Genomic DNA, 70530 nt, shown 5'->3' on the forward strand with positions numbered 1-70530 from the left:
CCCCGTGGGCAGGCCACACCACAGGCTGCCAGACCTTAGGTCTGAGTGTGGGCCGTGGGTGCTCTCTGGAGCCTGGGTGGCCTGGGCATCTGGGGGGCCATGGAAAGACAGTTCTTTGAGGTGCAAGGTGGGGCGAGTGTGGGGAGGAGGAAGGGCCCAGCCAGTGCCGGGGCCTCCACTCTGGAGCAGAGGTCCAGGCCAACCACGGGGGAGGCATGCAGCTTGGGTTCAACAGGCGCTGACTTACACCTCGGCTCCCACCTGGTCCAAGGTCAGGGATGGGCCTGTGCTTCCGTCTCAGCTCCCACACGCACCCCCCCCCCCAGGCCATCTTGTGGCCATGACCAATGCCCTTCCTCCACAGTCTGCTCACCAAGAAGGTAAAACCCCACTCCAGGTTTTCTGGGGGGGTTGCCTGTCTCCTCCCTTCACAGGCTGGAGGACCCTCTGTCATCAAAACAGAGCCCTCCGAGCCTGCAGGGGGCGCTGCAATCCCATCACGGGAGGGGTGCACGGGCCTGGGCGCTGGACCTGCCGCCCCTCGCCTCATCCCAGATACTGCAGATGCTTACCGGGGCTGTGATGGCTGCCATCTCTGATGCTCCCGGCCAGGCTTGGGGGGGAACCCTCGGAACTCGGGTGGGCCTCCTCAACCACAGGACCGGCCTTGACTCAAGATCAAGGCTCCCTGTCCTTCCTGAGGACAGACAGCCTGGCTGGCCGTGCCATGTGGCCAGAGCTGGCTTCCCTTCCCTGCCTGTTCTGGAACCTCCTTTGGAGGTTCGGGGACTCAGGTCTCCAGCCTCCCTGACCTGGGCGCCCTTCCGAGAGGTCCCTGTTATCCTTATGCTGGACTATTCCCTACCCTGGCTTCAGTTCCTCCACGACTGTGGCTACTTCCTGTATGCTGACAATCCCATGTTATCTCAAAAACCACACCAAACTAAAAGAAACACAGCTTTCAGCTGGATCCTGCCCAGTCCGGGTCTGCCAAGTGGTTGACGCTGGAAGCCTGGCAAGAGGAGGCAGCGGAGGCTCTGTGAGCCGACTGCTCTGTGTCCCCCTCCGAGGGCTCATGCCCAGGGCCTGGTTGAGCCAGCCGTGTCTGGAGTGGTCTGGGGAAGGAGCCTCAGCAGATTGAGAACGCAGATGGGGCAGAGAGAACTAAGGCTTCGGCGAGGCGGAGCTCACTGCTGCCTGCCAAACCGGCCTCCATCCCCCCACCTGCAGTTCATGGAGCACCTGACTCGGTCAGCTGCTTACCCTGAAGTTTCTTAAGCTAATGTACCTCCTCCTCCTGCTTCCTCGCCTCCTTTTTTTCTTCTTGTGCAAGGGATTGAACCCATTCTACCTCTGAGCTACATCCCCAGCCCTTTTTTGTTTGGAAATAGGGTCTTGCTAAGTTCCTGAGAGCCTCACTAAGATGCTGAGGCTGGCCCCAATCCTGCGACCTTCCTGTCTCAGCCTCCCAAGTACTGGGGTTACAGCCACCATGCTCGGCTCTCTTCTGAAATATTTTAAAGGTAATACATGCTTACTGTAGAATTTAGAAAATTGAGATGAGCCAATCAAAACAGTAATCGTTCATCTTCTAAAGTACTCAGAAGAAACCAATGGGAGCTTTTGATCATTTTATTTACATCTTTGCTTGTCTTCTTAAAAATCTATAAATGTTTTTATTTATAAAATTATATCACATTATAATGATGTATATAGTCTTATTTTTTCCTTGTTACTAAAAAGTGAATTTCCTTCCATGACATAAATCCCCCACTTCTATTTTCCTTCCAATCAATTTTTGTGAACCTTCTAGCCAAATGTTTATCAACATCTCTCTCTGCTTATTTATTAGTATAAAGTTCTAGAATTGAAATCACTTCGTGAAAAAATATGCAAACTTTGAAGGTTTTGTGTCTGTAGTTAAGCAGCTAAGTTCTCTTCAGCTGCCACCTGTGAACATGCCATCGTGTTTATTTCCTCAGTCTGCCCTTCTCAGGTGGAGGGAGCCTGTGTCTCTCCTGTCACTGGGGAAGAGAACATCCTGTCATGCTGACTGGGCGCTCCTTCTTCTGTGTTTTCTTGTCCTTGTCTGCCTGTTCTGCTTTTGGAATGCACACCTTTCTCAGCTTTGAAAACCTTCCTGAAAGAGATTAGCCTTTATGAAACACGGTGTAAACACTTTCTCACTTGTAATTTTACCTGTCTTCTGATGCATAAATAGTTCTCCTTCCTCTCCAAAGCAGGGCAGCTACTGCCTCCATTTTTTTTTAAGGTTAAAACCTCCCTTCAGAAGGTACAGTTCTTATATTCAGTGCATTCGGATAGGTGTTTACCCTTGTGCAACCCACATCTCAGTCCACACGTGCACAGCTCCTTTATTCCAGAAGGTTCTCAGGGCCCTCCCAGTCAGTCCTCTGCCCACTGCCATGCAGAGGACCATGTCTGGTTTCTCTGTGTGGACATTGGCTGGCTGCTGAGTGTCATGTCAACGGAGTCCTGGAGGGCACATTCTTTTACTTATGATGCTGACATTCATTCACTCGTAAGGGGACATTCTTTTTTATTGCTTAGTATTTTATTTTATTCCAAAATTAGGGGTTATCTATTTTCCTGTTGATTGTACACAACATTTTTATTAACATAGTTAAATTATCAGTATTTCCCTCTATGGTTATTGATGGTATTGTTCTCTATTCCATAACCCTGTACAAATGTCCACAATCAATTTTTCCTTAGCACTTGTGTGTGTATGTGTGGTACCGAAGATTGAACCCATGGACGCTCTACCACTGAGCTACACCCCTCAACACTTTTTATATATTGTTCTGAAACAGGGTCTCATTAAGCTGCCCAGGCTGGCCTCGAGTCTGTGATCTTCCTGTCCCAGCTTCCCAAGGACCAGCATTCCATGTGCACAGCTGTGCTGGGCATCTTAGCACTTTTGTTATTTTGTTATTGGGGATTGACTTGAGGGGCATTCTACCTCTGAGCTATGCTCCCAGCCCCATTTTATTTTTTATAACGACAGAGTCTCACTATGTTACAGAGGGCCTTGCTGATTTGCTGAGGCTGGCCTTGAACCTGTGCTCCTCCTGTCTCAGCCTCCCAAATGTTGGGATTACAAGCATGTACCACCGTGCCTAGCTAGTAGGTTTTTTTTTTTACACTTAAAGCTTTATTTTATTTATTTTTTAATTTATTTTTTATTGGTGCAATGTATTCATACATCATAATGGTATAAAGAAAATACTTTGTAGACATACATGCACACATCGCCCAGTTAGCCCCTACCCGATCCCCACCCCGTTCCCTCTCCATCACTCCTTCCCATGCTTGGCTTAGTGGTTGACATCTAGTTTTATAGCAATTTATCCAATATTAACGATGATAATCTCACACAACAGTTTCATTTGTCTGATACCAAGCTTTTGATGACTTAAAGATAACATTTCAGTATTTCTTTTTGCTTTCTTTCTTACCAGAGAATATTTTTTCTTTTTTTTTTTTTAGGTGAAACTAACATACATTTATTTATTTATTTTTCAGAAAAAATCTATCCTGATATGGAATATGGACTCTAGATACCCAAAACAATCTCGAAGAAGAACAAAGCTAGAAGATGTATATTTTCTGATTTCAAACCATATAAAGCTACAATAATTGAAACAGTGTAGTACTGTTCTAAAGGCAGATATATAAACCATTTGAGTTAAAAAAAAAGCCTAGAGATAAATTCTTCCATATATTGTCAAGTTATTTTTGACAAGGTTTCCACGAACATTTGGTGGAGGAAATACTAATCTTTTAACTAAATATTGTTGAAAAATAATAATTACATGAAAAAGAATAAAATTGGACCCTTACCTACCACCATATACAAATATTAACTCAAAATAGATAAAAGACTTAAATATAAATCTTAAGACTATAAACTTTTAGAAGAAAATCTGGGTCATAAAACCTCACAACATTGAAATTGGCAGTGATTTCTTGGATATGATTTCAATGGCACAGGCAACAAAAGGGTAAATAAACTCCCTAAAAAAAATATTGTATATCCAAAGACAATGTAAACAGAGTTAAAAGTTACTGATAGAAGGGGATAAAATATTTTCAAATGTTATATCTGAAGATATATTAATATTCCAACTAGAAATCCTAAAAATTAGCAACATAAAAGCAAACAATACAATTTAGAGATAGGTAAAAGACTAACATAAGTAATGAATCTCCACAGATAACCAATCTTAGTTGTCTGTTGGATGGAAACTCTTGTTTCTCTGGTTCTGGTGTGTGTTACCTATTTCTTCTTTGTAGTTAATCTCTTTGAGTATTTTCTCTAGCGCTGGTTTTGAAGACATAAATTCCTTCAGTTTCTGTTTGTCGTGGAAGCTTCTTATTTCTCCATCTAATTTGATAGAAAGTTTTGCTGGGTAGGAAATTTTTGGTTGGAAGTTGTTTTCTTTCAGAGTTTGGAATATGTTACTCCAAGCCCTTCTGGCTCTCATGACTTGGTTTGGGAAGTCTGGAGTGATTCTAATTGGTTTGCCTCTGAATGTCACTTGGCCCTTTGTTTTTGTTGCCTTTAAGATTCTCTGCTTGGCTTTCACATTGGTCATTTTGACAATTATGTGGCGTGGGGATCCTCTTCTGTGATCCTCTCTAAAGGGAGTTCTATAAGTTTCCTAGACCTGTGTATCAACCTCTTACTCTATGTTTGGAAAATTTTCTGCTATTACTTCCTTGAAGAGATTGTTGATCCCTTTGGTTTCACCTTCTTTTCCCTCCTCTATTCCAATTATTCTTAGGTTAGCTCTCTTAAAATGGGCCCATATTTCTTCAATGTCAGATTCCTGCTGTCAAATTTTTTTTTCTAGATTAGAAACTATGCATTCATTTTTGGAGTGATCATCTTCTAGGAGCGAGATTCTATTCTCCATGTGGTCTAATCTGTTGTTTGTACTTTGAACTGAGGACTTTACTTCATTAATTGCATCCTTTATCTCTCTTTGGCTCTCTCTGAATTCTTTTCGAAATACCTCTATTATTTCTACAGTTATTTTCCTGATTTGATCTTCTAGAAATCTCTGGATTTCTGTGTTATCAGGTTCTGATGTTGTGGGGTTGTGGGCATTCATTGCTCCATTGTTATTCCTCTTTCCCATGATTTCAGAAGTTTGTGCCTTCTCTGGGTTCTTCCCTTGGGTCACTACAAATTCACTTAAGGTGCTCTGGATCTCGAGTCTGTGGTATCTCAGACCCCACTACTCCTTTACTGGGTTGTATCGCAGAGTCTCAGACCCTGGGAGTCAATTGAGGCTTCCTTAGACCATGGGGGGTGCCAGGTTGGGCGTTCTCCTATGGTGTGATATCTCTGCCACCGCCACTCCCCCACTGGGTCAAGTCCCTGGGAGTACAGTACTGAGATTTCTCCTCTAGGGGCCACAATTTGACTCACTGTTATTGAGTGCGCAGATGGAGCTGTCGTGGACTCGGTGAATTTTTTGCTGCTGCTGCCGGTAGCAATATGGTGCCGCTGTCACGCCCTCGGCCGTGAGGCTGGCGTATTTCTTTTCTGTTTTTGAGCTCCAAGCTTTATTTTATTTGATGGTGTAGACTTTCAGTATTACTTTCTCACCAAATGATGAACTGGTACCCTCCTCTATGGTGTTCTCACTGACTTCAAAGACATTTTTAAGTGCTTATGGGGTGATTTAAAAATAGTTAGCAACTGGTGCAGCACTGGCCCTGGCCAGCCTGGAAGGCTGCCCAACAGCAGCGGGACAGTGCCCAGCACATGCCTGCTGGCGCCCAGCCCGGAGTGCTGCTATGTGCTTGGGGATGTTTCTATCACTTTCCATCGTCAGGGCCAGTACTGCCTTTTTGTTTCATTTTTCTAGATAATGTTTATTTTCTGGGAGCACAGTTCTTCCTGCCCAACTCTTCCTTTTCACTGTTCTCCAAATAAAACAATGACTTTAATTTTCAAGTTCTACTGGGACTTGGAGTTACTTTTAGGTATTTAAGGTGTTCTCTGGCTAATGTGGCTGGGGATTTTTTTTATCGTGTGTTCTAATGCATATAAAGCGCTTAACCCAAATGCCTACCACATTTCCAACACTCAATGAATATTTGTTGACTATTATTAGTGTATCTGTTCGTTTTTGTTTACTTGGTATTGGAGGTCAGACACAGGGCATTCTGCCCACACATCTTTTAAACTGGGCACAGGGTCTCCCTAAGGAGCTGAGGCTGGCCTTGCACCTGCAATCCTGTCTCAGCCTTGCAAGAAATGGAATTCCAGGCATGGCCACCATGCCTGGCTTGTTAGTGTACTCGAAAGTCACTGTTTTTGTGTACTTACTTCATAACCAGTCACTTCCCGGGATTTCGCCTAACTCTAGACTTTGGGTCTTAGGGCGGTCTTCCCTTCTGATCTCTACTGGTTTCTTTCCCCACAGGGAATCGCTTTTTGAGGCTGGGATTCTCTGTGAAGATCCTGTATGAAGCCCCAGGTGGACGCTCTCTTTCCTATTAGGCTCTGTAGGCAGCGCCAAGACACCTTCCTTTTGTTGTATAGAACTGTGCTGCACTGACCGGCAGAACTGACTGTGGACAGGTATTCTTCTAATTGGCCTCCAAGTTTCTCTTCTCCAGAAAAAGTAATTTCTTGGATCTATTCACCTGACACTGACCAGGTTTCTCTGTCTCCTGGAAGGCTCAGAGGACTGACTCCACCTGAGTCAAACTGGCACCCAGCGACGGGGCTACTCAGTTCTCTAAATTTAAATCTACTTTTTTTCTTTTTGTGGTACTGGGGATTGAACCCGGAGCTGTTCTACCCCTCACCCCAGCCCTATTTATTTTGAAACAGGGTCTCACTAACTTGCTGAGGGCATAAGTAGCTGAGGCTGGCTGCGAACCTGCGATCCTCCTGTCTCAACCTCCCAAGTACTAGGATTACAATGTGCGCCACCACACCTGGCTTGAAATCTGCCTTTTAAAAATTACTTCCCCAGGGTTATATTCCAGAGCCTTCTGATGTGAGTTTGTTCAAGAGTGCTCTCCCATTTCGTCCTTGTAAAACTAGTATTAGTGGATTTATATGCGGGATTTTACACTGATTACTGCACGTTTTAAAGGATCCCGTTTAAATTACTTTGAACCTTGATTTCTATCACGTAAACACTAGCTGATGACTGATCCTGTGTTTTTACGAAGATTGACAGTGAACCTTTTCCATCAGCAGCCATCTCTAGCACTCCAGAATTGTGGTCATTTTCTTAAGCTCTCTTCTGTTTTAGAAATTTTACAGTGCATTCCTTGGCTACAAAGTTAAGCTATTCAAAGAGTACACATTTCTTAAAATGAATAAAGTTCCCATTTATTATCTCGACATGTTAAATACAAACTTGCAAATTTCATTTTGCAAACTATGTTCGAACCTCCACACTACAGATTCCCCCAGGTGCCTAACAAGAATGCTTAAGGAGCCAAGCCTGGTGGCGCATATGTGTAATCCCAGCATTTGGGAGGCTGAAACAGGAGGATCACGGTTTGCAGACAGCCTCAGGTACTTCGTGAGGCCCTGTTTCAAAATAAAGAATAAAAATAGGGCGGGGCGGGGGTGTAGCTCAGAGGTAGAATGCCCCTGGGTTCCAGCCCCAGCACCGGAAAAAAAAAAAAAAATTCTGAATGACATTGGAGGTACTGTCTGCTCCCAACTGGGAAGGCAGGCCTGCGCGCCGCGCAAACCCGCGGGCCAGCACCCGGCACACCCGGAGCCGCAGCGGCCGCCGCCCGGCGCCCCTCACCGGAGCGGGGGCTCCGGACTGCGGCGGTCAGCGCCACGATCCTGATGGGTCGGCGGGCTGCGGCGGACGGAACGTGGCCCCGACCGAGCCTCGGCGCTCCACAGGGCAACCGCGGCACTCGCCGGGCCTGCAGGAGCCCCGCCCTGCGGCCTCGCAGCGCGCTCCCGGCACGAGGGGCCGCGACCCCGCGAGGCCACCCAGCGCCCGGCCGGCCCGGCCAGGCGCCCCAGCCGCACCCGGGCCGCGCGCCCGCCGCGGGGCAGGGCGGGGCCCGCGCCTGCGCACTCGCCCGGCGCCTGCGTCCCCAGCACGCAGCCCACGTGACCCGTGCCGGTGCCCAAGATGGAGGCTGCGGCCCGGCCCGCCCGGCCCCCCGCCTCAACCCGCGCGCCTCTGCGGCCTCAGCGAGCGCGAGCCCGGCGTGGGGGCACGCGGTGCTGAGCGGTGGCGGCGTCCCGGGCAGCCCAGCGGCGCCGGTCACGGCCGGAGCCGGGATCCCAGGCTGTACGCGACCCAGCTCCCTGCGCTTTCTCCACCGCGAAGCGTCCGGCGCTAGCGCCTGGAGCGTCCTCCGGTACGCCCCGCCCCTAATTGACGGCGCTGGGAGCCAATGGGGTCGCGGATGTGTGAGGGAAGGCGGGCGGAGGTGGAGCCTCTATGCTGCGCCCCGGGCGTCGGGCCGGAGGTTGGGCGGACTCGGGGCGGGCGCAGGCACCACGGACCAATGGAAGGGCAGCAGGGCGCCCTGGAGGCGGGCACAGGCGGGGCCGAGCCGTAATTGACGCGCTCTTCATTAGAAGCTGGGGGGCGGGGCACGCTAGGGGAGGTGACGCAAGGCCGCTGCGGCCAATGGCTGGCGGGCCGCCGGCTGGGGGGCGGGGCAAGGACGCCTGACGGACGTCCGGCGCGGCCAATCCCCGTGCGGCTTGGCACCGGAGGGGGGAGCAGCATCATGGTTCAACGTGGGTCAATTTTTTGTGAATGAGGAGGGGAGGTTGTGGGGCCGCCGCCGCGGAGCACCGTCCCCGCCGCCGCCCGAGCCCGAGCCCGCGCGCCCGCCCGCCCGCCCGCTGCCTCACGCCCGGCCCGCTCCGCGCGCCCGCGTCGCCGTCGCCGCCGAGCAGCCCGCCCGCCCGCCCGCCCGCGGCGGTGGCGGCGCAGGCAGAGGAGATGCGGCTCGCAGCGCCCGAGCGCGGCTAGCGCGGCCGCCGCCGGTAAGCAGCGCCGCGCCCCCGGCCGCGGCAGGTGGACGCCGCCCGCTCGGCCGGGCCCCGGGCGCCGGGCGGGGACGGCCTGCCTGCGCGGCCCGGCGGGCGCAGGTGGGCGCGGGCGGCGGGCGGGGGCGCCGGCCCAGCCGTTTATGTAACTTTGTCAGACAGACGTGTGAGTTTGCAGAAAACGCCCTCCGCGGCTGGGGCGGGGGCCGCGGCCCGGCGATGCTGCGCGACCCGCGGCGTTGCGAAACGGCGCCGCCGCCGGTGTTTACCCGCGCGCGGGGCTGCGCGACTCGGCGGAAAGGCCGGGTGCGACCGCTGGACTCATTCTGTGCACGTCGGAAAGCTGTAATAACTTGCAGCAGCTGATAGGAGCGTTTTCTTTATTGCATGCTGTAAATTGACCTGCTGTGACACAATTTTCAAATAAGGCGTTGCAGAAATTAAACTTAAGTTATTTTAGAACTAATGACTTTCTTAACTAAATCCTAATTGCATTACTGTAGAGACTTACCTAATTGCCTGCTAAGAGCAGCTCCGCCTGCTCGGGGAGGGAGGAAAGGCCTGTGTAGTCACTTTGCCTCCCCGCTTTTCTCCAGTCAGGCTTTTCCACGCGTCCCCACAAACCACCTAAGCTTTTAAGGCCTGGGAGTAAACCTGTGAGCAGCGGGGCCCTGCACCCCGCGGCCGGGGTGGGGGATGCTGGCGGCTTACACCTTGACCTGGTTTCGCTTTTTCCTCGGTAATAGGATCGGGTTGCCTGGAGTTTTAATTGCTTCTGATGATTCCGTGCATTATTTTAGGGACGGCCTAATGAAAGTGGTGTGGTGGTTTCAGAATCCAGCCAGGAAAGGTGGTGGTGGTGGTGGTGGTGGTGGTGGTGGTGGTGGTGGTGGTGGTGGTGGTTGGGGAGGAGGAGGGAGGGTGAATTAAGAAAACTCAGCTGCTTGTACACAAATATACACACAGCAGTTACAAGGCAACAAAAGTTATTGCAGAATTCCGCAGTCACTATGGCAACACAATTACTCTATTATAATTGGAAATGCAAAATGCCACCCAGTCAGAAGTTTCATTAGAATGGAGTTTGGGATATAAAAGAATTATGTGCGGTTTGATTTTTTTTCAGGTAGCTCTTGTGAATTTTAGTCTGTGTTCAGTTATCTATTTTTAAGACGGATCAGCTTTCCCAGATATTCTACTCCCAGGGATCCGTGGCATCTTTCCCCAGAAGAACTCTGGTTTGTGTGGGAGGGAAGTATTTTCATGCCTTAAAAACACACACCCGACACATTGTAAGACTTCTATAGCTTTCTGGGTTCTGGGCTTTTCTTTTAAAGATCAAATACCTTCCTAAAGAGAGCAGTAATCAATCAGAAAAGAGGCAGGATTTGTTGGGCTGGCAGATGTAGCGCAGCCATCCCTGGGGTCCCTGCTCCTCCTGCGAGGGGACTTGGTGGCAGAGTGCCCTTAGGGCAGTCGGGTGGGGGTTCTGGAGGGAAGATGACTGTGGGCTGCGCAGAGAGAGGCCTGGAAGGCTTGGGACCAAGGACAGATGTGACGGAAGCGGCTGGAGCCAGAGAGAATGTTCTGTGGCTAGCAGCTCCTCAGCTGTGCAAAATAAAAAGCCCCATGCCACGTTCTCAGAGGCCTGGGGCTGTTGCTGTGGGAGGTGAGGGGGACAACACAACATGGCACCCCGGTGGTGTGCAGTCCTGAGGCCAGGCTTGTGAGCGGTCAGAGAAACCTGTCTCTCCAGGATGCCCCTCTGTCTGTCGGGAGCACTCTAGTGCTAGAAGTTTCCACACATTGTGGGGCTGCTGCAGTTTAATTTTGTTATAACTCTTTCCTTTTAACTACTGCATATTTATGCCCAGTAATCGACTTCCATTTTCCAGCTTCATTGTGAGGTTTCAGTGCAGCATGAATGGCTTTGAATCCGATCCTTTGATGTTGGGGTGGCACCAAAGGAAAGGCGACTTTGTGCCGTTCTAATTGCCAGAGCAGAAGATTTCATCACTCCTGGAGAGCTCGTCCATACCGTTCTCTATTGAAAACGGCTGGGCGTTCAGAGCTCCGAGGCTGCCGTGAGTGGTGTATTAATACCTGATGTAGGGAGTGCCGGGGTGCCGCGCGGGAGCGACAACTGGGGCCGTGCTGGGCGGGCGGCGCCTGGAGTCCAGGGCTAGCTGGGGGCTCGGCAGGCCCAGAGCCCCCGCCCTGTCCCTGCTGTGTGGCCAGGGGCCAGTCCGTCCTGGGGCGGGGGGGGGCAGCGATAGATCCTGGAGGGAGTTTTGTCTGGATCTCTGGTGGCCTATGGCGTGGGCCCTTCTGTGTAGCAGGCTCTGGGCGTCTGGCCTTGGCCTGGGGGAGGCCAGGCGCCTCCTGGTGCAGGTCGGATGCGGGTGTTGCTGCTGCCTTCGAAAGACCGAGCTCGTTCTTACGGAGTGTCTTTTGGGGCCGGTGTCACGTATTCCCTGGGGAGGTCTGTCTCCTCTTGGGCTCCTGTGAGGCGGGTGGGCCGTGGCGTCTGGCCACTCATGTTCTTGCTGCCTCCCTGCCTGGCCACGTCCTCTCGGGCAGGGCAGGTCCAGGTAGCACACGATTGCTCCCACCAGCCCCTCCGTCTAATGCGGCCCAGGCCGTCGCCTCTGTTGGAGTAGGAGTGGTTGCACCCTGGGGCCTTGTGCTGGTGGGCTAAGCACTTGGCTGCGTGGTGTCTCCTTGCCCGCCACGGTGCCCAGTTGGAGAGCAGGAACCCGAGGGAGGAGGAGTGACATGCTTGGCACTCCGCTTGTCAAGTCCCCAGGTCGGCTCCCGCCCTGCCCTGCCTCTGGGCCAGATGGTCTTGAAGGTCGGTGGGGTGCTGTGGGGCACCGGCCAGGTGTGGCGCAGCGTTGCGCGGACTGTCCCCGCAGCCGTCCCTGTGTCAGAGGGTTTGGGAAGTGAGTTTGGTGTCTTGCATTGTCTTTGGTTACACGTGTGACATCGTGGAACTGGGAGCTGTATTAAGAGATGTGGGCTGGCTGTGTGGCTCAGTAGTGGAGTGCTCTCTAGTGTGTGCACGGCCCGGGTCTGTCCTCGGCACGGCACCAGGGACAAGGCAGGCTGAGCCAGAGGTCTTTGCCTTGCGTTTCCTGCTCGGGTCTTCAGGGAGCCCCAGGGTGTCAGAGGTGGGGGGGTGGCGAAGGCAGCTGCCACTGCGCATGCCTTTCAGCCAGACCAGCTTAGTGTTCCTGTTTGTCAGGTCTGCCAGTTATTTTGGAAGATTTTATTAGAAGACACATTTGAGGCCAGGTGTGGTGGGCACTCTTGTAATCCCAGCATTCGGGAGGCTGAGGCAGGAGGAGCGTGGTTCACGGACAGCCTCAGCTACTTAGGCCCTTTGCAACTCAGTGAGACCCTGTTTCAAAATAGAGAATAAAAAATAGGCTGGGGGTGTAGCTCAGAGGTAGAATGCCCCTGGGTCCTATCCCCAGTACTGCAAAAAAAAAAAAAAAAAAAAGAGTAGAAAAAGACCCCACTGCATTAACCTATTTTTATTCTAACACCAAACTAGAAGCCTTAAGAGAAAATATTGGCAGATTTAACAATATCGGAATAAAAAAAAGCCCACCTAGTCTGGCAGAGCTGGGGTGGGGCTCAGTGGTAGACACCTGCAAGCCTGTGCAAGGCCCTGCGTTTGCTCCTCAGCACTGCAAAAACAAAACAAACCATGGCCAAAGACTCCATGAGCAGAGGTAATGTGAGCAAAGCATCGACAACCTATTAGGCCTTTGTGAGGATGATAGTATATAAGAGCGTTTGCAGACCAGCATCCTTGTTGCTGGATGGCCGATAGACAACCTGCGGATATCTATTAACGCTAGTCGGGCGAGGACGAGAGAGGAGCCTGGCGACCCGCTGCCCTGAAGGGCGCTCGCCTTTGTGCTCATCACCACCCCTCACGGCGGACAGTGATGCGTCCTCAGGGCCTGAAAACGGTCTAAGTAAAGAGCATATGAATGCTGCTTAGAGTAGGCCTAACATAGTAGAGACCAGTGTACGTCACTACGAATAACAGTTGCTTAGCTGCTCTCTGGAAAAGTTTTATGCCACAGTTTTAAATGGTCATTCTCCTGTTGCAGCAGTTCTACATCTTGGAATTTATTCTAATGGAAGAATATGTTAAGAGCGTCGACGTTGGGTAGGTGCAGCCCTTAGGCTGGGTCATTTAAACCAGCAGTGCTTCCTCAGTTCCCGGGTGCCGCTGTACGTGGAGGCACCCTTGGCAGACGGGCAGGAGTGTGCAGGTGGCGAGTGGGCACGCGGCCTCCAGCTTTTATGTCCACAGGTCCTTGGAGTGATAGGGTGGCTGGCGGGGGTATCAGGGAAATGGGTCATTAGGGACTTTTGCTATCTTTTTGTAATGTTGGTATTATATATACAATATTACAATAAGCATGTGTTACTTTTTTTTGCTTTTTACAGTGTTGGGGATGGAACCCAGGGGCATTCTACTTCTGAGCTATACCCCTAGCCCTATTTATTTTTTATTCTTTATTTTGAAACAGGGTCTCACTGAGTTGCAAAGGACCTCACTAAGTAGCTGAGGCTGTCTGCAAACCACGATCCTCCTGTCTCAGCCTCCCGAATGCTGGGATTACAAGCGCGCGCCACCACACCCGGCTTTATGTATTACTTGTTAATAGTAATAGTTTAGAAAATTGCTATTTCATTGGGGTGAGTACTCTTTGACTATTTTTACAAAGGAGAAGAGCCAAGTGCCTGGGAGCCTGGTAAGTACGCTTAGCACAAGGAGAGTCCTGAGGGTGTCTGTTGCTCTGAGTCTGTCGGTAGCCCTTCGAGGGGGCTGGCTGCTCTGGTGCGGTCAGCGCAGGCCACTCTGAGTGGCTGTCACCCTGAGCAGGTCCGCACCTCCTGTTTCTCATAAGTATTTGTGTCAAGGCTCCTTGTTCTTGGAACCCTGAGGACCCCAGGAGACCTGCCCGGCTCTACCCTGCCCACCAGCCTCATCTGCCCACTGGCTTGTTCACCACTTCGGCCCCGCCTGCCATGCTTCCTCGTCCCATCTCAGTCCTCTTTGACCCCCGGGCCTCTGCACGCACGACTCTGTCTTCTTGAACTACCTTTCTTCACCTCCGTCTCCCACAGCCTCTCAAGTATGCTCTTGGTCGGTCTGTTCAGCTGGGGCTAGCATCCTCCTCGCCCTCCCCACAGGATCCAGTTGTGCAATCTCAGCAGCTCATTGTGACACGGGTGGTTTCATACCATTTCTCTTGCTAGTTGGGTGCTGTGGAGTCAGGAGCCTCTTGCCTGCTTTGTACCAGTGCCTGCTGGTCTAGTACTGGGGTGCACGTCCTGCAGCGTGGGCTGGAGGAGCAGAGCACAGGAGGCGCTCTCCTGCCCGCAGCGCCTCCGTGGGCTTCTGCCTGGGCTTTGGAATCGCTCTTTCCTAACCTCTCCCTCCCCTGCGTCTGGGAACTTCCTGGTCCTGATTTTAGAGATTACACGCGCTTAAGTGGATGCCATAAATACAAGGGAAGTGCATTCTGAGATGCAGGAGGAGCGAGGGCGAGGAGGGCTTGTGCACAGCTGTCTGGTGGCTAGTGGGCCTGCCGTGCAGGCCGAGGCGCCGCGTGCGGCTTGTCCTTGGAGGCTGGCGGCTGGCCGGCTGGCCGCGGCGCTCAGTGTGGTGAACTGCTGCTCCTGTTAGAGGCATTTCCACATTTGTCCTAATTAATGCCATTATTTAATCAGTTCTTATTTAACCTCGTGACTTTAATGTGATACCTTAATATGGCCGTGTATGTTCCGCTTTGGAACCTGCTGTTTCAGAATGTGCGTGTCAGGCTTTGTTAGTTCACTCTTGTTCATGAAGCATCTGGCTGTGTGAGCCAAGTGCTTTTGTTGGGTTGATGTTTAAGCTTGAAACAATAAATCATTTCTTACGGTCGGAACCAGAAATCCAAGTGGGAGTGTTGTGCAGCCTGACGGCGGTGGCTTCCCTCGGGAGTGGTCGTCAGCGCCGGTGGGCTGCCGCTGGCTGGGCGGTTCTTTTGAAACAAGTTCCTGTGATCCCCTGACCTAGCCTCCTCTTCGTGTGGAGTGGGGGTCCTGGGGGGCGAGTTTCTAACTCTTTCTCATTGATCAGCTGCTGTCATTAAGTACTAATCTGCACCCAAGGCCGGTGCCATGTTTCACGTGAGATGGGCTTACCTGAATGCCTGCTTTGTGGTCTGCACAGTGGCAGGGCCAGGGACCCAGGCTCCATCAGAAGGATGCCATCTCTTCCTGCGAGAGGCCAGGCGTTGGTGAGCACGGAGGAAGGAGAGGAAACACACACACACACACACACACACACACACACACACACACACACGGTGAGGTTGCTGTCTTGAGAACTGCCTGTGGAAGCCCAAGGCCCTGGCGGATGAGGGCCTGGCCCGATGCGGGTGGAAGGAGGCAGTTTGGGGGCGTGGGCATGTGCCTTCTAAGTCAGAGCCTCAGTGGCGGGCTGTGGCGGGGGGGGGGAGGCCTTTGTGGACAGCTCCAAGGACTCCAGGACTGGCCGGCTGGTGGGAGGGCTCGCCCCAGCCCTGTGCGGGACGGGTAGGCCAGGTTTTGAACTCACCCACGACAGCTCTCTCTGTTTTGAGTGTCGGTGCCTGGCTGCACTGGGTGATGTACTTCATCTGACTGTCCAGGGAGCACCACCAGAGGTCCCCCGTGGCCCCTGGTGTGGCTGAACTTTCCCCAGTGCATGCTGGAATTGTGATACCACCAGGCAGGGGTTGCTTATAAAGCAGGGCCACTCCTCTGAGGGGACAGAGGGCCCCGATGGCTCTTATCTTCCTTTCAGCTGCTTTTGGTGGGAGCGTCCTCTGTGGCTGCTCTGGGAGGCCTTCGAGCACCCTTTCAGAGCTGTAGCCCCCTTGGAGCCAGCAGCCAGGCCAGCTTGTGCACCCTAGTCCTGGGGTGCTTCGCGCGGGGCCTGGGGCCCTTGGGACTCACTCACCTCAGCTCACATTCGAGTCCTTCAGCCCCTAGTCCCCAGGCTGCGGACCCCCAGGGGGAGGTGAGGTTGGCCAGAGCATCTGTGGGTCACATGGTGGGACAAGTTCTTCAGTAGCTAACAACCATGCTCTTGAGGCTTGGGCCTTGGCCCCATGGTCTTTTAAAGGAAGCCAGGAAGAAAAGAGGTGGGAAGTACTGCCCTGGGTTAACCTCCACTCGAGTAGGGTGAGGACGGAGGCGAGGCCCAGAGGGTGCTGGCGAGCGGCACCCCTCCCTGGCATGCCCCATGCCACGTGCTCAGTCTTCCCTTTGCTGGCAGATCTCTGGTAGGAACGGGGAGCACGGTGTGTCATCTTCTGGGGGGCATCATGCACTGGGGCTTCAACTGCTCGGCAGGACAGCTCTGGATCTGCTGGGGCCGTGGTGGGGGAGGCTCCCTGTGGGGTCCTCCTTCCCTTTGAGAGCAGAGTCCTGCCTTTGTTCTTCGTGGACTTTTTTGTTGCATGCAGAGGTCAGGAGTGTGAACACTTCTTGTGACACGCCATCAGTGGCTGGGACCCTGAGGGGCCACGGAAGTGCCCGATGGCCATTTCATGCTAGGCCCCTGCCGCCCCTGTGCCTCCTAGTGCTGTAGAGGAGGCAGCTGCTCCACCACAGTCCAGCTGCCCCCGTGGGAGCTTTCCTCCTGTTCCTCACGGTGCCCATTAGCATGAGCAGGCCCCCGATGCCAGTGCACACTAGCCTGGATGAGAGTGTGCACTAGCCTGATGTGAGTGCACACCTAGCCCGGATGAGAGTGCACACCTAGCCCGGATATGAGTACGCACCTAGCCTGGATGTGACTGCACGCCTACCCTGGATGAGAGCGCATGCCTAGCCCGGATGAGAGCGCACGCCTACCCTGGATGTGACTGCATACTTAGCCCAGATGTGAGTGCACGCCTAGCCTGGATGAAGATGAGAGTGCATGCCTAGTCTGGATGAGAGTGCTAGCCTAGCCTGGATTGGACTGCACGCCTAGTCCGGATGGGACTGCACGCCTAGCCTGGATGTGAGTGCATACTTAGCCCAGATGTGATTGCACGCCTAGCCCGGATGAGAGTGCACGCCTAGCCTGGATGAGAATGCATGCCTAGCCCGGATGTTAGTGCAAGCCTAGCCTGGATGGGACTGCACACCTAGCCCGGATGAGAGTGCACACCTAGCCTGCATGCGAGTGTACACCTAGTCCAGATGAGGGTGCACGCCTAGTCCGAATGCCAGTGCACACCTAGCCCGGATGAAAGTGCATACCTAGCTCAGATGTGAGTGCACACTTAGCCCAGATGCCAGTGCACATATAGTCCGGATGAGAGTGTACACCTAGTGTAGATGAGAGTGTACACCTAGCCCAGATGATAGTGTACACCTAGCCTGGATGTGAGTGCACTCCTATCCTGGATGTGAATGTACACCTACCTGGGATGTCAGTGTACAGCTAGCCCAGATGTGAGTGCACACCTAGCCTGGATGCCAGTGTGCAGCAAGCCTGGATGTGAGTGCACACCTAGCCTGGATGAGAGTGTACACCTAGCCTGGATGCCAGTGCACACATAACCGGGATGTGAGTGTACACACCTAGCCTGGATGCCAGTGCACACCTAGCCAGGATGCGAGTGTACACCTAGCTTGGATGCCAGTGCACACCTAGCTGGGATGTGAGTGTACACACCTAGCCTGGATGCCAGTGCACAGCTAGCCAGGATGCGAGTGTACACCTAGCTTGGATGCCAGTGCATACCTAGCCGGGATGTGAGTGTACACCTAGCCCGAATGCCAGTGCATACCTAGGTTGGATGTCAGTGCACACCTAGCCAGGATGCGAGTGTACACCTAGCCTGGATGCCAGTGCACACCTAGCCGGGATATGAGTGTATACCTAGCCTGGATGCCAGTGTACACCTAGCCAGGATGCGAGTGTACACCTAGCCTGGATGCCAGTGCACACCTAGCCGGGATATGAGTGTATACCTAGCCTGGATGCCAGTGTACACCTAGCCTGGATGCCAGTGCACACCTAAGACAGATGTGAGTGCACACCTAAGACAGATGTGAGTGCACACCTAGCCCAGATGGCAGTTCACACCTAGTCTGGGTGCCAGTGCACACCTAGCCTGGATGCCAGTGTACACCTAGCCCGGATGCCAGTTCACACCTAGCCAATGTCAGTGTATACTTATCCCGGATGTGAGTGCACACCTACCCTGATGCTAGTGTACACATAGCCTGGATGCCAGTGTGTACTTAGCCCAGATTTGAGTGCACACCTAGCTTGGATGCCTGTGTACACCTAGCCCAGATTCCAGTGCTCACCTAGCTCAGATGTAAGTTCACACCTAGGCTGGATATCAGTGCACATCTAACTAGGATGCCAGTGGACACCTAGTCTGGATGAGAGTACACACCTAGCCCAGATGCCAGTGCGTACCTAACTTGTATGTCAGTGTGTACTTAACCCAGATGCTAGTGCACACCTAGCCTGTATCCTAGTGCATGCTTAGCTTGTATCCTGGTGCACATCTAATCCAGATGCCAGTGTCCTTGCTTGTATTCTAATGTGTATTCAGCCTTTGTACAAATGCACACTTAGCCTGTATCCCAGTGCACTCTTAGCATAGATGCCAGTGCACACCTAACCTAGATGCCAACCTAGCCTGTATCACAGTGTGTACCTAGCCTAAATGCCTGTGCACACCTAGCCTGGATGCTAGTGTGTACCTAGCCTGTGTCCCAGTGCACACCTAGCCTGTTTCTCAGTGTAGACCTAGCCTTGTCCCAGAGCTCACCTAGCCCAGATACCAGAGTGTGCCTAGCCTGTATCCCAGTGCGTATTTATCCTGGGTGCCAGTGTGTGCCTACCCTGTAACTCAGTGCGTACCTAATCTGTGTCCCGGTGTACAACTAGCCTGTATCTCAGTGCACACTGAGCCCATGTCCCAGTGCACACCTAGCCTGGATGCTGGTATACACCTAGTTGGTGTCCCAGTTCACACCAAGCCCGTGTCCCAGTGCACACCTAGCCCATGTCCCAGAACACACCTAGCCCTGGCCCCAGTTCACACCTAGCCTGTGTCCCAGTGTACAGTCCTAGTGTACACCTAGCCCGGATGCCTGTGTACACCTAGCATGTGTCCCAGTGTACACATAGCTGGGGGTGCCTATGCACATCTAGCCTGTGTCCCATGTATACCTAGCCTTTATCCCAGTGTGTACCTAGCCTATATCCATGTGTGTATCTCACCTGTATCACAGTGTACACCTAGCCTTTATCTCAGTGTGTGCCTAGCCTGTGTCCCAGTGCACACCTAGCCTGAGTCCCAGTGCATACCTAGCATGTGTCCCAGTGTACACATAGCTAGGGGTGCCTGTGCACATCTAGCCCCTGTCCCAGTGTACACCTAGCCTGAGTCCCATGTGTACCTAGCCTTTATCCCAGTATGTACCTAGCCTATATCCATGTGTGTACATGGCCTGTATCACAGTGCACACCTCGCCTGTGTCCCAGTGCACACCTAGCCTTTATCTCAGTAGGTACCTAGCCTGTGTCCAAGTGTACACCTAGCCTGTATTCCAGTGCACACCAAGCCGGTATCCCAGTATGTACCTAGCCTGTGATCCAGTGCACACCTAGGCTGTATCCCAGTGCATACCTAGTGTCCCAGTGCATACCTAGCCTGTGTTCAGTGCACACCTAGCTCGTGTGCCTGTGCACACCTTGCCTCCCTGTTGTGTGCATGGCAGCGTGGCCTGTGGGAAGCATCCTGGGTGTGGGTTCTGCAGCCTCTTGTGGCATGGTGGGGGCAGTGACCCCATGCGACCCCTTCGCAGGTGGAGCTGCCCATGTTGCAGGGCCAGGTGCCCTGGGGAGTAGGGGAGCATGAGTGCGGGGCCAGAGGATGTGCCCAGGACTACGGGGAAGGCACTCGGGACTTCCTGAGGGTCGCTCTGAGCATTGAGCAGGGAGAGATTTCTGGTAGCCTTCCATCAGATGTCCCATCTCTGTGCCAGTACAGAGGACACTGCACTGCGGGGCCTGACTGGCCCACTCTCCCAGAGCCAGGCCGGGCGTGGCCCACTGCTCCGTCGTGTCCGCACAGTCTCCTTCCTGCCCTCTATTGGGAAGCCCTGCCAGCTGCTCTCAGGCCGTTGCCTGCTGGTCCCTGCAGGTCAGGACAGCTCGTTCCTGTCACTGTTAGGTCTGGTTTCTGTTGCACAGCCTCCCATGAGCCAGTCTGCACAGGGCACCGCTCGCGCCGCGAGGCTCAGCCTACGCACTGGCGCTGGGCTGTCTCTCCTGGAAGCCGGCTGGGGAAGCTGACGGGGAATCGGCCTCCCTCGTGTGGGAATACTGCTGTCTGGAAGGATGGCGACGGGAAGGCATGCCGAGGAGGGAGGCGGCTGCCAGCAGCCTCTGCAGAGCTCCTTGCTTCCTGATGCTTGGTGGCAGATCCGAGCAGCCCTGTGAACTCTGTGTGCACACGCACCATCCTGGGTGCTGATAGACCTGTCCCTGCCCAGGAGAGAAAGCTCCTACCCACCAGGCAGAGGCTCAGCAAGGGCTCTTGGCACTGATCTGCCACACACTGGCCTCCGTGTCTCTGCCACGGCGGGTGGATCCTGCCTCAGGCCAGCTGCAGAGACAGAGGCCATGGAAGCTCCTGGGGGGAGCCTCCACTTCCACCTCTCCTGGCACACCTTGGGGAGTGGCCTGGGCTTTGTGCGGGGCTGGGATCCCCTTCCGTGGGATGGGGAGGCTGTGGCATGGAGTCCACACTGGCCGCAGCCCAGGGAGGTGCAGGGCTGGGGTCTGAGGAAGCAGAGTGGGAGATGGGCCATGGCTCCCAGGGTGAGGCTCCCCACCAGCAGCTGCACTCCCAGGCAGCAGTGTCAGTCATCTGAGAAGACACTGGGCTTGCTGGCTCTCCTGACTTCCCTGGACAGAGGCTGGTAGCAGATGAGATGAGAGTCTTGAGAAGGAAGAATGTGAGCGCAGCTCTGGCCCAGCCTGTTCTGGACGCTGTGCCCAGCTCTGCCTCCCTGTGGGTGAGAGTTGCATCGGAAGGAATCCATGTCTGGATGAGACGAAGGCTTCGAGTCCAGAGCAGCAGGCCTCCAGGCGTGGCAGCACAGAGGTTCTCGTGCAGCCTCCGAGCCTTGGTCGGCTCCTCTGCAGAGTGCTTGTGGGGATTTCTCTCTTGGAGGATTGTCGTCAGGATCAAGTGAAACACGGTGGCCAGCAGCCCAGATGCAGCCTCAGATGAGCATGCGTTGCTGCCCTAGCCGCGCACTGCAAGCCCCATGTCCTGCCGCAATTCCTCTGTCTCCTGTGTGCCGGGCCCTGTGCTGTCCACCAGCTGCCTGTTAGCCCTGTGCTGGGTGCTGGCCCCCTCTGATCACAGGCCCGGGTCCCCACTGGCATCTGCTCCGACCCTCTGCCTTTTTCTCCTGCGCATGAGCTGGGATGCTCAGTAGAACTGTGCCCTATGTGCAGGGCAGGCCCATTCGGGGGCATACCTCTGAGTCAGAAAAGTCCAGTGGTGAGGGGCTTGGCATTTTAGAAGTGGGCTGGGTGTGAGCCCGTGCAGCACATGGGGTTTCGTTGGCATTTACCCAGCCTCTCCAACCTCAGTTTGTTACTGTCCGCATAATTAGAATGGCAGGACCCTGCCCTGGCTGAGCTGTGTGCAGAGCAAGTATCATCCCCACTTAGCTCTGGGAATACAGTCCTCTCCTCCACATGTGCACAAACATATGCACAGACATTCCACTTGTGCACATGCGCCTACACATGCACACAAGATCGTGGGCATATCTGCCATGGGCACTGATGTGCACACCTTCCTGTGTGCTGGAGTGCATGTGCAGTGTGCAGTTCACTCCTCTGGTGGGGTTCCTGGTGGCTGAGTCAGTTGTGCCACTTATGGGGAGTGGAGGCATCTTTAGAAGTGGGGTGTACCTGATGGCGGTCAGGGTGACAGTCCTCGGGGGTGGAGTATGGTTCTCGCACAGTCCCCTGTGCACAGTGACCCTGTTTTAACCCTTAGAAGCTGTGGCTGCTCGGGCAGCCTTCTCGTGGGTGACAGTTCAGAGTGTCATCTTGTTGAAAGTCCGGGGTGCAGGTGGGCCACGGCACCTGAAGCCGCCCTGGGCCCTGGGTCCAGGTCTTGTTCTAGATGGTGCCCGCGTTCTCCAGGTGAGTCACGTGGGTGCTCCTAGGGCTGGTGCTGATGGGTTTCCTTAACGTGTTGGTTTTCGTGGCTTTCCAGGCCGTTGAGTCCGACCCAGACATGGCCTGAGGCTTGTCCCCAGTAGCTGGTGCTGTGGCAGGGCATCCACGTGGAGGGCTCCACCCTCAGTGTTCCTGTGGTGCCAGCCTGCCGTCAGCTGGAGTCGTCCAGGCCCCAGGCCTTGCCCTGGCCGGCCACCTGTGTGCTGTGGCCTCCCTGTGGCTCGTGATCTTGGGAAAGTGGCTTTGAACCCGTATCATTTGGGTCATCCTGTGGTCAGCTTTATTTTCTTATTAACCATTTCCTCACGAGAAAGGTAAACTCAAAAGTGCCATTTTGCATAGAATTTAAGGGTGACTGTGGACCTTAGTAACCGTCAGGCATCCTAGGTTCAAGCCCAATGTGTGCCGGTGTGGGTGTGTCAGTGTTGGCGCCGGGCCTTGGCAGAGCAGGTGAGGGTGTTCACGGAGCCCCCTTCTTGGTGTCCAGGGAGGCTCCCATTGGAGGGGAGAGCACATTCCTCCGTTAGCTGCAGTGGGCCTCCAGGAGAAGGGTCAGGTGGCAGTGCTTGCGTGCTCCCCAGCCCTGCGCACAAAGGCTGTCTCTCAGGTGCTTTCTCTGACGTATGGCCTGTGTTTCAGGCACTTCTCACCTGAGGAGAAGGCTGTGCTGGGCAATCTGCAGGATTGGGAACCCTGCTGTCTTTTTTTTTTTTTTTTATACTGGGCATGGAACCCAGGGACATCCTACCTCTGAATTATACCCCAAGGCCAATTTTTTATTTTTTGTTTTGAAACAGGGTCTCACAAAGTTGTGGAGGGCCTCCCTAAGTAGTTGAGGCTGGCCACAAACCTGCAATCCTCCTGTCTCAGCCTCACAAGTACTGGGATGACAAGCGTGTGGCACCGCGCTGGGCTACCCCGTCTTCATCCTTATATCTGCTTGGTGCCCGTTTCTCTCATTCTTGTGGTGTCTGGGATCAGCCCCCTGCACTGCCCATCCCTGGGTGTGCCCCATGCTGCACTGGGGTGTGGGCTTCTGGCCTGCTGGCCACCCACCAGGCACCTGCTTTTGCGGGTAGCATTTCAGCCTCAGAGCTGCTGGCCTCGGGGGCTTTCTTTACCTGAAACAGGGAGGGCTCAGTTGTAATTGGTGGATCCGGCCGCTTTTCAGCCTGGTGGACTTGATCCTCAGAGGACCCGTGTGTGAGGCACCTGATTTGGCCACGTGGTTCAGAAACGGCTGCCCTCCGGAGAGCTTGGCAGATCCGCGTCCGGCCTCGCTCATTCTCCTGACGGGTGCACTTTTAGTCAGCATTTGGATTCCTAACTCCTGGTTTGCTCACAAATTGTCAGACCTCAGACTGAAGGTTGTGACCGATAGGGGAGATGCGGGGTGTGGAGCAGGGCCAGGGCCTTCATGCTGGGGGGCATCGTGGCGGGCCAGCAGTGCTGTGCCAACTTCCTGTGCACCTGCTGCCTGAGCTGGAGTGGGGGAGGGTCCTGGGTGCGGCATGGAAGCTTGGTCAGCGAGTGGGCGGCTGGGTAAGGTGCTGAGTGGAAACCCAGCGTGTCCATGTTGTCTGAGGTCAGGTCCGAGCTGGCGAAGCCCCCATGCTGCTCACCTGGGAAGCCCTGGGTACTTGGGGAGGAGCTGGAGAGACCCCAGAGGGGGCGAGGGCTGCAGTGCCCGGCTGTGCCCTCCCTGCGGTGTGCCCATCTAGGTCACATGACCAGAAGGGCGTGTAAGGAAGTCTCATCTTTGTTGCCTGAGTATTTTCTGTTGAAGCATTTCCAGTATTATTAATATTAAGGGAACTAAATTGGAAAAATAGATCAGCAATACAAATAAGCAGTTACTGTAATTGGGAAAAATACTAATGACTTAATTTGCATATGTGGCAGAAGCATTTTTTATGACTGCCTTGATAATAAAAGGCAGACTGAGTATCACATTTGCAAGCAAATAAATCAATTAATTTTTCTATTCACTTTTTTAAAAAAAGTGGTATTCCTGGCTTTTACAGTGACAATCTAATAATTAGGGTGCCTAATTTTAATCTGTTACGTGGGTGCGTACCCTGCTGTGCTTGGGCAGCCAGCTGCTCTGTGTTTCTGTGCTAGAGTTGACTGCAGGGGAGCGTGGGGATTGGGACGCGGGTGGCATGTGCCCCATGGGGCAGCGTGTTTGCATCACTGCTGGGCACTCTGTGCCCAGTGAGCACATGCTGAGTCTGTGCGTGTTGCGTGGAACTGGGGGATGATGACTGCGTCACTCAGGCTGGAGCTGGGGGATTTGCAGTTTGCCCAATTTGTCTTCCTCCGGGGACATTGGCAGTGCAGGGGACTTCTGGTGTCCCAGCGTGGGGCGTGGTGCTTGTGTCTGGTGGGTGAGGCCAGGGCTGCTGCGGGCCTGCTGGAGTGCTCAGGATGGCCACCCCACAGAGACTTTTATCTACGTGCTGCAAGTGTGGGGATGACGCCCTCTGGTCCTGTAGTCCCGGATACGGGCATTTCCGTCGACATTGAGTAGATGACGCTGCAGTTGACGAAGATGGATTTGTTGCACAGCACAGCCATAGGACTTAAATACTGATTCTGAAGCCACTTGAGGACAAGGTGCAGACATCACTTCCAGCTTAGGGGTGAGGAAATGAAGTCAGCTCATTTACATTCTTTTGCATGTGAATAGAATTTACCTTTATCTTCTCCTTCCCTTTTCATTTCTCCATCTCTTTCAGATTTGAAAAATGGGATCCAACTCCCCAGAACTTACATTTTCCTAGGCAGAGCGTGTTTTGCATGCAGATGTAGTTAGAAATAACAAAGAGGCATATTTGTGTTGTAGTGACTACATAAAAAGAAAGGATATTGCTGAACTGTAAATTGCAGTTTTAGAATATGCTAAAATGATGTGCTGAGAATCTTCAGTCTCTTTCTGAGCTCCGCCGGCTGCACGTCCGCCTCACAGCACAGCACTGGGAAGACAGGCAGGGGAGCCGCGTGCTGTGCTTGGTCCTAGAGTGTCCGCCACCGTGACCCGCGCACTCCATCCGTGCCCGGGCCACGGCCCCACTGCTGTAAACGTGCCTGAGTGTGCTGGTGTGTCGCGAGCAGGTGCTCCTGCTCAGTCACCACTGGCTGTGTGATCCGCGGTCAGCACACAACTCCTTTGAACCCGGGAGGTGCTACCTCACGGCGTGGGTGGAGTGGGAGGTGGGTCCGTGCTCTGGGAAGTCCACATCGGTGCATTTCCTCGTTTTCTGAAGTGGGAGTTTAGGGGAGGAGGACAGGCGGTGTGCCTCTGTGAGGGTGGCAGGGAAGGGAGAGAATCCATGCACAGGCTGGTGGTCCCTGGATTTGTGTGTTACTAGCATTTAAAATTAGAAACAAGCTGGGCATGGTGGTGCACACCTGTAATCCAGCACTTGGGAGGCTGAGAAGGGAGGATTACATAGTCAAGGCCAAGCACATGCTAATTTAGCAAGACCCTGTTTTGAAATAAAAAGTTTTAATGGACAGGATGTACATATACAAATATATCAGAGGGAGGAGAGGAATTGGGGAGGGGAGGCTTGCAGTGAGGTGTGCGTGTAAGTCTCTGTCACACTAAACTTCATCATAATCCATGATTATAGTGCACCAATTAAAAAAAGGCTTGGGTGTAGTTCAGAGATAGTGTCCCTGGGCTTAGTCCCCAGTTACCCCCCCCCCACCCCCCCAGAGAAACTGAAAGCAATTTCCCACGGTGGTAAGACACAGCATGCAGTTTGCCGTCTTAGCCACTCTGTGGTTAGCAGTGTATTCACATGCTCATGTAACCCCTCTCCAGAATTTTTTCATCTTGCAAAATTACCCTTTAAAGAGCTGTTCTATTAGAGTCTTTAAAGGCAGGTGTTCTTAGAAAACACAAGACTGCTATCAATACTGTACTGAACACAAACACTTGGTAACTCTAAAGGAAAAAATGAGGAGAGGTAAATGCGTGTAAACACGAGTATACACGTGCACATAGAATATGTGTATATTATATACTAGGACATATGTAGTAGGTATATATTCACATAAAGTGAATATGCTTAATTTGTTATACTTCATATATAACAAAGTGTTAAGAATGTGCTTAAAATATGTTACAATATAATATAATGCACTAAATCTATAATAGCCACATGTGTCCACCCACTCCCATGTGTGTAATTTGCAGAAAACCTTTGGAGAACATGGCTATGCAGGTCATTGCAGAGATGAACCTTTTCAAGAATTATTCCTTCTTTATTACCATGGCAGGGTGTGAAGTCAGGGCCAGGGTGACCAGTGGTTTGGAGTGTTGCTGAGCTGGAGGTGGAGGTGCAGGGCTCTCTGGAGCCTTCTTGGGCAGAGGCCTGAGGGCTGGGCTGGCACTGACCTTCAGCAGCGGCAGGGATCTGGCAGAGGCGGGCGCACGATGGGGAGGGTGGGAGCTAAGTGGGCATTGCCAGATCAGGAGATGTTTGAGCTCTTGTATATTAATAAACGTGAGCCTTTCAAATGTTACTATGCTTACTCTTTTCCAGGAGTCTGGGACTTTGTGTTCTGGGGCTCACACCTGTAGTGGGGCCCTGTTACTTGCAGAGACCCTCTTTCTGGGGCCAGCCCAAGCCCGCACAGCCCTCTCTGCCCAGTGGCCTGCCAGTGAGGGGAGCGCTCTGCTCAGGGAGGCGGGATGTGAGGCAGGACCCTGCGGCCTTGGCCTTCTGCACTGCCTCAGTGTCGAGGGCCCAGGGCAGAATCCCGAGTCATGCTGCCCTGCACGTGTGGATCCACTGAGATGAGGACAGCTCCACAGCGGACAGGGTCTTGGGTGAGGTCCCATCAGGGCTGGGAGGCCCTTGGTGCTTTGTTAGACCACAGAGGTGAGGACCCGCGTGGGGCGGTGTGTCTGCCTGCTGGGGGTGCTGCCCGGCCTGGTGTGGGACGTGTGCTCACTTGGCGGGTGGCCTCCGAGCCTGCAGCGGCCATGTCCCCTGGTGTGGGACGTGTGCTCAGTTAGCGGGTGGCCTCTGAGCCTGTAGCGGCCATGTCCCCTGGTGTGGGACGTGTGCTCACTTGGCGGGTGGCCTCCGAGCCTGCAGCGGCCATGTCCCCTGGTGTGGGACATGTGCTCACTTGGCGGGTGGCCTCTGAGCCTGCAGCGGCCATGTCTCCTGGTGTGGGACGTGTGCTCAGTTAACGGGTGGCCTCTGAGCCTGTAGCGGCCATGTCCCCTGGTGTGGGACGTGTGCTCAGTTGGCGGGTGGCCTCTGAGCCTGCCGCAGCCATGTCCCCTGGTGTGGGACGTGTGCTCAGTTGGCGGGTGGCCTCTGAGCCTGTAGCGGCCATGTCCCCTGGTGTGGGACGTGTGCTCAGTTAGCGGGTGGCCTCAGAGCCTGTAGCGGCCATGTCCCCTGGTGTGGGACGTGTGCTCAGTTGGCGGGTGGCCTCTGAGCCTGTAGCGGCCATGTCCCCTGGTGTGGGACGTGTGCTCAGTTGGCGGGTGGCCTCTGAGCCTGTAGCGGCCATGTCCCCTGGTGTGGGACGTGTGCTCAGTTGGCGGGTGGCCTCTGAGCCTGTAGCGGCCATGTCCCCTGGTGTGGGACGTGTGCTCAGTTGGCGGGTGGCCTCTGAGCCTGTAGCGGCCATGTCCCCTGGTGTGGGACGTGTGCTCAGTTGGCGGGTGGCCTCTGAGCCTGTAGCGGCCATGTCCCCTGGTGTGGGACGTGTGCTCAGTTGGCGGGTGGCCTCTGAGCCTGTAGTGGCCATGTCCCCTGGTGTGGGACGTGTGCTCAGTTGGCGGGTGGCCTCAGAGCCTGTAGCGGCCATGTCCCCTGGTGTGGGACGTGTGCTCAGTTGGCGGGTGGCCTCCGAGCCTGCAGTGGCCATGTCTCCTGGTGTGGGACGTGTGCTCAGTTAACGGGTGGCCTCTGAGCCTGTAGCGGCCATGTCCCCTGGTGTGGGACGTGTGCTCAGTTGGCGGGTGGCCTCAGAGCCTGTAGCGGCCATGTCCCCTGGTGTGGGATGTGTGCTCAGTTAGCGGGTGGCCTCTGAGCCTGTAGCGGCCATGTCCCCTGGTGTGGGACGTGTGCTCAGTTAACGGGTGGCCTCTGAGCCTGTAGCGGCCATGTCCCCTGGTGTGGGACGTGTGCTCAGTTGGCGGGTGGCCTCAGAGCCTGTAGCGGCCATGTCCCCTGGTGTGGGATGTGTGCTCAGTTAGCGGGTGGCCTCTGAGCCTGTAGCGGCCATGTCCCCTGGTGTGGGACGTGTGCTCAGTTGGCGGGTGGCCTCCGAGCCTGCAGTGGCCATGTCTCCTGGTGTGGGACGTGTGCTCAGTTAACGGGTGGCCTCTGAGCCTGTAGCGGCCATGTCCCCTGGTGTGGGACGTGTGCTCAGTTGGCGGGTGGCCTCCGAGCCTGCAGTGGCCATGTCTCCTGGTGTGGGACGTGTGCTCAGTTAACGGGTGGCCTCAGAGCCTGTAGCGGCCATGTCCCCTGGTGTGGGATGTGTGCTCAGTTAGCGGGTGGCCTCTGAGCCTGTAGCGGCCATGTCCCCTGGCCTCGCAGCCTGTGCCAGGTGCAGCTGCTTTCAGCTTCAAGACAGGGACAGAAGGAGCTGAGGTGATGCTGGAGAGAATTCATAGCAACCAAGATGGACATGGTGCCGGCTTACTAGGCACTGTGGCCTGCCTGCCCTCTGGAGCTGGGGCCTGGCACTGAGGGCGGAGGTGCTGCGGATCTGACCTGGGTGTGCTCTGAGAGGGGCCTTGGTCTGAGTCCGTGTGTCTGAACGGCCAGGCGCGAGGAGGTGGCTGCCCCTCCGGCACGTCCTTGCTGCCACGCCCCTTCCTGAGATGCCGGCCATCCCTCAGCGCTGGTCTAGTTGTTGGGTCCTGCGGTTGGCCCCAGTGTGTTTGGCTGGAACACTCTGTGTGGAGCTCATTCATGAAGCCGGGTTGCACAGCAATCTGCCCCAGCCGCATGTTTGCATCTAACATGAGTGGAGCTTGCCTCACGCTGCTTAGCTGAGGATGGTTGGGCCATGTTCAGGGACACAGCATGGGTGAAGAAGTACCAGGGTTGGCAGTCAGTGGAAGAGGAGGACCTAGTCTCTGCTCTGCTCGGCACAGTGCCCACTCCTACCTCGTCCCAAGCTGGGTGTCCTGCGCTGCGGCAGAGGGAAGGTGAGCTGCACACAGCACGGACACCAGCTGCTGGTTGGGATGCTCAACAGCTCTGTCATCCACCTCTGGGTGGGTGGCGGAGATAGCTCTGCTGAGGGCCGTGGCTGGGCAGTGTCCTCTTGGAGATCTGAATGGAGGCAGTGCTATTGCCCAGAACTTAGGGACTGTTGGGGGACTTATGGAAGCTGCTGAGACGAGGGTGGGGCCCTGGGATCCCCAGGAGGCTCTGATGGTGATGCTGGTTGAGGGTGGAGTGATGCCACAGGCTTTTCCCTCTTCTCCAGCACCCTCCTCGTGAGGGTCAGGGTTTGCTTGCAGTCCAAGCGTAGCTGGGGTACCTCCCATCTCCTTGGAGCTCTGAACCGCAGGGCCCGAGTGCCCGCCATGCTTGGTGGCAGGCCTCACGTGATCTGCCTGAGACTTCCTTCAGTTGGACTGTGGGGAACTTTGTGTTGGAGATGAGTGGCACAGTCTGGGAGTTGTGGGAAGGTTGGGTTTGTTGGTGGTGCATCCCTATAGCAGACCACTGTGGAGTACTACAAGTGCTGTTCTGTAGGCTGAGGTGTCTGCTGCAGCTTCCCACGACGGTCTGGGCGTCCTTTGTGCTGGGGCCTTGTCTGCCTGGAGGGGCTCTGCCTCCCCAGACCTCCACAGTCCATCTACTACTCATGGGCATCAGTGGCCTGGCTGGCTCTGGAGGACAAGTGAGTGGCTGGCCCATGTCCCAGGCTTGGGCCAGGTGTTCCTGGAACATGTGGGGAACACAAGTGGAAGTGGGTGGGCGAGGAATGGCTGGCAGCACTGCAGCTTCCCTGGCCCTGCCCTGCTTTTGCTGAGTCCCTGTTGGTTGCCCTGTGCCAGGTGCCCTGGGGGCCTCCTGCCTACTTCTGTGCTGGTCCTTACAGCCCAGGCCACTTTTCCCCTTTGCTCCTCCCCAGCGCACCCCATCCATCCTCCCTCTTCCCTGGTCTGGGTCCAGGGCACAACTGCCTTCTCAGGTTACATTTATGGACGTCCTGTCATTTCTTCCTCTCTCCTTCTCCCTTCCTCCCGTGATCTCAGCGCTCTCCTTCCACCTCTAGCCATGCTGTGATTTGTAAAAAGTTCTCGATTCCAGATCATTCATCAGCTTGCAGAGGCTAGTCCAGCAGGCACGTTGCTGATGAGAAACTTGATGCCAGCTTTTGTGGTTTTTTTTGAACTTTGTGAGCTTCATTCCTTGGTATTCTGAAACTTAACAATGCAAGGCCTGAACTGGGGCCCTGCAGTTCAGAGTTCCAAGGAGATAGGGGTTCACCATCTCCTAGCTGCACCCAGACTGAAAGCAAACCCTGAGCCTCATGAGGAGGGTGCTGAAGAAGAGGGAGAAGCCCGTGGCATCACACCAGGCTGGGTGTGGTGGCCCTTGCCTGTAATCCCAGTATGTGGGAGGCTGAGACTGGAGAATCGTAACTTAGCAAGACTCCCAGCACCCTGGTGAGACCCTGTTTCAGTATTAAAAAAAATAAAAATAAGGCCGGGCGTGGTGGCGCACGCTTGTCATCCCCGCGCTTGGGAGGCAGAGACAGGAGGATCATGCAGGTTCGAAGCCAGCCACGCGTGCTGGTTTAGGAGACCCTGTTTCCAAATAAAAATGTAAAAATAGGTCTGGGAGTGTAGCCCGGTGGTAGAAGGGCTTCCGGGAACCCCAGTACCACTAAATAAATAAATAAATAAATAAATAAATAAATAAATAAAAATAAAAAATAAAAAAAGGGCTGGGGTACAGCTTGGAAGTAGAATGCCTCTGGGTTTAATCCCAATACCACACACACCAAAAATGGTAATAAGAAGATTCATCCCAGCTGGCTCCCATGGAACCCCAAGTTTAAAGTCTATTTTTGTTGTTTGGGGATGTCCTCTTGTTGTCATCGTCGTTTACCGTCCACATCTGTGTCCCTTGCTCCCCTTTGGTGGGATTCCTGCCAGTGCTGTTTTGCTAGGGACGCAGCTTGTCCCCCCTTCCTCTGTGATCACGTTGTGCACTCACGTCACGAGTCCCAGCAGCCTCTTACCGGTTTCTTGGCGCCTGTCCTGAGAATCTGCATTCCTTCAGAGCCTCTGGACTCAGGGCTTCTGTGTGTCCTGCTCAGTCTTTTTCTTGCCACTTTGCCTCAAGGGCCTGACAAGTTGTCTATTCACATTTAATGATGAGGGGAGGAGAAATTCCAGATGGATTCAGAAGGGAAGAAGTAAAGCAACAGAAATCACAGAGATGTTGGGGCCATTGCTCATCCATGCGGGGTCTCCAGAAGCTGCAGGGGACACCTGCTGGTGAGTTCAGCTTGCGAGCAGGTAGAGACTGGCCGCCACGTCAGCAAGGAAATGAGAGCTTGTGAAAAGTACGGGGACGTTTGGCAAACAGAAGAATCATGTTTATCATGCAGCGGCCTCTTAAAATGCAGAGACCAGAATAGAGGAGGAGCGACTCCATGGGCCACGCCCGCAGGAGGAGTGCTCCAGCTGCTGGGGCCTCCCGAGAGAGACGAGACAGAGACGCGAGTGAAAGCAAGGGGTCACACTTGAGCCTGGGTTGGCAGGAGAGCGCGTGAGAGCATCCATCGCAGGAGAGGCCGAGGGAGAGTGGGGGACCTTGGACTGGGGTGCGGGGTGTGGTAATCGCCCGCTCCAGTGAATGAAATGCAGACCTACTGAGCCTCCCGCAGTGTTCTCATAGGACATCGGGAGCCGTCAGGGGAACTCGTGCTGGCGTAGTCCAGGATGGTGCTGCATGACGTGAGGAGGGTCTCCAGGAGGCTCTGTGTTAAACCCCACTGTGTAGGGCATGGCGGCCACCTTTATGTGCATGTGTGACGAGGGAGGAAAGTCTGGGGAGGGCCCCCACGAGGTGCACCTGTGGGTGAAAGCTGGAAGAAGGCGAAGACTCAGCCCTAAGCTGAGGCGGGTGTAGTCATCCCTTACCTGAGGCGCATCCCGAGACCCCTAGTGGGCCCCTGAGCGTCCAGTCGTGGGCAACTCTTTAGCTACTGTTTTTTCCTTTATACACAGAGTTGTGATAAAGTTTAATTTAAAAAATTAGGCATAGTAGGAGATTAGCAGTAATAATAATCCAGCATTTGTAATTGTAACACTGGACTGGTGAAAGCCGCGTGGCTGGGCTCTCTCGTCAAAGCCTCTCCCTGCAGCGCCCCGTCCTGTGTGCGGAGGGGGGGAGCGATGCGGATTCCCACCCACACTGGGGCACCATGCAGGCTCTGTTCCCAAGCACTGCTGTGCCCAGACACTCGGTCAGAGACCAAGGGCAGGTAATACTGCGAGTGCGGGTGTGCTGGGCAGCGGGAGGGTTCGCGTGCCAGCAGGCACAATGCGAAGTCTTGCCACACCAACTCTGAATGGCAGTGGCTCACAATTAAAATGTTGGAATCTGCTGCCTCTGGAATTTTCTATTTAATGTTTCTGAATGTGGTTGGCTGTGGGTAACTAAAATCAAAGAAAGTGAAGTCGTGGACGGGGAGAGTGGTGTAAACTTAGGTGAGTTTATGTCAGCATACCTGTGTGCAGGTATGTGTGATTACTGTCAGAAGAGGCCGGGCCTCGCTGCCTCCTCTTGCTGGGCGTGAGTTGTGGCTCTTGGGCACAGGAGTGTGTGCTTGTGGCTGCCACGTAGGCCTGTGGGAGGACCGGTGGCTGGAGAGATGCCCCGTCCTGAGCTCTGGCGAGGGATGCACAGCAGGGCCGTGTGGTGGAGGGCCCGCTGGGCAGCGTCTGCTCTGGGCTATGGAGTCTTTATCCCTGTCACAGGAAGGTTCCCAGGCAGACCATAGTGGGTACCTATCCCTGCCAGGGCTTGCTTTGCCCCTACGTGCCCACCAGCAGCCTGGGACTCCGTCCCTGGGGCTCTTGCTTCCACTGCAAAATGGAAGCGGCTGCCAAGGCTGGTGGTGTTGGTTTGGAGTGCTGCGGGGAGGACTGGGTCACTTGCATTCTGCCTTGGCGACAGTGAAGCCCTGTGAGCAGAGCAGGGTTACCATGGTTCCAAACAGTGTGACCTTCAGGAGGGTCCACTGCAGAGCCACCAACCCCTTGGTGTGGGCACCAGGAGGCTGCACCCCCAGCCTGTCCCCCGCCTCCCAGCCTGCCAGCAGGAGGGCGCCCACGCCAGAGACAAGGAGAGGTGGTCTGGTGATCGCCAGAGTGCCGCGTTCTCATGCCCAGGGCTCTGCCCTGCTGCCCGCGTCCCTCTCGCTGGGGCCTCCTCTCTTGGGAAATGAACTGAGTGGGGGCAGCTGAACGAACAGGCCAGTGCAGACACAGCAGGAAGGGCGGTCCGTGTTCCAAGTTTTTATTTGCTTGACGTTGTCTGTCTTGGTTTCCCAGAAGGCTGTTCTGTGGTCTTGCAGGTCCATCCCCACGGAAAGGACGTAGAGCCAGGCGGTGCAGGCTGGGCAGCCCCAGAGTGGCTGATCTGGGTCAGCTAGGTCCAGGGACGTCTCAGTGCCCCTTCGCAGACAGCTGCTGTTGCTTCTTGGCGGAGCCGCGCTGTGTCTGCCGGCCGCCTGGCCCCGGCCCCGCCCCTCTTCTGGAGGAGAACCGCACACGCCCGCAGGCCGCCCTCAGCTGGGCTGGCATCCCTCACACTCCCGCAGTCAGTGTGGACCACCGCACTTGTAGTTGGCAACTCACATCTGATACTATTCCAGAAATGAACACATCTAAAAAAGTTCGTCTAAGACAACATAAACTCATCTCTCTAGACAGCTTGCATTTTTAAGTGAAGAAATGATTTAATACAACAAAGGCATTGCAGTGACACCTTTTCCCGTCTCTGGCTCCCCACACCCGCTCTCAGGCACGGGTGGAGTGTCTGGGAAGGTGCACTGAGACACGGGCACAAAGTCTTGACTTCACATCCCCAGTGAAGGCCTTCGGTCCCAGAAGCCTGTGAGGGTGCTGCTGCCCCATGGATCCTGTGGCGGCTGCGGGCGCAGGCCCAGGGCGTCTTCTGTGAGGACGCTGCTGCCCCGTGGGTCCTGTGGTGGTGGCGGCTGCGGGCGCGGGCCCAGGGCGTCTTTTGTGAGGGCGCTGCTGCCCCGTGGGTCCTGTGGTGTGGCCATGGGTGCGAGGCCAGGCTGTCTTTTACCTCTGAGATGCATGCCATCCTCTCATGACCCGTCGCTGCAGGCTTTTATGAGGGTGCTGGTTCAGCTCGGGGCACCCAGACTACGGTGTGCCAGGGTGCTGAGAGAAGGGAGTCTACCTTCACTAGGCTTTTTTTTTTTTTTTTTTTTTTTCTTTCTGGCAGTAGGTATTGGACCCCTGGGACATTTTTCCTCTTAACTACATGTGTACTCCAGCCCTTCAAAAAAAAAAAAATTTTTTTTTTAAAAAGGGTCTCACTTAAGTTGCTGAGAATCTTGCTAATTTGCTAAAGTTGGCCTCAAACCTGCCATCTCTCTGTGTTAGCCTCCTAAGTAAAGGTGTTACAGGTGTGTGCCACTTTACCTGGCACTAGTCTTATCTGTAAGTAAGGCTCTGAGGCTGCTTGTCACCTGCCCTGGGTGCTCTCCGGGCCAGGACAAGTCTTCCTTAGGGTTCTGTAGCCATCTTCTTGGGACTCTTGGACCTTTGCTGTCTCACGTGGGCTTGTGTGGTGGCTGTTTAAATAATCCCTTGGGCCCGCAGCTTTCTGCTAAAAGTGATCCCTGGGCCCCTTGCTTATCGTCTGACTCTTCCCCTAAAATTATTTTCTTTTGCGGCAGGTGAAGGGAATGAGTATTGTTTTGTCCACTTGGCTCCTTAACCTAAAGAGTGTATGTTACCCAGGAGTCAGTGCATGACGCCAACCACACACGTGCGTGTGGCGGCATGGTCTGGCAGAGAGAAGTAGTAAATAGCTGGCTGTCAAGAGAGGGCTCCACAGGGCCACTGTCTGTTTTCTCCTATAGAGAAATCGCTGCTGTGCTCTGTTGCTTGTCCTGTGTGCTGTCGGAGCCTCCAGTGCCGCTCGTGGTCCTGGGGACTCTGCTGTGGCTGCCACCCTGGTCCTCCTGGCTTGTCCTTTCAACATCCAGCTTCTGGGTGCCCGACCGGAGGCTCTGCCAGCGGGCAGACCCCGGCGCAGCCTCCGCCTGTGGATGTAGAGAAGTGCTTTGCATTTTCCTCTTGTTAGACAGTGAGATGAAGTTTTATAACTTTCAAGTGTCCCAACAAATGATAGGGGGAAGATCTGAAGTCTTCTTTAGGTGTTCTTGTGAGCCATCTATCATAAGATGGCACGCTTACAACACACAATTGCTAGATCTTACAGCCCATGTATCTTTACAGACGTTTATTGAAGAAAACAGGGCTTATTAATAGGCTCACCCTATAAATAAGAAAAAATTGAACAGTTAACTGTTTTTGAATAACATTTATTTGAATTTTAATTAATTTTAATTAATACAAATCTAATGAAAGGAAACATGAACTGAAGTTACTTTGCGTGCATCCTTCTGGCTGACAGTCCCAGCTTGGGCCTCCTGGGGACCGCATCCTCATTCTCCCGCGGAACACGTTCCCTGGACGCGTTTCATCACGGCCTCTGAGCGAAATCCCGTCCTGTTTCTGTGAGGCTGTTTCAGGAGGCCGAGCTTGGCAGTGTTTCTTGTGCACGTGCTGATTGTAAGAAGATATGGCAAGAACAATGTAAAATATTTATCCGCTGGCCAGAGAGGCGGGTCAGACGCACACTTTGAACATAACAGTTAATCGATAAACATATCAGTAATATCGGGTATTACTATTTGGATCCCCCTTTAATCAAGTAATTGATCTCCACTTCGTCACGGCACATATGAGAAAACTCTCCTAGTTAGAAGCGTCCAGCGGTGGGCTTCCCCATCAGTGCTGGTGCTTGCCTGACGTGGCCAGCCCAGTACCCCTCCGGCTCCCCGCTTCTGTGAGGCGACCTGCCGGGCGTCGGCCGCGCTGCCTTCACCTGCCTCTCGTGTCTGCTGGTGGAGCCGTGTGGTGCCTTCGGCGTGTGCTGAACGGTGCTCGCGCCAGGTGGGGCTTGTTTCGTGACGTCACTGCCAGTGGGCATCTGGGTGCTTTCCATTTGGGGGCCAGAGAGGCTGCTGCTGTGTCTTTCCTGGCAGCGTCCGTGTGGCCGAGTGGCCCCTTGCCGTCGGCTTGGTCTTGGCATTGTCGGGCGTGGCACCTGCCACCCGGGGCTTCCTTAGCTTGTGTCTTTACTCTCCAGGCCCAGCTGGGAGCTCTGGCCGTCCACCTCCTTTCTTCTGAGTCTCAGCCCTTTTGGTCAGTGTGACCGCCCCTTTGTGATTTGAATTTGCATTTCCTGTGGTCACCGATGCAGAGCGCTTGTTTTGAGTCGATCTGACCCGCCCGACTCTGTCACTTGCCCACTTCCTACTGAGGGGCCTTTCTTTTCTCAGTGACTGGTAAGGCTTGTTTGCATGCTGGCCGTCGGCCCCTTGCTGGGTATCTGGGCAGAATCATCTCTTCTGCTCTGGTCTCCCACTTCTACCGGCCTTGGGATGGAGCGAGGCTCTGAGTTTTTATTTTTATTATTATTAGTTTTTTGGTGGTCCTGAGGTTCCTGGAAACCCTTCTACCTCCGGGCTACACTCCCAGACCTATTTTTTAAAATATTTTCATTTGGAAACAGGGTCTCTTAAACCAGCAGGGCTGGCTTCGAACCTGCGCGATGCTTCTGTCTCCGCCTCCCAAGCGCGGGGATGACAAGCGTGCCCACCACCCCCGGCAGGCTCAGAGTTTTAATGCTGGGCAGGTTCTCATTTTCTCTGTGGTCAGTGCCTCCCCTGTGGAGGTTATCCGTGCTGCCCTGGGGGCGGCCTTCCCGTTGTCAGGGAGGCTGTGCTCCTCGGCCTCTGTGCTGTGTGGGCTTGACCCTCTTTTCCCTGGGGCCCTGTACTGCACCCGTGTGACCGAGCCTGTGTTCGGGACGCTCTGCTGTTCCTGGGTTTCTCTCCTCACATCTTAATAATAGGGTTATAATAAATCATTACATTTAGTAGTATAAGTCCCTCAGGTTCTTCTTGTGTCCATGTAAAATTTAAAATTAACTTGTCAATTAAAAAATTCTGCTGGAATTTTGATTGAGCCTGCATTGGCCATGAATCACTTTGGAGAACATTGATATCTTAACCGTAATGGTTCTTTTACTCTGTATACGTAGTGTACATAGTATACGTAGTGTACGCCTCCATTTATTTAGAACTTTGAGTTTCTGTACATTGCTTTACAGTTTTCTGTATAAAGCTTATACTTTTAGATAATAATTTCAGACTTACTAATACCAGGTGCTATTATTGTTATATTTTTTGGGGGTACTGGGGGTGGAACACAGGGGAGTTCTGCTTCCATGCTATACCCTCAGCCTTTTTATTTCTTATTTTCTAACAGGGTCTTGCCGAGTTGCTGAGGCTGGCCTTGAACCTGAGATCCTCCTGTAGTAGCCTCCCCAGTACTGCGTGCCACCACACTTGATTCAGATGCTCATGGAGTGTCATCTTTTTCCAGAGCTCGTTTTCTGTTTGTTATGCTGGGCATACGATAGACTTTGGTGCCTCAGCCTTCCGCCGGTGTTCTTGCTAAATCCCTGGTGATTGTAGTTGGTTTGGGCGGTGCTTTTCCTTCTGGCCCCTCAGCTCTTTGTTTCTTTCCCTGCGTGACGAGGTCCCTGGGCCAGTGTTGAGCAGTAATGTAAGGAGGAGGTGGGCGCTCTCCTCCTCCAGCAGAGGCTCTGAGCGTGCCCCTGAGCCCTGGCGTGACTGAGCCGTCTTGGTGCCCTGCGCAGTGCCCTGTCCTCCACTGGCCTGGCGGGCTAGGGCCCCGGGGCCTAGGGTGCTCTTGGAGGCCTGTCATCTGTGGGATGGGCTGAGAGACTGAAAGTGCCCTCCTTCCTTTGCTACGTTTCTTTGTGGTAGCCTCTTACGACTTTCAGAAGGCATCCTCCTCGCCAAACATGGTGGCGTACACCTGCAGTTCCAGCCTCCCCCAGCAGCGGCACGACTCAGACATCTCATGAGACCTCATTTCAAAGTCAGAGGGCTGCATCGTAGCTCGGAGGTAGGCTGCCCCGGGTTCAGCCCCCTCTTAAGGATTTAAAACTGCCTAGACTTTGTTCTTTGTATGTTTTATGACTTACTTCATAAATTAAATCAACTAAAATTAAAAAAAATTAATTTGCAGGAGGGTAGAGCCATACGTAATCGTAGACCCAGAGTGTTTGGTGGAGGAAATACTAGCACACACTGAGGCTGTAGTGACGCATTTAGTACCATTGATTCTTTTTGCAGCAGAAATAAAAATAAATAAAGAAGTGTCTTTGTATGAGTTTATGCCCGATGTCAGAGTTAGCAGGGTGACCACTCCTGCTGTTACCAAGTTGCTTGTAAGTCAGAATTACAGGTTCATCTCTCTGGCTCACCCTAACCGGGCTTTCGTGTGGTGAGTTCAGAACGCCTGGCAGCTGCACCCCAAATTAGCAGCACTGCGTTCCAGAGGCCGGTTCTCGCCCCCTCGGCTGTGCCCCTGCTTCTGGTGGAGGCCTCAGGCTGGGTGTGCAGGCCAGCTGCCAGCCTTTGTCCCAACACTTCTGCCCGTCTACGTCCCAGCACCCCGGCCCTCGTGTCGGGCGAGTGGCTGAGTGGACGGCGGTGTCCCCAAAGCCCTCGTCAGCAGCGAGCTCCCGCGTCTTCTGATGGGTGTGGTCACCTGGCTGTCCTGAGCCAGCCTCAGATGGTGCAGCCGGCTGCTCCGTCCGGCCTGAGGCACTCTCTTCCAGATAGCCCTTGTCTGTCGCTGAGCTTGGTTCTGAACAAATGATGCCGCAGGTGTCCTCCTTAGCTTGGTGATGCATCTGGAAATAGGGAGACTCGTGTGGTAACGGGTCAGAGGTGGACCCGTTTTCTAGATCGAGCAGCTCGCTCCGAGGCGTGTCAGTCTCCGTACAAGGAGATGCAGATGAGGCAGTAGTGGAGGATGTGGGCAGCTGTTGAAGTTGGTAGTGTGGGCTCCACATACTATTTGCTTTGCTTTATTATGTGTCAGATTTCCATAATACAAAAGCTGAAGTTTACATCCAAATCTGGTGAAGAATTAACTTTAAATTACAAATATCTTCATAAACACGTTTTCTGCTTAAACCCCGAGTCGTTTGAACACTGAGACTCACCAGGACTGGGGCACGGCTAAGCTGGCACATGGGCATGGGACTCCAGCAGCTCTCTAGCGCGTGGCCCAGCCTGCTGCAGCGGGTGTGAGCAGGCCGCTCTTCCAGGCAGCTCTGCCCACGTGGATGTGCGGCCCCCGCGTGCGTGCGTGTTCCTCAAGGCAGGCTAATAGTGAATATATTGTAAATCATAGGAACCAGATTTTGTATTTGGGAAAGTTAAAAGTAAAGGATGATAAGGAAAGGAGGTGGCTTGCCGGGCGTGGTGGGCACGCTGTCATCCCCGCGCTGGGGAGGCGGAGACAGGAGGACCGCGCAGGCTCGAAGCCAGCCTCGCTGGCTTAAGAGACCCTGTTTCCAAAAATAAAATATAAAATAGGTCTGGGAGTGTAGCCCGGAGGTAGAAGGGCTTCCAGGAACCCCAGTACCACCCCCCCCAAAAAAAAAGGGAGGCGGCTAGGGCAAACCTTGTAATGTTGGATTGGAGTTTGAGGTTTCAGTTTGACTCTCACCAAAAACAAAACAAGAGATTGGGTTGGAGGCTTGTCAGGAAAGCATAAGGAGCCCACCTAAAAGAGCTCCCAGTGGCCAAAGAATAAATAACAGAGTACGTAATGCTAGACCTGGATCGTCAGCACATGCACAAGTCCCCACATGTCCACACCAGTGTGCGTAGTTGATCTAACGGGAAGGACAGTGGAGAGCTCATCCTGTATTCTAATAACGTGTGCACACAAGAGAAGTCAAACGTCACCGTTGGGAAACCCCAGGATGGGCAAGGAGTTGCAGACAGGCCCCAGAATGGAGCTGGGACCCTGCTGGGCGCTGTCCTCTCCAGTGACCGTTGGACCTTGGGCTTTCCAAGGCCCCCTTAATGTTGTTTAAGTTGTTGAATTTCTTGGCATTAAGGTTTTCGTAATGTCCCCGTTTGCCCTTTTAATACTTGTATGGTCTATAGTTACCTATTTTTTTTTTTTTTTGTGGTACTGGGGATTGAATGCAAGGGCATTCTACTTCTGAGCTGCACTCCCAGCCCTATTTTATATTTTATTTTAAATCAAGGTGTCACTAAGTTGCAGAGGCCTTGCTAAGCTGGCCGCGGCCCTGCAGCCCGCCTGAGCCTCTGAGCACCGAGGTCACAGCGTGCGCCACCGTGCCGGGCTCATTCCCGATGTGGTTGACCCAGGCTTCCGACTGCTCCTTGTGATCAGGCCGCCCAGAACCTTGCCAGCTTTTGTCCCAAAGAATCAGCGTTAGTTTCATTGTTTTTTCTCTTCTCCTTTACCTTGATCTCTGACCTCTGTTACTGTCTTTCCTGCCTATTTTGGGTTTAATTTGTTCTTTCTGTTTTGTAAGGTGAAGAAGCCTGAAGCCCTTCTGTCAAGGCCTTCTTTTCTTGTATGGACATCCAGTGCTACAGATTTCCTTCCAAGCACTGCACATTTTGATAGGGCTTTTTCATTTTCATTCTTTTTAAAACGCTTTCCAATTTCTGATTAAATTTTTTTTCTTTGACTCAAGAAATATATTATTTAGTTTGCAAATATTTGCGGCTTTTAGATATCTTTCTGTTATTGGTTTCTAACTTAATTCCATTTTAGTCAGAGAATATTGACTTCAATCCTATTACATTTACTGAGAATTGTTTTATGGTCTGAAAGATGTTCTTTCTGGGTACCTGTGCTGCGTGTGTTAAACAGGAAAGTAAAAACCACACGTTTTGCCATTGGTAGTGTTAATGCAAATGTCATTCCAACAAGTCCTTTGGTAGTGCCGTTCAGATCTCGCTTACCAGTTTTCTGTCTGCTTGCTCTAACAATTACTGCGAGGCAGGTATGCGTTGCGGTGACTGTAGACGCGGCTGTCTCTCCTTGGCTTCCATCTGCTTTTCACGTCAAGTGCGAAGCTCTGTTTGCAGTGCACAGGTGTTTGGTTGTCGTGTCCGTCCGACTGGCCCTTCCTCATTATGAAGTGGCCTTCAGCATCCCGTGCGATTGTTCCTTTTCTCATGTTCACTTTGTCTCATCCTGACATAACCTTTATGGCTTCTTTCTGATTAGTGTTTGTATGCAGTATCTCTTTCCATCTTTGCTTTTAATCTTTTAAAATCTGTATCTTTACATGGTCAAACGCTGCCTAATAACATAGAGATATGCCGAGACATGTGCTGGTGGACGGTCGTGTTGTTTGCAGACCGTAGAGCTTCCGTACACACGCTAGAGTGGCTGTGTTGTCCTTGGAGAATCATGCCAAGGGACTGCCTTTGGGTGTGTAGACTGCCAGGCCGCTACTGAAGATGGGTCCTTGCAGGTTGCACGTGGATGGTCTGCCGTGCCGGGGAGGCCAGTTTTACGTTATAGGTGCAGGCTCCTCACGCCCCGGGCCACTTTGAGCCGCCCGTCCGCCCTCCCTCCCTCCCTCCCTCCCGGGATTCCTCTCTACCTGACAGAGCAGGGTCCTGCTTTTTAATCCAGTTGGACAACCTCTGCCCTTTGATGGGTGTGTGGGCAGTTTGATGCAGTCATGTTTCTGACTGGGTTTAATTATCCCTGATTCTGTGACTTCGAGACTTGAGTTCTTCCTTTTATCTTCTCCCATCAAACTGCCGCCACCTTTCTTAATTGTTACAATCCTACACTCACTGGGATTTTTATTTATTAGGCCTATAACATGTCTTTTTTTGAACTGTAGTAGTGTTTTGGTTAGTCATTATTGATTTTTTTGGTATGTGCGTTATGAAACTTGCATGGTTTTGAAGTCACCAATCTTTTTTTTTCCTCACAGACCCTGTATTTTTAGTTACAGTTTTGCAAAGTTTGAGTTTCTTTCAGGACATACATATTGTATCATAGCAGAAAATCCTAGCTTCTGTTCAGTCTGCAGATGGGAGAAGTAAAAGGTTCATCTTGGTCTGGCAGTGCTGCGGAAAGTCTGTGGGATACCGGGCACTTGGCTAGGAGCCACACGTGGCAAGCTGTGTCCTGAAGAGGGCGGCTGTGAAGGAGAGCTCCGTGGGTGCGAGCACACGAGGCCTCATGGCCACGAGGATACAGAAACAGCCCCCACTGGGGACTGTTACAAAGGCGTCCCAGGTGCGGCAGAGGGACCTATCCTGGAATGTCCAGGAATATACCTCTGAAAATGACGTACTATCTAGATCAGGAAAAAAGACCGCCAGCAGGAGACGGGGCTGTGGAAACAGGAGCTGGGGGTCATGGAGAGGGACAGGTTGAGCGGAAAGGCTAATGAGAGGAGCTGCCAAGGGAAGTGATTGAGAACAGAGTTGAAGGCCCAAGCTCTGCATCAGACGCCATAGAGAATAAAGCTGGCATCGTGGGAGGAAGCAGCAGCCGTGTGGGGAGTGCGCTAGAGGCTGCCTGGGAATGCAGAGTGACAACAGCTGCATGGTGAGAGAGGCCAGATCTGACGGAGATTCCAGCCAAACAATCTGAATGAGCCAGGGCAACGTTAATAAAATAATAACCAAAGGTGTAACTGAAGAGCATGTTCCCAAGCAGAAAAAAGACCAGTGTGTATTGAAAGGGTCATGCTTTAAGCAAAATAAATGATAAGAATCTTACCCACACATTTTCTGACAACATTTTTGAATTTCAGGATTAAAGAAAATGCTAGCCCAATCCAGGCAGAGGCAAATGGCATCATCAGAACCCAGCCCCAATCTACGTTGACAGGAGCTCCAGTGAAGCTGGCCTTACCCTTGTCCACGGTGCTGAGTGTGGAGCATTGTTGGAAGGACGTGGGGGCATGTTTGCGAGCTAAGACTTTTATACCCAGCCAAGATGTGTTTTTTGTGAGACTTGTAAGGATGGCAGCATATGGCCATCTACATTCTCTTCAAGCAGACAATATTTCTTTCAAACCAAGAGATGAGTAAAAATTCTCAACTTGAAGATGAATGCCAGTTTTTTGTTTTTTGTTTTGTACTAGAGATTCAACTCAGGGGCATTCTACCTCTGAGCTATACCCCCAGCCCTATTTTTATTCTTCACTTTGAAACAGGGTCTCACTAAGTTGCAGAGAGCCTCACCAGTAGCTGAGGCTGGCCAGGAACCTGCAGTCCTCCTGTCTCAGCCTCCCAGTGCTGGGATTACAAGCGTGCGCTACCACGCCTGGCTTATCACTGTGTTTTTCAAGGATATAATCAGATACAGAGCAATAGTCATAAAGGTAGGAGTCACAGACTTATAGGTAATGAGGTAAATTGGGGAACTACGCAGCCAACCTTTGGGGATGACCTTGATATGATGAATTGGTTAGATTCTTTATAAGCATCTTTCTGAAAAATCTCAACTAATCAAGCAAAGGAATTCATCACAGTCTTAAAGGCAGAGACACACACAAGCTCAAAGGCACTTGCCAGGCCGGTCAGGGAGGCTCAGGGAGTCTTCCTGGACTTGTCTCTTGGAATGTACTTTGTGGTGACTGGTCTGGAAGAATCAGGTCTTGCAGGGAGAGTCTGGCGAATGCATGCTTCCCTCCGGGTCTGGGACGGTGTCCTGAGACCTGTGGGCTCAGTGGGGCCTTCTCCAGGGGTGGGTACCCCGCCTAAGTGTTTGCCAGGCGCTGTCAGTGACGTGGGATGCCAACTGGAGAGTAAGACCCTGTGTTGCCAGTGGTTCAGATGGGCTGGCGGCAGAGGGCTGTGTCAGGATGTTACCGAGCGCCTGCGTCTGTTGGCACTGGGGATGTCTTTTACATACTCTCCCGGGATGACCATGTACTACTTTTATCGGAAAATGAAAAATAAATGTTGAGAATGTGGTAGTTAGGAAGACAAGGATATGGAGAATGATGAGGGTAATGTAGAGTGGGAAATCTGGATTACATTCCGTGGTGCGGCCTTGTGCATATGGGCGCAGACTGGATGGCTACATGTCAAAACGGTTCAGATTTGTTGTGGAGCAGGCCCAGAATGACTGTTTTCCTTTGTATTTATTTTGCAAAATAATGTAGCTTTGAATACATTTATATGTGGTCCAGGATAGTGTACGGAGTCTTTCCAAAAGCCTCATGGTGGGGAGGCTTCTAGAAGGGGTAAGGATGGTGCTTTTGGATCAGAAATTTTCAGTGTGTGTGAATTTGGCTTCTTTTGGAGACATTTCTGTTAACATGATCGGGAGGGAGTTCTACTGACCTCTGCTGGGTAGAGGCCAGGGGTGTTGCTAAGCATCGGATAAGGCATGGGGTAGCCCCCACTCCCTCCCGACTAAGTACCCACCCTGGCGTCAGTAGTGCTGAGGTCGAGGAACTCTGCCTGTGGAGACAGTTCTTGCACTTGTGTGCAATTTGCTAACAAAAATTCTAACTCGTTATTTTGTAGAAGTGATTTCACATGAATGGTTTTACCAAACTCTGGAGGAAAGGGGAGTGAGAGCCTGCAGCTCTGGCCGCCGGTTAGATGCTGCTCTCCAGACAGAGCCGTCACGTCCTGACCAGTCTCCCCTTCGCTCACCACGCAGGCTCATCTGTGGCAAGCCCAGGAAGACCTCTGCTGTCCTTTGGATTACTTGGACGGCAAGACCCCGCCAGTGAGACTCGGAGCTTACTCGACTGCGACCCGGCCGTCTTCGCTCCTGCACTTGTATGCGTTGGTGGAGTTCTGGAGCTCTCCGAGCGCTTGTTGATGTGGGAGTGTTGAGCCATTTTAACTCCACTGAAGGTGTGGACGCTGCCAGCAATGAGCTCCCAAAGCCATCCAGGTAAGTCCTCTTCCTTGTTCTCTGCGTGCCGGCCCTTGACAGACCACGGGCTCTCCTCGCTGTAGCTCGCTGCTGGGATCTCATACTGTGTCCTTCCCGACGAAGCTGCTGTTGGTTCATGGCTGCACCACGTGCCAGCCAACGGATGGTCTTCACCCCTGAGGGGCGCTGCTGCCAGCCTGGAGCGGTCTTGACTGAATTGCTTGCTGATTTGAGCCACGGTTTTCCTGATGCCAGGAGAAAAGAATCGCTCTCGATCGAGGTGATGTGTAAAGGAGAGTTCGTTTTTTTCAGGGTTTTGCTAGGTTGTCATGGGGGCTGCTTCTCTGGTGGCCCCTGTATGGAGTCTGGGAGACGCCGTGATGCGCACCCATGGGTGGTGGCCTGGGGGTTACCCCTGGAATTCCAGCATGTGTGACATGAGCTGTGTATTTAGACTTCCCAACAGTGCTAGGTGGTGGTAGAGCTGCAAGGGAGGGCTTGTCTAAGGCCACAGGCGTGGGCATGGCAGGATAGGATTGGAGACTGGGTGTGTATGGTGTGTGTGTGGCCCTCAGCTTCAGCAGCGTGTCGGGCACATCCATGGAGACTTCACGCCTTGTGCCTTTGGGAAGGCACAGTACGTGCACGGTCATAAACCCGGAGAGCCCATCTGTGGAGCCTCAAGGTGAGGACCTCTTCTGGAACAACTGCTGCCGGCTGCCCAGCCTCCAGCCACCTGGTTAGTGCTCTGTGAGTGGTATTAGGGTGCTTAGATGCCAGTGTCTGTCCCGTGTCTGTGTGACAAGCGGGGCACATGCCAGGCTGAGCACCCAAGGCTCTGTCGGGCTGGGATCTCAGTCTAGTTCTGTGAGATGGAGACAGAGGCTCGGCTCTGGGCTTCTTCTGGGATGTCTAGAATGTCACATACACCTCCCTTGGGTGTGACCATGCTTGTCTGAAAGCTCCGGAGGGCAGGGTTCCAGGCTTTATTTAGATAGGAAGGTTTTATTGATTCCAGATTGTTCATGTGCTGACTGATAGAAAAATGATTTATGGTCATTGTGGGAAAAGGTTAAGCTCTGAGGACACTAGGCATGGAGCACAGTTCTGTCTCTGGCTCGCGAAGTGGGCGGCCGTGAACGGGGGTGTGCCTCTTCTCTGTATATGGACATAGAGTCGTGTGTGCACATTGTGATTTTGGATGTGGGGTTCTGTGTTTCGGTTTCAGCGTCTCTGTCAGTGTGTATAGAAATCTAACATTCTTTTGATAGCCCGTAAGTGGATGCTCGTGTAGTTACAGCGCTGTTTATGTCAGGTCCGAGATGGGTCAGACAGTTACTACGCATATATTTGTGCACTTTTGTAAGTATCTTCACTGGACAAATTCCAGGCAGCAGAAGCGGGGTCGGCGGGGACGCGCGTTTAGACACCCCTCGCTTACGGTGCCGCTGTCCTTGCAGTGCTGTCTCAGCTGGTCTTGCTCATTACCGCTCCTGAGCAGCACGTCTGCCTTCATTTGCACCCACACTGGGTGGAATGAAGCCCTTGTTTTTGTTAGCACTGGGGAAAATGATTGCATGGGACTAACTGTTCAAACGGGGCTGCAGACTTGTGTGTGGCCTCCTATGACATAATCAGATCTTACACACGCCACCCTGGCTTTGAAGAAAGTGTGCTCTTACTCTTTATTTGGGTCTAAAGAAGTCCAAATGCACATATCAATTCTATATTTAAAGTTCTGTCATTTGTATGTTATGTATTTACATGTGGGAGTGTGTTTTCTACACATATATTAACTCAGTTGGGTTAAGTCAGGACAGTTTTTTTTTTCATCTGTTTGATTTCTGGGAAAAGTAAAATTTTCTACTATGATAGTAGTTTTAGAATATTCTTTTTATGACCTGTCAGGCCTGGCTCTGACTGCTGGGTACCCCAAGCCCTTGTTAGTCCTCGGGGTCCAACCTCTCCACCCAGCCACTCTGGCTTGCCGGTCCCCAGCTTCCATTTTCCCGCCCTCAGCCACCTGCCCTGCCGGGGCCCTCTGTCTGTAGGTGCTGCAGAGCTCGGGGCGGCTTTCCGCAGGATCCTGACTCACTCACTTCCCCAAGGAGCTGAGCCTGGCCTTCGCAGAGGGCTCCTGGGTGTCCCGCCAGGCGGGTCCGAGTTCAGACCAGGTGGGGATCCGCTATGCCTTCCCTCCCTGCAGAGCTCCGGAGTGGCCTGTTGGCCCCAGGCACTCCCAAGTGCCAACCAGCGGAATGCAGATTGTGTGAAAGGGCTCCTAGTACAGACAGCTGAGCCGAGTTTTGAGGACAGTGCCCATGTGCTCCAGTCCACAGCAGGAGCTGCACACAGGCCAGGGAGAGGCTGTTGCATAGGCAAGATAGAAGAAAGGAAAAGAAATAGTTGTTAGGTTCTAGGTCAGTGTTCTCAGCCTTGGCTGAGCTTTGGAATGTTCTGAGGGTTTTAAAAAAATCTTCTTATTTTTTTAGTTACTGTGGATGAAACCCAGAGGCACTATACCTCTGATCAACACTCCTCAGCCCTATTTTATTTTTTATTTTGAAAAAGTCTCTCACTGAGTTGCAGAGGGCCTCACTGAGATACTGAGGCTGGCCTCAATCTTGTCATCTTCCTGTCTCAGCCTCCTAGGTACTGGGAATACAAGCCCGCACCACTGTGCCTGGCTTATTCTAGGGGTCGTAAGCCAGCAGGCAGCCTGGGTTCCACCTAAAGAGGTTCTGACTCAATTGGCCTATGATGAGACTTGGGGCTTCAGGGATTCAAAAGACACTCCAGGTGATTTTTTTCTTTTTCTTTTTTGTGGTACTGGGGAGTGAAGCCCAGGGGCGTTCTATCTCCGGGCTACACCCCCATCCTTATTTTGTCATTCGTTTTGGGAACGGTCTCACTAAGCAGCTGAGGCTGGCTTCGAATCCTCCTGTCTCAGCCTCCCAAGCGCCCCCAGTTTCCGATGATTCTAACGCACAGCCAAGTTGAGAGTCCCGTCTGTGGCTATAGGAGAAAATACAAAATAACCCTGTGATGCTGATGGGTTGGCTGTAGGCCCCGGGCAGGTGCTTTGAAGAATCCATGCTGGACTTCTTTGTGTTCACAGTAGACGACTTTGTTGCTTGGCATTCAGAGAAACTGAGGAAGAATTGGACCCACTACACTCTTCCAAAAGTTGTAGGGCCCAAGAGCATCATGTCTGTCCAGAATAATTACGGTGCTGGAGTTTACTATCACCCCTCGATCACGTGTGATGGTAGGCTTCTCAGCTACGGAGTTATTAGCACTGGTGTCCCAGTTGAAGAACTCCTCAACTGGAATATGTTGTACGTCGCTGGACGCCTCCAGGAGCTGGCCTTCCGGCAGCGCCCCAAGTGCTCTCCAGCTTTTACTCTGAGCAACAGATGACAGGGGTGTCGAGACAAGTTCCTAGTTCACGTTCCGCTGAAGAACCAGATGAGCACGGTTGCAGAGCCTTCCGCATCGACCTTTTTCCCTTGAGTGACTTTCGGATGGTGCTTGGAGAGGAAGAGACGGGAAGCGTTGGATGTCGTGACGCCCAGCGTCGCCCTCCGTGAGCTGTGTGGCAGCGTACTCCAGCAGAATCCCCAAGTGGTGTGCCAGCCCCTGCAGGCCGACTGGAGGCAAAGTGCGTGTGGAAAGAGCTTCCACCATTCCTAAGGCAGGAGCTATTGGAAGGGGTGGAGCAACATGGCCAGTGTGATAGCATTTCTGTATCTTGAGAAGGTTCACTGCTAATGCCAGCTCAGAAGAACTCAGCCAAGTCAGTGAAAATGCTGAAGGGCTTTCACCCAAGTCACGACTCTTTTGACCTCATTATTCAGAGTACAGGATGATGTCATGAAATTGGATTTGAGGTTGAAGATTTCAGAAGAAGAGAAGAATCTTGGCTTGTCTATCGTTGAAAATAGGAAAGACTTAATTAAAGCAACAGATAGCTAAGAACCTCTGAGACCCTATCAAGACTACATTTTAGACTCTAGGGAACTGGACGCGATGGCCCGGGTGCTTGGCTCCTGAAATACCAAGGCAAGCCGGGCCTCCTGAAGGAAACGAGCCGTGGTCCATCCCGCCTTTGCTGTGAATGCCAGGACATCAGGAAGGAGGGCGTCTCCTCTGGGAAGGAGATGGGGCTGTTACAGCAGTTGTGGGAACAGTGGAGGAAAAGTGGTACCGGATGGAACAAGACGAACCTGAGTTACTTGAAGAAGCCTTGGCTGACATTGTTGAGTGCTCCCAAAAGGCAGGAGTGGTCCATCGGGTTGGTTTGTATTCCCCTTAAGAGAATTTAAGGAAGTACAGCAGGATTAATGCGTGTTCAGAGGGCCCCTTCAGGAGAATTAGATGTTTTATTTTGTGACATTATATTTCAGGTGCTAAGTGGAAGTCTGCCTCCTGTTAGTCTGATTATATTGCTGAATCTTGTAATTCTTTTGGAAAAAATACATTGACCTCTCCTGTCTTTATCTCTTTAGGACTTTTAAAATATATAGATGTTTTTTCATAGCACACTGCTAGGTAGCTCTTGAAGACAAAATTTTCTTAATGTTTGCTCTTGAAGTAACTGGATTGCTTTGCTCATTGATGGCTGATAGACTTCAGTTTGCATCTAAACTCCAAAATTGATTTGTGCCTTAACAGAAAGCCAGGGGCTGGGCATGGTGGCACCGTTACGATCCCAGCATCGGGAGGCGAGACAGGAGATCACGGTTCAGACAGCCTCAGCTACTGAGCGAGGCCCTTCGCAACTCAGTGAGGCCCTGTTTCAAAAAATTATAAAGACTAAAAACTAGGACTAGGGGTGTAGCTTGGAGGTAGAATGCCCCTGTGTTTCATCCCCAGTACCGCAAAAAAAAAAAAAAAAAAAAAGCAAGAATGTGGTTGGCCAATTTGCGTAACATGCTTATGAAACATGAGGACCGAGTGGGACGGTGTCATGCGTAGAGTTGGTTCTCGCAGTGTCTGTTGTGTGAGGGAGGGGGGCTGATATTTTTCTGTCATAGATTTCCTAAGATGCATGTAAAATCCGAGAAGAAGCTACTGGGTTAACCTGAGGGTTACTTTGGAGCCTGTTATTTTAAGAAAACATTTCTTTTGGTTTTAGAAGGTAAATGTGTTTACGTGGTAGCTTATATACCAGTAGTGATAATGGTCTTGTTCATTCTTTTGCTCATTTAAAGGATAAGGCTTACAAATTGGATTTGCTGTTAAATCTTTCCATTAGGTAAATAGATATTTAGCAGAAAGGTGTATTTCTCCGCTGCTATGATGTCATAATTGATTTTCCTTTCTGTTTAGCCAGATGTCATCCCTTGTCCTCTACGGGCCAGAAGCGCATCCTGGATCTTGATAGGATGCGTTTTGCAAAGCGCCGGTGCTCTGTTACGGTTGCCGTTTTGACACCTGGACATCTGTGTCCTTTCTGACTGTGGAAGAATCAACAGCTATGTGTCATTTGTCACGTGCGCCACTTCCACCATTTCCAAAGAACGATGGTGTCGACACATTCACAAATGCTTAGGCGCGACACGCAAGAGAGTCAAATAAAGAAGTACCTTTCTGAAAAAAATAGTTTTTACATTATTGATCAGTTTCTGCTCTGTATGTTTCAGTGACTTCCTAAAAATTTCATGACATACTTTGGTAGACCAAGTCTGTTGTGAAAATATCATGCTTTTCTTCTTTATTTAATATTAATTTTCCTAAAAAATTTTTGTTTTATAAAAACATTCTACCCTGGTTTCTTTCAGCCGACAGGCGTTACCCCTTTGGCCGCCCTCCATTGTTGGCACGTGCTGGCCGTCCACTTTGTCCCTTGCGGTGGGCCACACTGGGTGAGGACAGGCCAGGGCCCCTGTGGCCGCAGCACTTTCCCACTCTGCCTGGGGTCATCTGCTTGCTGGGAACCCCTGTGTCTCCAGCCTGCAGGACCCCTTCAGGGGTCTGCCCTGTGTCCCAGATGCACGGCAAGGTGTGGAAGGGCTTTGTCTGCCTGGGCCCGCCTCCCTCGCCAGGCTGCTAGGGGTCCTCACGGTGACCCCATCAGGTTTATGGCTTCCAGGAAGCCCGCCAAGTTTCTTGTCGGTTGACACACCTGTTCACCTATTATCAGATGTTGCTATAAATCCTTTCACAATTTTAGTGACTTTTAGGGAGGAAGAGGAATAATTAATACTTGTTCCCTCCCTCCCCTCAGACCCAGGGCCTCACCCCTCAGCACGTGTGCCCTGGCTGTTTTCAGTAGTAAATGTCTGGATGCGTTTGGGCAAAGCTAGGCACCGTTCTTTCTTTTCCTCAAGCCAAAGAGGGGAGTCTGTTGCTGTCCTAAGGTCACTCTGGGACTCGGGTGTGGCTTCCCTGGCGCCCTCTCTCCTGGCCGGCTCCTGCCCCTCCCTGCCCACCCCCTGGCCCTGCCTGCCTGGCCTTCTGTGTGGCCTGGCGCAGCCTGGGACACGTCAGCCCTGAGAGCCCAGCGCTCTTGGGTCCCCTCTCACACGGGCAGCTCAGGCTGGCTTGCCAGGTGACAAAGCGGCCCCTTTGTTTGATGTGTACGGCTCTCCTCTGCCCAGCTTCCTTTCAGCTCCTGGTGCTGGGTGAGGTATGCCTTAGGATTTTATTGCTGTTCTTTCTGAACCTTGCCAGAGCCAGGCCCTGGCTCTCTGACGTCAAAGCCTTTAACTGTTGGGCTTTATTGCTCCAAATAACAGTTTCTAACGCTGTGAGCAGCAAGGAAGGGGCCGACTGAGCTAGTGAGAACTCTGCGCTGCAGACCTGTCCCTGCTGGGAGGTGCCGGCACAGGGCAGAGGGACTTCCAGGGTCTTCTGATTTCTGCCAGCCATCGTCAAGGTTTATCCTGTGAGCGTCCCAGAAGAAGGCCCTCTGCCCCCGGGGGCTGAGTTGGGCCTGGGCTTGTGCTCTCATCTTCATTTATTTGCTCTTGAATCTGTTTATTTCAACCAGTTTGGCCTCCAAGGTTATTGTATGTTAATATAGAAACTATCTCATAAAGGAACAATTTTTATAGCATTTGAATTGCCCTTCATAATGGTTGAATTTCAGGAATACTGCTACTTTTTAAGGGGAGAAAATGAAGTCTGAGGGCTTAGGGTTAACCCCGCTGTCGGTTCTGAGCTGCTGTGACAGGCAGGTCGCGAGCCCGGGTGTCAGAGGCCGTGGGTGAGGCTGTGAGGCCCAGGGGCCTTGGCCAGGGGTCCTGGAGTGCAGCTGGTGCCAGCTGGAGAGGAGTGCTTTATGGCCACCGGGGAGGAGTTGTGGTCAGCAGGGAGAGCCTGAGCCCATGCCAGGAGACTGTAGAGAGGTCCGTTCCGTGCAGTGCCCAGTGCTTCAGAGAGGGACGGGGACATGGATGCCGAAGCCGCGGGGCGTTAGATCCCAGGGCACCTGCTTCCTGCAGGAGGCTCCCCAAGTGCCCTGCTCCTCGGCGCCACCCGCGGAGCAGCCGTGGAGCGCGCCCTCCGGCCTCCTCCCAGCTGCCTGCCCTGTGTGCGCAGCTCTCGATTGTCTACCGGCTTCTCCGCGCCGTCATTATCTGGGATCTTAATCAGTCAAGATTTGTTCTGGAAATCATGTAGACATAAGGACTTATTTTTTAACATACTTCTTTTTTTTTCAGCCCTCAAATTGTGTTTTGTCTTTTAAAAATCACGAATACTCAGTAGCTATGAAGAGCTCAGAAATGCGCTGTCAATGAGCATTGATGGTTTGTTTCGGCAATTCTCTGAAAGTTCTTCCAGTGTGTGGAACATTTGCATTTGTGTCCTCTTTTCAAAGCCTCCATTGTTGAAATGCAAATTTCTGAGTTCTGAGATGCTGAATGTTGGATGATTAATGATGTTGAGATTTAAGAATGAACTCCTGGTATGTACTTGACAGAGAGAGCCTGGCAGAGAGTCATTAGCAGCCATTGAGCCCCGCGCGGTGGTGCAGCAGAAAGGCCGTGATTGCGGCGGCGGCGGGCGGGCCACACGTGGACAGGTGTGCGACGCGTGGCTGCCCGTGCCCTGGGCTCTGGAAAGCTGGAGTTGCTGCAGCTGAAGCGCTGCCTCCGTGCAACGGTTTAAAACTTAGCGTAATAATAAGTCAGCAGTGATTACGTGCTTACTCCAAGTCGCAGCCTGCTGTGCTTTCAAGAGACCAGAATGAAGAGCAAGTTGGTTCTGAATTGCACTCCCCAGTTATCTCATTAGGTGGCGTGATGCCTGTGGAGTGAGCGAGAGCGCCACCATCACCCACCGTGTGGGCCAGGGACCAGCCCTGACTGCCAGCGAGTGCTCGGGCTCGGATCTGCCGTCTGCCCGAGGGACATGAGCCTCTCTCTAGGCAGAATGCCCAGCGCTCTGGGCCCAGGTAGGAGTTGATGTATCCCTTGCATGGAACTGGCAGTCCCGGCAGGCCGGAAGAGCGGGCCCCCGGGGATGGGGTGGCTCGTGCCCTGAGATGGGATAGGATGGGTGCGACGTGGAAGGCTGCGTGGGGCCAGAGCAGCACAGAGGCCTGGCCTGGTGAAGGGAGGGCTCAGCATGGGAGGAGAGCTGGAGGCGTAGGGGGCCCAGGGCCTGGAGCACGAAGGCTTAGCATGGCAGGAAAGAGGTGAGCTCGGAGTACGGGCCTGGCCCAGGAAAGACTGCGAACGCCTGTAGCGCTGCAGCCAGCAGTCCGGCTTGCCGTGGCTGTGGGAGGGACGGGGACTGGTGCGGCCATGGCGGTGGGCCTCTAGAGCTCGGGCTGGCTGCCCTGGGTCTTACGCGCTTCCTGAGCCTTCTCTGAGCCCTCTCGGCCAGGCCTCGGCAGCTGGCTGCAGGGCCGAGGGCCTGAGCACAGGGCGGTTTGCGGGTCTGGGTCGTACCTTCGTCTCTCCTCTACTCCTTGGCCACCTTTTTGCATATTTCACAAGGACTTGATAAGAAATGGACATTTTGGAAAGTTGTAATGATTAATACAACCATTAAATGAGACCAGCAATCTTCTTACGCTCTGCCTGGTGTTATATTTTCAAAATGTGGAGGTTTTAGCCACTGAATCAGCAGGACGTTGGGACTGAGGCCTGGGAAGAGTGGCAGGCAGCTGGGGTCAAAGGAAACTTCATCCTGGGATTCTCGTCTGCTCTGCCCCAAGACCAGAGAACACGGACAAGATGAAGTCAGCTTGGCTGGCCAGGCCTGCCTCGCGGGCTGCACAGGGCCAAGGTGCCTGCGATGGCCGCTGCCTGGGAGCCGCGGTGGGCACCGGAGGTGGCGGGAAGTGCCGCTGCGGTGGGGCTGGCGAGGAGGTCTTAGAGGCTGCTGCTGGCTGCCCGGGCTGTGCAGAGGGGGGCAGTAGAGAGCCTGTGTCTCCGGGAGTGCACCAGCCTCTCTAGCTCAGAGGGAGGTGCCCCGAGGCCTCCAGGCACTGTTCTTTGGGACTCAGCTGAGGGTCTACCAGCCCAGAGCTGTTTTCCACCCTCGCCCCTCTCCATTTTTTGCTCTCTCTAGAGACGCAGCAGTGTACACAGCAAGCCAGCGTTCCCAGATCCTGTTCACTTGTAGCCCATCCCGAGCCCTGCCTGGGTCCAGCCCGTGGGCCTCAGCTGAAGCCAGCTGTCCTGGTGACTGCCCTGTTCCTGGAGAGCGGGTCGGTCACGGCCAGGGGCTATGCGGGTGCATCCTGCGGTGTGTTTGGGAGACGAAGTTGGCTCTGGTCAGATTAGCGACGCCTGTTAAATTGTCCTCGTTTTGGGAGGCCAGTTGGGAGCTCGGAGACAGGAGGAGCCACAGTGTGTGGTTGAGACATTTGACGCTGGCTTGCCGGGCTCCGGTCTCATTGTCTTCTCTCTGAGAGCTCTGGTCTCTTCCTGTTAGAAAGGTAAAGTTTGCAGAGATAGCTGGCCTTGGAGGGTCTTCGTGAGACGCTGGTGCAGAAACACGGGTGTGAGTTTCCCGCATCCTGGGCATTTCGCCTCCCGGTGTTGGAGTGTTTTCTGCCGTTGAAGGTGGCCTGGTCCCCGCCACCTGATGTGGCGTCTCCGGAGACACTGTTATGCCACTCCCTGGGGCTGCGTGTGTGATAGCCAGCTGCTCAATGAAACCAGTCTGGCCGAGGGAGGGTGTGTTTATGCTAGTCCCTGGGTTACAAATACATTTTCAGGATGCAAATGGTGTCTTACCCCCGAGTGACTTCTCCCACTAACCCAGAACCCCTTTGGAGCGTGGAAAAGGTGTCTGGTTGCAGGATATGCCTCCGCGATATGCCCAGGCTCAAGGACGGCTGAGGCCGGTGCGCCATCGCAGCGAGGAGCCAGGAAAGGTGAACGCTGCTCATGGAGTCCCCAGGGCCCCAGCGTGGGGAGGTGGCAGCAGGGACCCCTGTTTAGTGAGTGAACCCACCCTGTTGGCGCTGGCTCTCCAGCTGTGGCGTGTGTCCTGCTAGGTGGGACTCCGTACTCTCTGTTCAGCTTTGCATTAAGTCTGTTAATGGAATTTGAACTCAAAATCTCTTACTAGCCGGGTGTGGTGGCGCACGCTTGTAATCCCCGCACTTGGGAGGCTAAGACAGGAGGATCGCACAGGTTCAAAGCCAGCCTCAGCTACTTAGTGAGGCTCTCAGCAACTTAGTGAGGCCCTGTTTCCAAATAAAATAGAAAATAGGTCTGGGGGTATAGCCCGGAGGTAGAAAGCCTCTGGGTTCCATCCCCAGTACCACCCCCCCCCAAAAAAAATCTCTTACTCATTAATTCTTCATGAGTGGTCATCTGCAGGCACCGCAACACCTAGCTTTTAATTTCTTTTTAAATGTCTTTATTTTGGGGATTATTCCGAATTAGTATACAGTTTTTTTAATTCTTATTTTTCTTTTTATGGTGCTGGGGATTGAACCCAGGCCCTCTACCTTCAAGCTATAACTCCAGCTCTGTTTAATTTTTTATTTGGAAACAGGGCTTTGCTAAGTTGTTGAGAGCCTCACAGTTGCTGAGGCTGGCTTTGAACTTGTGATTCTCCTGTCTTAGCCTCCAAAGTAGTGGGATTACAGATGTGCACCACCAGGCCCGGCTCTTACTCTTGGTTGCGTGTGGGTGTGAGGGTGGCGGTCTGACAGGTCGCTGTGGTGGGGTTAATTGTTCTCAGCCGCCCCAGGTCCCTGCTGTACACACTGCAGCCTGCAGCCTGCTGCTGCTCAGGGAGCGTGTGTTTGGAACATCACAGCATCCCCTGGGTGCACAGCTGGGTGAGCTCACAGAGGGGCGGCACCTGCAATGCTGCACAGGCTGGGAGCAGAGCCACCCTAGCACCCAGGAGCCCCTCGTGTTCCTGGTAACCCCACTTCTCTGTCCCTGAGAGTCAGCTTTCTAATTTTTATTTTGGTGGTACTGGGGTTCCTGGAAACCCTTCTACCTCCGGGTTACACTCCAGACCTATTTTATATTTTTATTTGGAAACAGGGTCTCTTAAGCCAGCATGGCTGGCTTCGAACCAGCACGATCCTCCTGTCTCCGCCTCCCAAGCGCAGGGATTACAAGCGTGCCCAGCACGCCCGGCTCTAATTTTTAACTTTGTACGCTTCTGGTTTAGAAGTGTACATAAATGGAGTCCTATACTCTTTGCTCCTTTTGTCTGGTTTCTTTTAGCAGTATGTTTGTGCAGTTTATCAACATTGCAGAGTGTGGCAGTGGTTTGTTCCTCTGTGTGGATGTAGACTATGTCATTGTTTGAACCTATCACAAATTATTCATTCGTCTTTTGCTGACACAGGGGTGGTTTCCAGTTTGGAGTTGTGCTGTGGAATGCTACTGTAACACTTGAGTATGCATCTGTTGGTCTTCAAGAGTATGCACTTCATTGATAAGCTTTCTTCCTGCCAGTTTTTCAGACTGATCACACCCGTTTGTGTTTGGGCCCAGAGTGTGAGAGATGTGCCTTCTGCCCGCTTCCTCTTCATTAGTGTTTGGCAATGTCAGGTGTTTATCATCATGGCCACTGCGGTTGAATTTGAATTTCCCAGATTACTGAAGACGTTGGACACATTTTCATCTCTGCATTGGCCCGCTAGATGTCCTCTGGTGGTGACACCCCTGTTCTGCTCGTTGAGAAAGCGATGTGTCTTTATTCTGATGATTAGTCGGAGCTGCTTCTGTGGCCGCGATGCGGTCTTCGCTGGTTGTTTCTGTCGCTCTTTAGATCTGTCCATGGATCGCCCTTTTTCTTTCTTGCATTTTCTTTTCTTTTGGAACTAGGGATTGAGCCCGGGACACTCTACCTCTGGAGCCCAGTTCTATTTTTTACTCTTCATTTGAAGCAGGGCCTCACTAATTTGCCTCACTAAGTAGCTGAGGCTGGCCACGCACCTGTATCCTCCTGTCTCAGCCTCCCAAGTACTAGGATCACAAGCGTTGCACTGCCTTGCCTGGCTTCTTGATTTCTTAATGAACAGATATTTTAAATTTCAGCATAGTCTAACTTTTCAGTTGTTTTATTTGTGTACAACTACTTGAAGTTCATGAGGATATTCTGTATTATTTTTGAAGTGTTTCATTTTACTGCTTACATTTTAATTCTTTGACCCATGAGTTATTTTGAAATGTATTTGTAAATTTCAGCCATCTGTGAATTTTCTGGTAGTTTGCTTTGATCTTGTTATTGATCTGTAGCTCAGTTTCCAGTGGTCACTAAAATTACTGTATATAATCTCAGTTTTTCAAAACCCTTTGAGTTTTGCTGTCATTGACTCTATGACCAGTTTTGCACGTGATTTCTGTATACTTGAAGGGAGCGTGTTGGCCACGGGGCCCTGTCAGTGCTCCGCGCCAGTCTCCAGGGCTGTTGGTCCCGATTCTCCCGTCTGCAGCCTGGCCAGTCTGCGTTGGCTGCCTGTCTGTGTGTCTGACCCCTGCCCTCCGCGTGCTTTGATGCAGTTTCTCTCCTTAGGCCTGTCAGGTTTTGCTCTTGTATGTTCTGAAACTTTTTTGTGTGTGTGGTACTGGTGGAACCCAGGGGCTTTCTAGCTCTGGGCTGTACTTCCAGACCTATTTTTATATTCTTTTATTTGGAAACAGGGTCTCACTAAGTTGCTGAGAGCCTCACTCAATAGCTGAGGCTGGCTTTGAACCTGTGCGATCCTCCTGTCTCAGCCTCCCAAGCGTGGGGATTACAAGCGTGCGCCACCACGCCCGGCTATTCTGAAACTTACTTTTAAGCTCATGCCGATTTAGAGCTTTCCTTGTTCATTGAGATAACCACCTGTTTTTTATTATAAAATGACCATCTCTCTCCCATGCTCCTTCCTGTGCGAGGCTGGTCTGGTCCTCGTGGCCCACCCCCTGGTGCGTGGTTACGCACAGCGTATAGGCCAGCCTGGCTTGCACCTGCCACCCCCATGGGCGGGAACCGTGTCTTTGCCCAGGATCCCCATTCCAGCTGCGGCTCCGCCCATCCCCTCTACACCTGCATGGGGCAGGCTTGCCTTTCCCACTTTCCTTCTCTCCCGTCTCCCGCCCCTTGCCCTGGCTGCTTGGTGCCCTTCGGTGCCACAGCTTGCCGGCCCAGCACAGGGCCCTGCTTGCCACCTGGGGCCCTGGTTCTTGGCTGGAGGATCATGGTGTGCTGAGGCTCATGGCGGTGGTTGAGGTGCACCTGCCAGTGCCGGGCCTTGGGGCGTTCAGTCTAAGGACAGAGGTGGTTTGCTACCGCTCCTCCTATGGCCTCTGGCCATTCGTATTCCAGGTTTCCCAGCTGAGCCCTCAGTGGCTTTACAGGCACGCGCTGATCCCGCTGCTGGCATGCTGGCATGCTTTAAAGTGGACTGAGTTGCGTGTGTAGTCTTGGTCGCTCCTGTAGCACTTTTATTCTGCTATTTATGAGGCGGCCGCATGGCCCCTTGTGAGCGGTGTGCAGTCTCCTGACCTGTGGGCAGTGGGCAGCGTCGCTGGCCCCTCCTGTGGCCTCCCCTCCCCTGGGTTTTTGCCATTTTCCCCCAGTATGAATGAAGAATTCATTCAGGATGTAGCTTGAGAGGGACTTGCAGAGCATTGCTCTTTGTGCTGTAGCACCGTGACCGCGCGGCTGTGCCGGCGCCGGCTGTGGGCAGTGTGTTCAGGCCCAGGCCCTGGATGCTGCGCGGCGGGCTGTGACTTGCTTGTCCTCCAGGAGCCAGGGCTGGGGCTAAATATCTTGGTTCTGAGGTTTCGGGATCCTCGTATTCTAGTGGCAGCCCAGGCCAGAGAGCTCGGAAGCAAGGCCTGGGCAGCAGAGAGCTGTTCTAGGAGTTCCTGCGCTTGTGCAGTGGGCTGCAAACCACTTCTCTGTGGCGGAGTTTTGGGGCTGGGAGATGGCTGAGAGGGAGAACTATTTTGTACATTAAAAGTTCCCTTTTTGTTTGGTAACCCTTGCATTTCGTATGGTATGGCTGGGTCACAAATGCCATGTTTGCTCTATTACATTTAAGCATGTATTTCACTCAGTGTAGTTGTTTGCTTAAAGCACGAGAAAGCAAATGCACTTTTACTTGCCCACCGAGTGGAGTGCTGGCCTGCTTTGTTGAGGGATCGTCTCCCAGGCAGCGAGGCTGTTTGCCCAAAGGCCTTCACAATGTTGTGGGGAGCCGTAATTTTGTTTTTCAAGTCAGTGTCCTCCTGAGAGATAGGGCGAGCACAGTGTGAAGGCTATTTGCCCTGTGACGCGGCCGGTCCCTGCCTGGTGGCGGTCGGCTTTCTAGTTGGTGGAGAATAGACTCTCTGGGGTGACAGCTGCGGGGCCAGAGTTTAGGTGTTCCTTGCCTGCTGCGTGTCTTCCTGTCATGCTCCCGTGGTCCTAATTGCAGGCAGCTGGCCCTCGTCCCCAGTGGTCCTCCTTCAGGCCTTTGGAACCCAGGTAAGCCTCTGCCTGGCCTCCGGGCTGCTCTGGGGATTCCGCTCTCCCTGGCCCAGGGCCCCCTCCCTGTGACTCTCCTGCTCGCTAAGCACCACACTGCCTGGAAGTCCTCTTCTGTGCTGAGCCCCATGAGGCCTTCTGCCCAGGGCACCAGCTGCTCTCTTCGCCACAGGACCTGGAGCCCGCTTCGCCCAGGGTCAGGCCCAGAGCTCAGCCAAGTCTCAGTCCAGTCAGCCGTGTCAGACCCATGCCCTTTTTGATAAATACAAGTAACCTGTGTCTTTCAGTATTTGACATTTCAGAATAGCTAGACCCTTTGCTCACAACAAATCAAGCGGGGTGGTTGTGCCCGCGTCCCCCTTGCCTCCCTCCCCAGCCGCAGGTCTGGCGTGGTCCAGCGTCCGCACCGCCTATGGCACAGGGCACGGCAGCACAGGGGGTCACTGCTGGGTGAGGGGAGCAGGGATGTTGGCCCCACCCGCCCCGCAACTGCCGCGCCTCTGTCCAGCACACACACTCAGAGGTCAGCCCCGTGTCCATTCTCTCCCTTTGGTGACTAGTGATTACACACTTAAAACCCAGCTGTTGAGGAAGGGATTTTACCAATAGTTGACAATAGAGGACCCCACATCCCATAGGATCCGTCTGCCGGTGTCCATGCCTGGGGCCCTGGGCCCCATCTGAAAGAGGCTTCTGGGAGTGGCCTGGTCCTGGGGCAGGACCCTGGGTGCCGTGACCAGCTGCAGCGTGGCCAGTGGCACGGCAGGACCCCCAGCCGTCCCGAGCCCAGTCCTGGGTCCCTCTGCAGGCAGAGCTGCCTGGGAGTCCTGGGCATGCTGCCGGGTCCCAGCAGCTCCAGCGGGAGGAGGGAGCTCAGCTCACGCTCCGGCCTCAGGCTGCTTAGTGTCTGCCAAGTGGTTTCTTAAAAAGAATTCCTCCTCCCCTGATTAATTTCTGGCATGCCACGCCGGGGAGCTCTTGCGTCAGTAAGTCGTCATAAGCCCCCAGTTGTCTGGATCAGACATAAACACCCAGCCCAGCTCCACCACGCCTGAACCCGGCCAGGGCTGGCTGCCTTCACTGCCCCAGGATGGGCAGCGGGAGACAGAGATGGCCAGAGACCGCTGGGGAGGGAAGGCAGGAGCTGCTGCCACACAGAGTCCTCTCAGAGGGTGCCGAGCTTGGCACGCACACTGTGCTCGCGGGGCGGATGCTGGGCACAGATGCGGCTTCCTTGCTGAAGCATTCACTGTTCCCCCTTGCCTGGCCCCTGCTCTCACTTATAGGGTGCTTTGGGAACATTCGCTCTTACTCGTGGGCATTCTGTAAAGTTCCCGGCATGGGGTTGGCAAGGTGTGTCTTCAGCTTATGGGGAGTGGGGTCAGACAGCAGGCCTCACCGTCCACCCCCAGGCTCCTGCTCAGGACGCTGGCCACACCGCCTGCCTTCCTCCTGGCTCCCTTCTGAAGCTGGGCACCCTCACTGTGCGGTCCCGTCCTCAGTGAGGCCCAGCAAGAATGGTGCGCCCAGCCTGCCCTGCCCTGACTCGCAGTGAGACGCCCCCTCCTGGTTTCTTAGGACTCCTAGAAGGAGCTTAGCCTCTAGTTCGGCTCCTGGGTGACTCAGGCAGTTGGCAAGTTGAGACAGAACCCTGCTGTGGGTGGATGATGTGGAAGGGTGCTTCCAGGAGGACGGAAGGAGTGTGTGTCCAGTGGGATGGCAGTGAGGGCGCAGGCGCACCCTGGGGATCCTGTCGGCCCGCCTCGTCAGTGGGTCTCCTCCCGTGAGCCAGGCGGTTCTCCTCAGAAGCCCCGGAGGCAGAGCCACAGTCCAGGGCCACGTCCTCGCCGGCCAGCGTCTGACTTCAGAACCTGGTCTGCACTGCTCATACAGGCTCTGGCGAGGGCCACAGTCAGGGCTCCTGAGCATGTATGCTGGCCGTGTGCCTGCAGGCCAGTGAGTGTTGGGGGAGGGATGCTGTCTGTTTCAGCTGGAGGTACGGCGGGCTCTGGGTGCCACAGCAGGCCCATCTCACACCTGGGCTGCCCGCAGGAGCCCAGCCACTCTCCTCTGACCCCACCCCCTGGGAGGGGAGTGCTGAAGCCGCCACTTCTGTAGGTGCTTGCTTAGCTGTGTGCCCGTGCCCCGGGACAGGCCACCCCACTGCAGGTGACGCAGGGCCACAGGCTTTGCCTGTGGGACCCCAGGTGCTGTGGCTTCCCACGGGCTGTGTGCCCAGAGGCCCCGAGACACGTGTGCAGTGCGGCAGTTGGTCACTGCAGGCGAGGACCTTCCCAGAAGTGGTGCCTCTGGGAACCTCAGCGAGGGGTGCGGTCTCACTCTTTCCTTGAACGCCTAGCGCCTGGGCAGCTTGCGTCTGCGGGTCTGTTCTGCACTGCTGTTCAGGAACGTGGCTGGGCGTGTCCTCTGTGGTCAGGCCGTCATGGGAGCCTGCAGCCCTGTGTTGCAGCTGGGGTCTTGAGGTGGTGCGGAAGGCCAGGAGCTTCTGAGTGAGCCATGTGAGTTACAAAGCACACTGCCTGGTACCGCCCTGTTCCTAAGATCACTTAGTATGTCTTAAAAATCATTCTGTATCAGTTCTTTTTGCATGTGGGTATTATGTCAGTCTTACTTTCCAACTTAGAACCAATTTCTTTCTTTTTTTTTTTTTGTGGTACTAGGGATAGAACCCCAGCCCTATTTTTTTTGTTCTTTATTTTGAAACAGGGTCTCACTAAATTGTGGAGAGCCTCACTAAGTAGTTGAGGCTGGCTGCAGACCTGTGATCCTCCTGTCTCAACCTCCTGAATGCTGGGATTACAAGCTTGTGCCACCACACCTGGCTTCAATTTCTTTGTTCATCATACTTTTTCCTTATTGTGGTAAAATATAGGTAACATAAAGATGGCATTTAGCCATTTTTAGATTCAGTGGCATTAAGTACTTGTGCAGTGTTGTGCAGCTATCTCTCCCATCCATCTCTGCGGTACAGCCTCTGTCCCATACCACCAGAGCCCATCCCTCCCCCTTCCCCGGCAGCCACCATTATACTTTCTGTCTCTGAATCTGACCACTCTAGGGACCTCATGTAAGTGGAATCATAGGTTATTTGGCCTTTTGTGCTTGATTATTTTATGTAGCATAATGCTTCAGTGTTCATCCACACGCAACACGAGCCTGAATTCCATTCCTCTTTAAGGTTGAATGATATTCCCTTGGTGTGTGTGAGAGACATTCTGCGTATCCGTTCATCTGTTGATTAACAACTAGGTTTTTTCCACTTTGGGGCTAACGTGAATACTGCTGCTGTGAGTCTTGGTGTGCACCTGTCTGCCTGAGTCCTCGCTTCCAGATGTTTGGGATCGATTCCTAGGATGGAGCCATGAACCCTATGATAGTTCTATGTGTAATCGCCGAGAGACCCCTCGGCTGGTTTTCACAGCGTGGGCTATTTTATATTCTTCCTATTAGCAGTGCACAAGGGTTTCGAGTTTTTCAAATCCTCTCCAGGATGTATCGTCCCTTTTGGAAATAGCTGCGGCAGTAGGTGTGGGCGGTGCCTCGTTGTAGTTTTGGTTTGTGTTTGCCTCATAGTTAGGGATGCTGAGCCTCTGTGTACTTTTGGCTGTTTCTGTATCTTCTTTAGCCAAGGATCTGATTTGGTTTTTGCCCAGTTTTGAGTTGGAGTGCAGTGCTTTTTTATTGAAAGCTTGAGCTTTACAAGTACTTCCTATTTTTGCCCTTTGGTGTCATATCTAAGAAGACACTGCCAAATTCAAGTTCAAGAGTTTATGTTTTCTTTTAAGAGTTGTATGGGTTTGGTTTTTCTCTTTAGAGCATCGATCTATTTTGAATTACTTTTTGTATATGGTATGAGGTAGGGATTCAGCTTCATTCCTTTGCTGTGGATAGCCAGTTTTCCCAGCACCATTTGTTGAGGAGAATGTTGCGTACTTTTAACCTGTAAGGCTGAGGAGTAGCAATGTGCCTTAGAAGAAAGAGCTTGCTAATTTTAAAAAGGTTTTTTTTTTTTTTTAAATTTTTGCAGCATCATGAGCTATGGTGGTTGTTTTCCCTCTCGAGGCAGTAGAGTTTGTTCTTCCTCAGGTAGTAAGTCGTGTCTGTCTCTTAGTCTCTCTCCTGTGCTTGCCATGGTTAGCGCCTAACACACGTGCCCTCTTCTGTGTCCTCCAGTGCCGCTGGAGAGCGGCCGCCGGGGTGAGGGGCCGGCGGCCGCGAGCAGCTCAGGCACCCTCATGCTGAGCGCGTGTGTGAGTGTGTGAGTGGCCCCCGGGCTGTCGCTCAGGCCGCCACACAGCCCTGGTGGGCGTCTGCCGGGACTGTGCGTGCTGGCTGCCGTGCGTGGCAGGTGGCTGCCCGACGAGTGGGGCCGCGTGCACACCGTGCAGCCACCTCTTGTGCGCGTTCACTTACAGCATTCTAAAATGAGCCTCAGGCCGGGCGTGGTGGGCACACTTGTCATCCCCGGGCTTGGGAGGCGGAGACAGGAGGATCGCACAGGTCGAAGCCAGCCTCCGCTACTTAGCAAGGCTCTCAGCAACTTCGTGAGACCCTGTTTCCAAATAAAGTATAAAAATAGATCTGGGAGTATAGCCTGGAGGTAGAATAGCCCCTGGGTTCTACCTCCAGTACCATAACAACTAACTAAATAATAACTAAACCGAGCTTCAGTGTTGCTCTTCTCACGCTTAACTGGAAGTGCTTGAGGACCCAGTTGCTGCTGCTGGTTTTCGTTTCCCTCCGCCACTCTCCCGCTCTGGGGTAAGACCTGTCCTCCGCTCGGGTTGGCTCTAGCGTGCCGCAGAGCTCTGTGCCAGCAGCTGCGGCTACAGTTTTGCCTTTGCACATGCGATTTGGGTTTCAGTTCAGGATTGTCCAAGTGCTTTTGTTTGAAAATCTTCCTTGGGTGGCCAGTGTCCTGTTGTGGTCTGCTATTTTAAAGCTGCTGCCCAGTGCTCACTCCCACTCGGGTAGCCGTAAACGTTTTCAAAGCTCTTTCAGCTTGCCACAGTGTGTGGGTCCCAGGCGTGTGCATTTACTGTGTCCTGGTTCCAGGGGAAGTTGTACGGAATAGATTTCATTCTGAAGTGGGTTTTTTTTTTTTTTTTTGTGTGTGTGTGTGTGTGTGGTACTGGGTATGGAACCCAGGGGCATTCTACCTCTGAGCGACACTCCCAGCCCTATTTTTTATTCTTTATTTTGGAAACAGGGTCTCGCTGAGTTGCAAAGGGCCTCACTGAGTAGCCGAGGCTGTCCACGAACCGGGATCGTCAGGTCCCAACCTCCCAAATGCTGAGATTACAAGTGTGCGCCACCACGCCTGGCATTCTGAAGTGTTTGCTGCTGCTTATGAGTTAGGGATTTTAAGAGCGATGCGTGTTCTAGTTTTGAGCTCCGTGCCACCCTGGCTGCTCCAGAGGTGGCTCCTGTTGCCTTTAGAGCCCCCAGGTGTGTGCCCGGTTGCCTGGCCTCTCCTCCCTTGGGCACTGTGCTGGTGGAGCCAGATGCCTGTAAACACAGTGCTTGGGAGGCTGAGGCAGGAGGGTCTCAGGTTCAAGGCCATCGTGCATGGTAATTTAGTGAAACCCTGTTTCCAAATAAAAGTTACAAAGGACTGGGGGTGTACCTTGGTTGGTAGAATGCTCCCAGGTTCAACTCCCAGTAGCCCCCCGCCCCAAGGAAATCCTCAGATAGTGTCAGCAAGTACAGAAACAAAGGAGAGTGCTTGCTCCCCTGCCAGATCCAGTACTGATGGGGGCACATTCCGAGGAGTTGGCGGGTTGTACCTGGGGTGGACTCTCCAGCAGGGCAGCCCGTCCCCGTCCCCGTCTCCGTCCCTGTCCCCGTCCCCGTCCCCGTCTCCGTCTCCGTCCCCGTCTCCGTCCCGTCTCCGTCCCCGTCAGTGCCCAGACTCACCCAGCATCGCACATCCGTGGTAGGAGGACAACGTTGTACAGCTGCAGAGTACTTAAGCACCTACTTCTCCCTGCTGGGAGTGGTTTCTGTAACATAGCGGCTCGGTAAATGTGCTCCACAGACCCTTGTGTTTGAGGCTGATAATCTTCGTCACACACCCACCCTCTGCGGGGCCACAGAGGGACTCCGCGCAGCGCATGGGTGTGCCGGGACGAGAGAACAGCTGAGTGGGTAGCGCTGGGCAGGAGCACGGCTGGCGAGCAGGCCAGCTAGGCGCCTGGCTGAGTTGTGTGCCTTCTACACGGACACCCCGGGGCGGTCCTGTCTCCTGTGTCGTCCCCAGCACACAGAAGAGAAAGCTGAGGCACCGGGAAGGACGCCGGTGCCCAGGGATGGTGCCGAGCAGAGCAGTTTGAGTGTGAAGCAGGCTGGGTGCCCCTGAGCACGAAGCCCGCCCCACCGGACGGCCTGGTCGGTGTGGGCTCAGGCCTTGGCGGCCTTCTCGCAGAGGCTCGGAGCCTCGAGCTGAGCGGTGTGCTTGAGCGGGAGGGCTGGAGTGGAGCAGGGACCCGCTGGGCGCGGTGGCTGCATGGATCTGAGCTGGGCGTGGGGTGGCCAAGGGCAGGGAGTGGTGGCAGCGGAGTTCCGGCTGGGTGGGTGGAGTGTGGGCAGAGGAGTTGGCTTGGCAGCGGATGGAGTGATGAGCCTGGGCCCGGCTTCTGTGGCCGGAAGCGAGAGGTAGCCGCGGCCGTGTTTCTTTCTCGCCCTGATGGAACGGGCCGTGGGTCTCCAGGCTGCTGGGCCTTGATGGGGCGGCTTCGCTGCCTCCGGCGGGGCCGTGAAGGCTGCTGCCGTCACTAGGACGCCTGGTGGCTTTATGTTTGCATCGTACTTGCGTTGAGTGATTACAAGTTGTGGTGTGTTATTATGTGAATTCTAGCCAGTGAAGAATGATCTGCCGGGGCTTTCTTCTCCGGGAATGTTCTCCTGTGCTCCAACCCAATGGGGCCGGGAGCCGCGTTGATAGAGAGCTGCTTCCCAAACGCAGGCCCTGCGGGCCAGAGGACGGCCGCAGTCACGCGGCGCCGAGCCGGGCCGTGCGGGCACAGAGGCCCATCTAGGAAGTTTAGCAGCCATTCACAGTAAGTGGAGGGTTTTTTTTCTTTTGCTGTAAAAACAAGAATTCACATTGTTCTTGGAAAAATTAACCAAAGCCTTCCTGGACTTCCTGTGCCCAAATGAAACAGTCTGTGGGCTGGTGACGGGTCCTGGGGCTAGCGTGGGGACTTCCAGGTAAGGGGGCGAGTCAGGGAGGTGACTCAGCCTGGTGACCTATGACAGCACACGCAGACGAGCACTGAGGCGTGCAGAGGACGCAGAGGACAGCCCGGAACACACGTCCCCGCTTGAAAGGTCCTCAGCATTCATATGGAAAATCAGACTGGCCGCCCAGAGGCGTGCCCAGGCCCGCGCCTTCCTGCGCGCTCAGACCCGGGGCAGGAGGGAGCACCTCCACCCTGGCATGGAGAGACGCCAGCCAGGCGTCCTGCGCTGACATCTAAGGAGAGATCTGAGAGGCGGAGGAGCTGCTGGACGGGTGCGAGCAGCCAGGCGCATGCTTTCAGAAGGGACGGCCCTCCCTGGTGGCGCGGTCCGTCCCTCAGGTCCTCAGTGTTGACCTTATGCAGGTTGCTTCTAAACACAGGAAAATGGCATCTCATTTTATGAGGCTCAAAGGGCCTTAATTTTAAAACCTGTTAGAGACAACAATAAAACAAGAATTATAAGTACATTTTACTTATGAGCATAATTGTGAAACCCAAAATTGAATATTGGGGGAAGAATATAATAGCACATTATGCCGTATAGTTATTCATTAACAAAGATTTTATTATGGTTATGTTGTTGTACAAGGAAAGCTGTATAATTCATGTGAAACAGAGAATGTTTTAGAAAGGAAAAAAGGTTAGATAAGTTAGTGCTCCAATTTTCAAATTTGACTAAAATACCCCAAATTGGAGAGAATGTGTAGTGCTCGTAAATGACAGGCAGTGGCCCTTTGCTCGCAGAGGCGCACCTTTGTCCTGCTCGGGACCTCGGGGACATATCCTGAGGCCGACTCTGACCACCACTTCCGTTCAGTGTGCTTTGGGATGTCAGCACCTTCGTTAAGATGAGAAAGCCCCAAACAGATCACCATGTGAGAAGACCCACCCGATCCAGTAAATTCCTAGGTTATATGAATATACAACCCTCATTATCAGTCTGTTTTGTATTTGCCAGTAATTAATAGTTAGAAAATCAACCAAAAGGTACCTTGTTTTGTTTACATGAAATTGCATATATTTTTTTCAATACCAGGGCATTCTACCTCCAAGTTACACTCCCTGCCCTATTTTTGATTCTTTATTTTGAAACAGGGTCTCACTGAATTGCAAAGGGCCTCACTAAGTAGCTGAGGCTGTCCTCAAACTGCGATCCTCCTGTCGCAGCCTCCCAAGTGCTGGGATCATAAGCATGCACCACCACGCCCAGCTGAAATTGTGGATTTTTGCAGGACAGAATCCCCGGTCCCATCCTCCTCTTTCCCCAGCTTAGACCCCAGGTGGCCCGCCAGCAGCTGGAGCACAGTGCTCCATTCTCTTCTCCTCTGCACTTACTTTTTTGTGATTGATGTTTCACTTTCTTATTTTTTTTACTCATGTTTTTTTTCTCCACACATACTTGTTTTCCATTTTAATTATTAAATTCCATACCTTAAACCACCGGCCTTGTGTGCATCAGGCAAGGAATCCAGAGAGAAGGCGCAGCAGGGCCTCACTGCGCGTGGCCAGACCGTGATGGGACCTATCGCTCTCATCCTGTTGTTTAAGAAGCCACCTTAGGACAGGTGTGTTCTGAAGTGACGCGATTGCACGTCGTGATGTACACCTCACGTAAATGGAAGGGCGGTGCGTGCTGTCCGCTTCGTAGGCTTTTAGCCAGGCTTCCGGAGCCGCACATGCTCAGCGTGTGGCCGGGCGGGCCTCCTCGGCATCTTCGGGGTGTGCGCCTCGTCCTGTGAGGCTGTGCCGCAGCTCCGCAGGGCGCCTGCGCGAGTGGCGCCCCGGGAATGATCTTCGTGTGCTTCCTGGCGCACGCTGCCAGGCCGTGCGGACCAGCGTGTGGCGGGCACTCTTGGCCCACCCACGCTGCCCGGGCTGCCAGCCGGCGCCATGGCTCTCTGGCACGTGCAGCCCACAGGTGAACTCGAGCCTCTCCGTCTGAATGTTCGTGCCACCTTGTCCGAAGCGGCCGTGTCTGTTTGGGTGTCTGTGTTGTGGATGTGGGGGCCGCTCTTCTGTGGAGTTGGGGGTGTGGGGGTGCTTTCCTCCCAGACGCCTGGGCTGGCCACGTGCCCCTTTTCACCGGCCCCGATGCACACCGTCGGCTCTCGCCATGACTGCTCTGTGGCCGTGTCGCCTTTGCCCTGTGTGCTGATGTGTCTGTGCTCCTTTTCCTCATCACCTTTTGTTGATGTCGGATCGTGTTTATTTTGGTCTTATTTGCCTCACAGAAGTAACATCCTTTTGGCGTTTCTGCAGATCGTCCTGCAGGAGCAAGCCCTCAGCGTTTCATCTGAGAAAGGCATCCCGCCTCCTCTTTGGGTGGCTCTGGGTGGGCAGGAGGCCCCGGCACGCGCATGCGTGCTGCTGTGCTGCCGGCCCTGGCGGTCGGTGCCTGCCGGAGCTCGGCACCTTCCTGGGCTTGGTCATGGATATGTCCACTCAGCATTTCCCTGTCTCTCTTGATGAGTTTTGGACTTCCTAAATCTAGGCAGTAATGCCATTCAGTAATTTGGGGCAAATTTTTAGGCAAGTTTTTTTTCCTTAAATTTTAATTTTGTTTTAATTCCACACATACAGAAAAGCTGCTAGAACACACACACACACACACACACACACACACACACACACACACACACACACGATGTTTTCCTCAGCACCATTTGAAAGCTGGCACCTCCCTGGTGAATCCAGCGCACAGTACCTCCAGCGAGGGCAAGTCTTTCGTTTACCACCTCTAGTGACAGAGCCAGAAAATCAGCAGCAACACAATACTGTTCTCAAACCTATAGGTGGCTTCTATTTTGCAGATTCTCTTCATAATTTCCTGTATATTCAATGTAAACCCCGTGTCCTGTGTGGCAGCCACGTCCCAGGCTTCACAGGTTTCTGTTACTCTGCAGAAGTCTCGGCCTTGTCTCATGGCGGTGCCATTTTGGAAGCAATGGCCGGGATTCCACCATGCTTCCTCAGG

Source organism: Muscardinus avellanarius (assembly GCF_963383645.1).
Source record: "Muscardinus avellanarius genome assembly, chromosome: 2".
Classification (NCBI taxonomy): domain Eukaryota; kingdom Metazoa; phylum Chordata; class Mammalia; order Rodentia; family Gliridae; genus Muscardinus; species Muscardinus avellanarius.